General features: G+C 43.1%; 3 protein-coding genes and 1 pseudogene across 3 annotated transcripts; 1 reads left to right on the top strand and 3 right to left on the bottom strand.

The window, feature by feature from the left end:
* Positions 1–12,093: 12,093 nt before the first annotated feature.
* Positions 12,094–13,342, bottom strand: LOC125529042 (BTB/POZ and MATH domain-containing protein 3-like; annotated as a pseudogene).
* Positions 13,343–32,459: 19,117 nt separating this feature from the next.
* On the top strand, positions 32,460–36,586 carry LOC125529043 (syntaxin-132-like). The gene is made up of 12 exons (XM_048693449.2): positions 32,460–32,794; positions 33,872–33,979; positions 34,093–34,149; positions 34,256–34,304; positions 34,410–34,498; positions 34,615–34,688; positions 34,773–34,815; positions 35,359–35,445; positions 35,557–35,634; positions 35,726–35,806; positions 35,922–35,987; positions 36,083–36,586. Exons 1-12 carry the CDS (start codon positions 32,777–32,779, stop codon positions 36,245–36,247), a joined length of 915 nt encoding a protein of 304 aa, XP_048549406.2. The 5' UTR covers positions 32,460–32,776; the 3' UTR covers positions 36,248–36,586.
* An 11,838-nt stretch (positions 36,587–48,424) lies between these two features.
* Positions 48,425–49,811, bottom strand: LOC147961365 (uncharacterized). The gene is made up of 3 exons (XM_087536092.1): positions 49,679–49,811; positions 48,960–49,529; positions 48,425–48,687 (listed from the first exon to the last, which is right to left on the bottom strand). Exons 1-3 carry the CDS (start codon positions 49,734–49,736, stop codon positions 48,656–48,658), a joined length of 660 nt encoding a protein of 219 aa, XP_087392218.1. The 5' UTR covers positions 49,737–49,811; the 3' UTR covers positions 48,425–48,655.
* A 6,964-nt stretch (positions 49,812–56,775) lies between these two features.
* LOC147961364 (protein ABERRANT PANICLE ORGANIZATION 1-like) lies at positions 56,776–58,423 on the bottom strand. The gene is made up of 2 exons (XM_087536830.1): positions 57,646–58,423; positions 56,776–57,511 (listed from the first exon to the last, which is right to left on the bottom strand). The coding sequence occupies exons 1-2, from the start codon at positions 58,362–58,364 to the stop codon at positions 56,908–56,910; spliced, it is 1,323 nt and encodes a 440-aa protein (XP_087392956.1). The 5' UTR covers positions 58,365–58,423; the 3' UTR covers positions 56,776–56,907.
* Between the last annotated feature and the right edge of the window lie 13,666 nt (positions 58,424–72,089).

Genomic DNA, 72,089 nt, shown 5'->3' with positions numbered 1-72,089 from the left:
TTGCATTGAGGTTTGTGATTCCCGTAGCATGCACGTATGGTGAACCGTTATGTAATGAAGTCGGAGCATGATTTATTTATTGATTGTCTTCCTTATGAGTGGCGGTTGGGGACGAGCGATGGTCTTTTCCTACCAATCTATCCCCCTAGGAGCATGCGCATAGTACTTTGTTTCGATGACTAATAGATTTTTGCAATAAGTATGTCAGTTATTTATGACTAATGTTGAGTCCATGGATTATACGCACTCTCACCCTTCCACCATTGCTAGCCTCTCTAGTAGCGCGCAACTTTCATCGATACCTTAAACCCACCATATACCTTCCTCAAAACAACCACCATACCTACCTATCATGGCATTTCCATAGCCATTCCGAGATATATTGCCATGCAACTTCCATCATCATCATATACATGACTTGAGCATTCATTGCCATATTGCTTTGCATGATCGTAAGATAGCTAGCATGATGTTTTCATGGCTTGTCCGTTTTTTGATGTCATTGCTACACTAGATCATTACACATCCCGGTACACCGCCGGAGGCATTCATATAGAGTCATATCTTTGTTCTAGTATCAAGTTGTAATATTGAGTTGTAAGTAAATAAAAGTGTGATGATCATCATTATTAGAGCATTGCCCCAGTGAGGAAAGGATGATGGAGACTATGATTCCACCACAAGTCGGGATGAGACTCTGGATGAACAAAATAAAAAGGAAAAAAAAGAGAAATGCCAAAAAAAGAAGGCCCAAAAAAATGAGAGAAAAAGAGAGAAGGGGCAATGTTACTATCCTTTTACCACACCTGTGCTTCAAAGTAGCACCATGCTCTTCATATAGAGAGTCTCTTGAGTTATCACTTTCATATACTAGTGGGAATTTTCATTATAGAACTTGGCTTGTATATTCCGATGATGGGCTTCCTCAAACGCCCGAGGTCTTCATGAGCAAGCAAGTTGGATGCACATCCACTTAGTTTCAGTTTGAGCTTTCATACACTTATAGCTCTAGTGCATCCGTTGCATGGCAATCCCTACTCACTCACATTGATATCTATTGATGGGCATCTCCATAGCCCGTTGATATGCCTAGTTGATGTGAGACTATCTTCTCCTTTTTGTCTTCTCCACAACCACCATTCTATTCCACCTATAGTGCTATGTCCATGGCTCACGCTCATGTATTGCGTGAAAGTTGAAAAGGTTTGAGAACGTCAAAAATATGAAACAATTGCTTGGCTTGTCATCGGGGTTGTGCATGATGTGAATATTTTATGTGGTGAAGATGGAGCATAGCCAGACTATATGATTTTGTAGGGATAACTTTCTTTGGCCATGTTATTTTGAAAAGACATGATTGCTTTATTAGTAGGCTTGAAGTATTATTGTTTTTATGTCAAATGATAGACTATTGCTTTGAATCACTCGTATCTTAATATTCATGTCATGATTAGATATGTGATCAAGATTATGCTAGGTAGCGATCCACATCAAAAATTATCTTTTTTATCATTTACCTACTCAAGGACGAGCAGGAATTAAGCTTGGGGATGCTGATACGTCTCCGTCGTATCTATAATTTTTGATTGTTCCACGCCAATATTCTACAACTTTCATATACTTTTGGCAACTTTTTATACTATTTTTGGGACTAACATATTGATCCAGTGCCCATTGTCAGTTCCTGTTTGTTGCATGTTTTTTGTTTCACAGAAAATCCATATCAAACGGAGTCCAAACGGGATAAAAACGGACGGAGATTTTTTTTGGAATATATGTGATTTTTGGGAAGTGAAATCAACGTGAGACGATGCTCGAGGGGCCCACGAGGCAGGGGGCGCGCCCCTGACCCTCGTGGCCACCCCGTAAGGCGGTTGATGCCCTTCTTTCGCCGCAAGAAAGCTAATATCCGGATAGAGATCGTGTTAAAATTTCAGCCCAATCGGAGTTACGGATCTCCAGGAATATAAGAAACAGTGAAAGGGTAGAATATGGGAACGCAGAAACAGTGAGAGACAGAGAGACAGATCCAATCTCGGAGGGGCTCTCGCCCCTCCCACGCCATGGAGGCCATGGACCAGAGGGGAAACCCTTCTCCCATCTAGGGAGGAGGTCTAGGAAGAATAAGACGAAGGGGCCCCCTCTCCCCTTCTCTTCCGGTGGCGCCGGAACGTTGCCGTGGCCATCATCATCACCGCAATCTTCACCAACAACTTCACCGCCATCATCACCAACTCTTCCCCCCTCTATGCAGCGGTGTAACCTCTCTCTTACCTGCTGTAATCTCTACTTAAACATAGTGCTCGACGCTATATATTATTTCCCAATGATGTATGGCTATCCTATGATGTTTGAGTAGATCCGTTTTGTCCTATGGGCTATTTGATGATCAAGATTGGTTTGAGTTGCATGTTTTATTATTGGTGTTGTCCTATGGTGCTCTTCATGTCGCGCAAGCGTGAGGGATCCCCGCTATAGGGTGTTGCAATACGTTCATGATTCGCTTATAGTGGGTTGCATGAGTGACTGAAACACAAACCCGAGTAAGGGGATTGTTGCGTATGGGATAAAGAGGACTTGATGCTTTAATGCTATGGTTGGGTTTTACCTTAATGATCTTTAGTAGTTGTGGATGCTTGCTAGAGTTCCAATCATAAGTGCATATGATCCAAGTAGAGAAAGTATGTTAGCTTATGCCTCTCCCTCATATAAAATTGCAATAATGATTACCGGTCTAGTTGCCGGTTGCCTAGGGACAAATAACTTTCTCGTAACAAAAATCTTTTTACTAAAACTAACTTAGTTGTGTCTTTATCTAAAAAGCCCCTGCTTTTTATTTACGTGCTCTTTATTACCTTGCAAACCTATCCAACAACACCTACAAAGTACTTCTAGTTTCATACTTGTTCTAGGTAAAGCGAACATCAAGTGTGCGTAGAGTTGTATCGGTGGTCGATAGAACTTGAGGGAATATGTGTTCTGCCTTTAGCTCCTCGTTGGGTTTGACACTCTTACTTATCGAAAACTGTTGCGATCCCCTATACTTGTGGGTTATCAAGTACATAGCTGCTTCAGAAGCAGCAAATGAAGGAGTCTGGATGAGGAGTTCATATCTGATCTAGATGTCATACCTAGTGCATCGGGTCCAATGAAAATCTTTTGTGACAATACTGGTGCAATTGCCTTGGCAAAGGAATCCAGATTTCACAAGAGAACCAAGCACATCAAGATACGCTTCAATTCCATCCACAATCAAGTCAAGGAGGGAGACATAGAGATTTGCAAGATACACACGGATCTGAATGTTGCAGACCCGTTGACAAGCCTCTCTCACGAGCAAAACATGATCAACACCAAGACTTCATGGGTGTTAGAATCATTACTATGTAATCTAGATTATTGTCTCTGGTGCAAGTGGGAGACTGAAGGAAATATGCCCTAGAGGCAATAATAAAGTTGTTATATATTTCCTTATATCATGATAAATGTTTATTATTCATGCTAGAATTGTATTATCCGGACACTTAGTACATATGTGAATACATAGACAAACAGAGTGTCCCTAGTATGCCTCTACTTGACTAGCTCATTAATAAAAGATGGTTATGTTTCCTAACCATAGACATGTGTTGTCATGTGATGAACGAGATCACATCATTAGCAGAATGATGTGATGGACAAGACCCATCTGTTAGCATAGCATATTGTGTAACGCCCACGATGCGGCTATATCTCTCACGTGTCGGAGCACGACTTAGAGGCATAACCGCATTGTAAGCAATGTCGCAAGTGAGGTAATCTTCACACAACCCATGTAATACATAAGGCAAAGAGATACATAGTTGGCTTACAATCGCCACTTCACACAATACATGAATAAAACATTACATCATCCAGATACAAACAAGGTCCGACTACGGAACCAAAATAAAAGAAGACTACCTCAAATGCTACACAGATCCCTGATCGTCCCAACTGGGCTCCACTACTGATCAACTGGAAACGCTACAACATAACGAACACAATCTTCAACGAGCTCCTCCTTGAGCTTGGTTGCGTCACCTACACGATATCATCGGCACCTGCAAACTGGTTTTGGAAGTATCTGTGAGTCACGGGGACTCAGCAATCTCACACCCTCGCGATCAAGACTATTTAAGCTTATAGGAAGGGTAAAAGTATGAGGTGGAGCTGCAGCAAGCGACTAGCATATATGGTGGCTAACATACGCAAATGAGAGCGAGAAGAGAAGGCAAGGCACGGTCGAACAACTATGATCAAGAAGTGATCCTAGAACAACCTGCGATCAAGCATTACTCCAACACCGTGTTCACTTCCCGGACTCCGCCGAGAAGAGACCATCACGGTTACACACGCGGTTGGTGCATTTTAATTAAGTTAAGTTTCAGGTTTTCTACAACCGGACATTAACAAATTCCCATCTGCCCATAACCACGGGCACGACTTTCAAAAGTTCAAATCCCTGCAGGGGAGTCCCAACTTAGCCTATCACAAGCTCTCACGGTCAACGAAGGATATTCCTTCTCCCAAGACAATCCGATCAGACTCGGCATCCTGGTTACAAGACATCTCGACAATGGTAAAACAAGTCCAGCAACACCGCCCGAATGTGCCAACAAATCCCGATAGGAGCTGCACATATCTCGTTCTCAGGGCACACTCAGATGAGCGCTCCGTACAACTAAAACCAAACCTCGATTTTCCCCGAGGGGGCGCTGCAAAGGGCTCTAGTTTGGACCAACACTCAGAGGAGCACTGATGTCTACTACACAACCTTCTTCTTGTAGACGTTGTTGGGCCTCCAAGTGCAGAGGTTTGTAGGACAGTAGCAAATTTCCCTCAAGTGGATGACCTAAGGTTTATCAATCCGTAGGAGGCGTAGGATGAAGATGGTCTCTCTCAAGCAACCCTGCAACCAAATAACAAAGAGTCTCTTGTGTCCCCAACACACCCAATACAATGGTAAATTGTATAGGTGCACTAGTTCGGCGAAGAGATGGTGATACAAGTGGTATATGGATAGTAGATAAAGGTATTCGTAATCTGAAAATATAAAAACAGCAAGGTAACTAATGATAAAAGTGAGCATAAACGGTATTGCAATGATAGGAAATAAGGCCTAGGGTTCATACTTTCACTAGTGCAAGTCCTCTCAACAATACTAACATAATTGGATCACATAACTATCCCTCAACATGCAACAAAGAGTCACAACAAAGTCACTAATAGCGGAGAACGAACGAAGAGATTATGGTAGGGTACGAAACCACCTCAAAGTTATTCTTTCCAATCAATCCGTTGGGCTATTCCTATAAGTGTCACAAATAGCCCTAGAGTTCGTACTAGAATAACACCTTAAGACACAAATCAACCAAAACCCTAATGTCACCTAGATACTCCGATGTCACCTCAAGTATCCGTGGGTATGATTATACGATATGCATCACACAATCTCAGATTCATCTATTCAACCAACAAAAAGGACCTCAAAGAGCGCCCCAAAGTTCTACCGGAGAATCACGATGAAAACATGTGCCAACCCCTATGCATAGGTTCATGGGCGGAACCCGCAAGTTGATCACCAAAACATACATCAAGTGAATCACGTGATATCCCATTGTCACCACAGATATCCACGGCAAGACATACATCAAGTGTTCTCAAATCTTTAAAGACTCAATCCGATAATATAACTTCAAAGGGGAAACTCGATTCATTACAAGAGAGTAGAGGGGGGAAGAAACATCATAGGATCCAACTATAATAGCAAAGCTCGCGATACATCAAGATCGTGCCAAATCAAGAACACGAGAGAGAGAGAGAGAGAGAGATCAAACACATAGCTACTGGTACATACCCTCAGCCCCGAGGGAGAACTACTCCCTCCTCGTCATGAAGAGCACTGGGATGATGAAGATGGCCACCGGAGAGGGATTGCCCCCTCCGGCAGGGTGCCGGAACGGGTCTAGATTGGTTTTCGGTGGCTACGGAGGCTTCTGGCGGCAGAACTCCCGATCTAATCTCTATTCTGGAAGTTTTAGGATACGTGGGTATATATGGGTGAAAGGAGTATGTCGGTGGACCGAAGGGGGGGCACGAGGCAGGGGGCGCGCCCCCTACCCTCGTGAGCTCCTCCTTCATCTTCTGACATAGGGTCCAAGTCTATCCGGTAGGTTTCCTTCCAAAAATAACTTCTCCAGTTGATTTCGTTCCGTTTCGACTCCGTTTGATATTCCTTTTCTTCGAAACACTGAAATAGGCATAAAACAGCAAATCTGGGCTGGGCCTCCGGTTAATAGGTTAGTACCAAAAATAATATAAAAGTGGAAAATAAAGCCCAATATTGCCCAAAACAGTAGATAATATAGCACGGAGCAATCAAAAATTATAGATACGTTGGAGACATATCAAGCACTGGCCCGGGGGGTTTAATAAAGATGACCCTTGGGCTCCGGAAACCCAAGGGAAAAAGAGGCTAGGTGGCAAATGGTAAAACCAATGTTGGGCATTGCTGGAGGAGTTTTATTCAAGGTGAACTGTCAAGGGGTTCCCATTATAACCCAACCGTGTAAGGAACGCAAAATCCGGGAACATAACACCGATATGACGGAAACTAGGGCGGCAAGAGTGGAACAAAACACCAGGCATAAGGCCGAGCCTTCCATCCTTTACCAATATATAGATGCATTAAGATAAACAAGATAATATGGTGATATCCCAACAAAGAACACATTCCAACAAGGAACAACTCCAATCTTCACCTGCAACTAGCAACGCTATAAGAGGGGCTGAGCAAAGCAGTAACATAGCCAAACAACGGTTTGCTAGGACAAGGTGGGTTAGAGGTTTGACATGGCAATATGGGAGGCATGATAAGCAAGTGGTAGGTATCGCAGCATAGGCATAGCAAAAGAGCGAGCATCTAGCAAGCAAAGATAGAAGTGATTTCGAGGGTATGGTCATCTTGCCTGCAAAGTTCTCAGAGTTGACTTGATCCTCGTAAGCGTACTCAACGGGATCCTTGATCACGTACTCGTCTCCCAACTCTACCCAAGCAAGAACAACAAGCAAATGGAGACACAATCAACCACGTGCAATGCTCAAGCAACATGATGCAAAACATGGTACGATGTGCGGGATGCGGTATGTGATGCATATGCATGATTTGGAAAGGAATGATTGAACCTGGCCTCAACTTGGAAAACCAAGAGTGCCACTGGAAAGAGGAGTTGGTTTCGGTCGAAATCGATATAAAGATCACCGGAATCGGATGCGCGGTTTGGAAATGACAAGCAAAACAAATATGGCACCGGTCTGCGATTAACAGCACGAGACCATCTAAATGCATCAAGAACAACATGCTACAGCACTCCAACATGGCAACAAAATACATGGCAGGGATCCACTCAATATGCTTAACAAAAGATGAACACTGAGCTACGGCTAATTCACTCAATATCAGACTCAAACAAGCATGGCAAAAGTGCAAAAGATTACAGGTTACAGACTTAGTGAAAATAACATCAAGTCAGGAATTTAACATCAGGAAGCAATGTTTAGATCAAGGTAACAACATGCTACAGGAACATAACATGGCAAAGCAAGGCATGGCATGAAGCTACTCAAAGCATACAACAAAAGTCCCTTACTGACCATAAGCCAAAAGGGATCAGAAAATACAATTGCAACCCCATGAACATAGCAATTAACGTTAACAGATTCAGACTTGGTGAAAAACTGGAACATGGCAAAACAGATATCAAGTAGGCATGTTTACGAGCTCGATGCACTCACCACAAGGCATTGCATGATAATATAAGCATAAACCCAGCAAGTAGACATAGCATAGAAGCTAGGCATGGCAAGAACAACAACATAGCATGCACGGGTCAACTACAACAAACTCGGAAAAATTGCTAAACATGTTAACAATCTGCCAGGAACATTTTATAGCAAAAGTAGAGCTCGATTGACTCAAGCTAGGGTGCTCCATAAATGCAAACAAAGACATGGATGGATAGAGCACCACAATATCTACAAAACATCCTTACTGATCATGCTCAAAATAGGCATGGATCACTAGGAATCAACATAAACCTATGGCATAAAAATAAGGACATGGCAGAGACTTAGAATATTTCTAAGTCCCTGAAATCATCAACATTGAGTAAGCTACTTTGCATGCTTGTGCTAGTCACCACATAGATCACAAAAATACATGGCATACACCCCTGTAAAGATGGCATGGCATTCTTCAAAACATATGTAGAGCTCAGGATCATAGCATGCACACATTAATCATGGCAAAAATGACAAAAGTGTATTTGCTGATAATAATCTGGAACTAACATCACATAGCCCTCTTCCAACAGCATTTCGGGCATCAAGATGAGCTCAAATGAAAATGATGCAATGAGATGAAATGAAGTACTCGACGAGACGAACATTTTGATATGCTACACGTACGAATCGGAGCAATGGTGATGAAGTTATGATGCGATGAAAGTGGCATGAAAATACTGGGATCTGGGGACTTGGAGATATTTCGACCTTCGGAGGAAGTCAACGCGGGACCGGATGAAGTGGGACAGCACGGTGCGGTTGCGGATGACGCGTTTGGTGGGCGGACCGGGTGGATCTGATCCACCTCGGACGGATCCGGCCGGACCGAACTCCAGCGAGGCGAGCTCGAACTCCGGCGATCACCGGAATGGCAGATCCGGCCATGAGGTGCCGGGGGCGACCGCGGTGGAGGTCGGGGAAGTGCCTAGCTGTGGCGGGGACCGGTACGGAAGGTGGTGCAGCGGAGCAAGGCGAGCTTGGCGGCGGCGGAGCGCAATGGCGCGGCGGCGGCGGAGCGGCGCGAAGAGGCAGCGGCGCAGAGCGATCCGAGGCATGAGGTGGCGGCGCACGCGCGGGATCTGGCGGCGGCGGAGATGGGCTTCGCGGGCTGCCCCCGGGCCTGGGCGGGCCGCGCGGCTGGGAGGCGCGGGAAGGACAGGTGGCGCGTGGCGGTTGGCCTGGAGCGGCGGCGGAGATGACGTGTCGCCTTCAGATTGGCCGGAGCGACGTGGCGGCGGGATGGACGCGTCCGCCGGCGAGACGGACATGTCCGGCGGCGCGGTGGAGAAGATGGCTAGGGTTTCAATCGCGAAAAATGCGGGGAGGCACACATATTTATAGGTAGAGGGAGCTAGGGGAGTCCAAATGAGGTGCGGTTTTCGGCCACGCGATCGTGATCAAACGGCCTAGGTGATGGAGGAGGTTTAGGTGGGTTTTGGGCCACTTCGGAGGGGTGTTGGGCTGCAACACACACGAGGCCTTTTCGGTCCCTCGGTTAACCGTTGGAGTATCAAACGAAGTCCAAATGGCACGAAACTTGACAGGCGGTCTACCGGTAGTAAACCAAGGCCGCATGACAAATCTCGGTCCAATCCGAAAACGTTTAACACCCGCACATGAAAAGAGGTAGAAAAGGACACCGGAGGACATAGGAGCGCCGGATTGCAAAACGGACAACGGGGAAAATGCTCGGATGCATGAGATGAACATGTATGCAAATGAAATGCACATGATTACATGATATGGAAAGCATGACACACAATCAATGACAAGGCAACAACAGCGAATAACTGGAAGACACCTGGCACAACGGTCTTGGGGCGTTACATATTGATAGTTAAGTTTTATTGCTATTACTTTCTTCATGACTTATACATATTCCTTTGACTATGAGATTATGCAACTCCCGGATATCGGAGGAATACCTTGTGTGCTATGAAACGTCACAACGTAACTAGGTGATTATAAAGATGCTCTACAGGTGTCTCCGAAGGTGTTTGTTGGGTTGGCATAGATCGAGATTAGGATTTGTCATTCCGAGTATCGGAGAGGAATCTCTGGGCCTTCTCGGTAATGCACATTATAATAAGCCTTGCAAGCAATGTGACTAATGAGTTAGTTGTGGGATGATGCATTACGAAACGAGTAAAGAGACTTCTTGGTAACGAGATTGAACTAGGTATGGAGATACCGACGATCGAATCTCGGACAAGTAACATACCGATGACAAAGGGAACAACATATGTTGTTATGCGGTTTGACTGATAAAGATCTGCATAGAATATGTAGGAACCAATATGAGCATCCAGGTTCCGCTATTGGTTATTGACCGGAGATGTGTCTCGGTCATGTCTACATAGTTCTCGAACCCGTAGGGTCCGCACGCTTAACGTTCGATGACAATTTGTATTATGAGTTATGTGATTTGATGAACCGAAGTTTGTTTGGAGTCACGGATGAGATCACGAACATGACAAGGAGTCTTGAAATGGTCGGGACATAAATATTGATATATTGGAAGGTTATGTTTGGACACCAGGATGGTTTCAGAAAGGTTCGGACATTTTCCGGAGTACTGGGGGTTACCGGAACCCTCCGGGGGGTTAATGGGCCTTCATGGGCACTAGTGGAAGAGAGGAGGCAGCGGCCAGGTGGAGGCGCGCGCCCCCCAAGCCCAATCCGAATTTTACTAGGGTTGGGGGGGCTTTCCTTCTTCTCCTCCTTCTCTTTCCCCCTTCCCCCTTCTTCGGAAAGGAAAGGGGGAGGGGGCGAATCCTACTTGGACTGGGAGTCCAAGTAGGACTCCCCCCCTTGGCGCGCCCCCTCTAGGAACGGCCTCCTCTCCTCCCCCCCTTTATATACATGGGAGGGGGCACCCCAAAGGCACACCAAGTCTTCTCTTAGCCGTGTGCGGTGCCCCCTCCACAGTTACACACCTCGATCATATCGTCGTAGTGCTTAGGCGAAGCCCTGTGCCAGTAACTTCATCATCACCACCGGACGCCGTCGTGCTGACGAAACTCTCCCCCGGTCTCAACTGGATCAAGAGTTCGAGGGACGTCATCGAGCTGAACGTGTGCTGATTGCGGAGGTGCCGTACGTTCGGTGCTTGGATCGGTTGGATTGCGAAGAAGTTCAACTATATCAACCGCGTTACTAAACGCTTCCGCTTTCGGTCTACGAGGGTACATGGACACACTCCCCGCTCGTTGCTATGCAGCTACTAGATAGATATTGCGTGACCGTAGATAAAATTTTGAAATACTGTGTTCCCCAAGAGTAGCTAATATACGAGTGTATTTCATGAATGGATCAATGATTGAGCATAATAGGCTAGAGATAACTTATTTTAGTGTTGATATTTTAAAAGACATGGTTGCTTGTTGATATGCTTGAGTATTGAAATCTTCATGTCAAAACTAAATTATTGCTTTGAATCATATAAAGGTCCAAATGTCCATGCTACCAAAGAAAATAATATGTGATGAACATGATAGGCAGCATTCCACATTCTGTTTTTATCATTAACTACTCGAGAACAAGCAGGAATTAAGCTTGAGGATGCTGATATGTTTCCAACAATTGACATCATCCATCAAATGTGCTTCAGAATACACCAGAATGGAAGTCATTTTTTTAAGTACAAAGCAAAGCTACACCATTGTACTTGCAGGATCTTCGAGCTCCGACCTTCGTCTCCCTAGGGGTTGTGGGGCGCCAGCCGAGGAGAACAGCAAGCACCCAGATGAAGACTAATTCCTGGGTACTGGATCACTACCGCTGTTACCAGAAATCATGGTGACCTCTGTCCTGTCATCCAATTTTCACCCATAAATCCTGGTTCATAAAATGCCTTCCGAAAAATATCTACATTGGCCTTCTTGATAATCATTAGAAAAGGGTTTTAGATGACACGGAAGGCATGAAAGTACAATGTACGACACAATGCGCAGATAATTATATGATGATAATCTAGTTGAGAGAACTGCTCATTGCTGCAACACATATCAATTAATGTTGACTCTCAGACCTGAAATTACAGACCATCCATTGCATGAAGAGACAATTTACACATATGTTGTATCTTTATGATTCATCATACATGCAAACTACATGACGAGACAATTAAAAACTAGACACACATGCTACAATCTCTGTAGAGGTACTTATATATGCAAAAGAATGTCACTTAAGGTCTAATTAAGGAAGATGCGTACCATATCCAGAGTGTTACTTCCTCTGGTTCGAAGCAAGCATGGCAATAAGCTCATTCAAAACAAAGGGATAGGTCGTGACAATATGCCCCCAGCCATTACTCGCCATTAGTGTCTTCAAACACGTGGGAGATTGGACTTGGATAAACTTCAAGTGCGCCTCCTTCAATCCACGACAGTGGTGCTACTCGGCTAGAGCAAGAGTGGACGCCACAGAGCTCACATCTATGCGCTGAGACAGCTGCTGTACACAGATGAACTTGAGCCGCTGGAGATCGTACCGGTCTGCCGCTACAAACAAGCCTTGCAGCCATTGCAGCAGCCCCATTTCATCCTCTGCCGCTTCCCCATCTTGTCCTTGGACCACAACTTCGGACATTTCATCTTCTTGTGCTTGTTCCGTATCTTTGCATAGTTCACTCAACTTAATGTTGTCCTCATACATGCCAGGGAACGAGTCTGTATAGACAAAGCTAAGCTAAGCCGTGAACACCTTTGGTTCCATGTCTTTGATCTGTATGACACCGTTGGACGCCTCCTTCATGGGGCCAAAGAGTTGTGCCATGAACACCGTGGATCGGGCAGCAAGCACGCACCGGTGTGCGGCAAAGGTCTCGCCGCCAACCTGGAATGCCACATCGGCACCCACCTTATTTTGAAGGAGACTGTTGAAATGCTGGTGTATGTCCGGCAGGAGCGCCTTGGTGCTTCCATGGCCACGGCCACCGGCATCATCATCATCAACCCTGCTGTTGCGGACGACCACGACGTCGCAGCAGATGGTGAGACAATCGCACTTGAGATCCGCCGAGTGTTCAAGGGCGTCTCTTCTCATAAACCTGTCGTTGCCCCAGATTGAAGTGGTGCTGGAGAAGTTGCGGGTTTCACCGGTGGCACGAATGTACATGGGCATCAGCTTCTCCACCTGGTCGACGAGGCTGAAACTGAACCTGACCTCCATGGGCACTTCGTGGTCGTCGTCATCGGCGTTGTAGAGAAGGTTCAGAAAGAGCGAAATGAAGTCGGCGCAGCCCTGGTTCTCGCCGTTGGGGTAGTACTCGATCAACCAATCATGGCCTCCTACGTTGAAAGAGTTGGCGGTGATGCTCTGGCCGATGAGAATCAGCTCCTTGGCTCACGAGTAGCCGCTGACCATGAGCAGGTGGTAGCCGCTGTCCCCGCGGGCGTCCACCGTCCACGGCCAGCGTCTCGCAGCCGCACCGCTTGTAGCCGTCGGCGATGGAGACGCCGGTGAAGACCGACATGGCGGACCTGACCTGTCGAAAATCGACCTACTTAGTCATCATTCACCATTGCTAAGTTTCAGAGTTCATTTCAGAAAAGAAAAAACAAAGTTTCAGAGTTTGGAGTTGGGATGGATGTGGTGAGGGGCGAACCTGGGCTTGCACCGGCGGCCGCACGGTGTCGCCGGCGTTGCTTCTCCCCGGAAATAGAGTTTGCGGTGAGCTGAGGGGCAAACCCCCGTCGGTCGCACGGAGACGAGCTCACGGAGTTGCCTCCCCACCCCGCAACACACGAAGTGGCCGCTGCTCGCTCACTGACGTCGCCCCTCCGCTTCTCCCCGGAGACAGAGCTCGCGCCGCCGCTCCACTCACTGGCTGCGCCTCCGGCTGGTCCCGTGTCCGTGTGTGCGACCTCACCTGGGCCTACCTAGAGCTAGCTCTCTCCTAGGGTTAACTCTCACCACGTTCGTTATTGGGCTTGAGTCCACCAGCTGCAAAGCCCATCACTCAAGGCATATTATTTATTCTCTATAAGTTTGTCTCAAACTCAAAATTCGGTATAAGTCGAGCCGTTTTTTTTTACTAACATCCGAGCTGAATTTTGTGGGGTGCCAAGACACAAATTGGCTGATTTTTAAATCGTAAAACATAATCTAATTTGAGTTTAAAAAATCACCATTGTATTTACATGAAACCACAGCTGATCTTCGCCCTCTATTTTTACGATACGTCAAGATACTTTCCGCCCGCCTCTCCTCCCCACACCATCGTCCACTCTCATCCTCCTATCATCTTGTGCAGGTGCCTATATGGGCCAACCCATTTCTTTACTGTGTTCTGGGTTCCATCAGTTTTGGATCACTTCTTTTTTTTGATATTTTCTTTTTGTTATTTTTATTGGTGTGTTTTTCTATTTCTTTATTTTATGTTTTATTTTTTTTTCATTTTGAAGTTTGTGTAATCTTTGTGATCCGTGAAACTCCTTGAAACAGGGATTTAAAAAATAGAGATTTTTTTGAATTCACAGAAAATTGTTTAAATCGTAAGTATTAAAAAAACTGGGAACATATTTTACTTTTTAAAATAAAAACTTGTTTTTGATTCATGGACATTTTTAAATTCCTAACGTTTTTTGAAAAAAAAATGTCAATAGGAAATCGGCCAAAAAAACTAGCTAGAGTAAACCAATTAATAACAGAGAATACTTATGTACTGTAGCCTTGCTGTCGTTACTGGGTCGGCCAAGTTTGCAACAGCGTGGGGCTATATGGTACACGATTGGTGCACTTCCAATACATACTGCACGTAATAGGGTCTTTCGGTGCCTTCTCCTTCCCTTCCCTTCCCTTCCCTTCCCTTCCATGCGTTGTTGTGTTGCCCGACCTCTTTTCCCATGTTACTCCCTTCGGCTCCCCCTGAGTCATTGTGTCACTTTATCTTCCTCCACTCCGCGTCACATCCATCATGAGTCTCGCGAGCCATGCGATTGCGACCTGTCATGTGTCTCGCAAACGCCCCACCCAGTGGCGGAGCTTAGTGAGGGCCAAAGGGGGCAATGGCCCCCCCTACCAAATTTATTTCTTTGTATAAACACATAGTAATATTTAATAATATTTAGGTAAACTTTAATAGAATGCACTAGATTAGGCCCCTCAACTTTATTTAAGACTCATTTAGCCCCCTCTCAAATCGCGTTGAAGCTCCGCCACTGGCCCCACCTTATATTTTCCTCCTATGTCTTCATCTTGTCGATTTCTTTCACCCCTGTAGTCCTTCCCCACTCCATGTCGATCTAGCCCAGCCACGCGGAGGTCGCAACCCCTCAATGCGCTTGCATGTACAAGCACTTCTCCATGCCCCTGCTCCCCTTTTTTCTCTCGCCATGCAGCCTCGACGGAGGCCACATGCGTCGGCGATGGTGACCAATCACACTTTAACCCAACGAGGCCACCTATTGATGTTGCGATCGGTGCGACGAGCGTCACTGGCGGCGACACATGCTGCAACCGCCGTTGGCCGAGGCTCCATGTGAGCATTGGCGCGTATGCGGCCAGTCAAGGCAGCATATGCAAGCAGCCATGGCCGGAGCACGCCCGTCGGCAGTGGGTATTGCAGGACCGGGAAGGGGTGTCGATGGAGATGGATGGCAGGGGCAGCGATGCGGGGATCCGGTAGGTTGGGTCGCGATCTCTCCTACATCGTGCAGGGTCCGATCTGTGTCGGGGAAGAAAGGGGAACATATCACACGGCGTCGATCTGTACAGCTCGCGCGCGACCGGCTGAAATTTTGGGCCGGTCGGTCGCCATCTAGCACAGGATTTAAATAAGGGGAAAGGCTAATCTAATCCAGTTTGGTTTGGTACACGAACGAATAAGGAGCGGAGCAGCTCTCAACTTATGACTAGTAGAATGCTCGTGCGTTGCCACGGGCTTGTGAAATAGTCATAGATAGAGACAATATAACACAATCACAATTGCATAATAATTGAAGTCCACTTCATTTGGAATCAAAAGTGATAACAAAGTAGCAAATTAACAATGTATACGTATAAGTGATGATTCAATTAAAAATTTATTGCAAAGTATTGAGATCTACTTGATGCGCTTAAGAAATTCTCTCACAATATCAGGCAAGTTGTCTTTAGCTTCATTCGCATGATGTTTGAGCAAGCATAATAAAAATTGCTTTCTCAATTCATACCTATTCTGCACAAGTAATATACGTAGTTAGCATGAATACTTCACGTGGAAGGTTTAAAAACATGTGTAATGCACAGTACTCACCGCACAAACCGGCTTCACCAGGTTTTTACCGTCCCACAAAAGCATAAAATAAAAGACAAAATAGCCTAACAAATCCTTGCAATTTCCTAAATTGTTATTGTATTAAATATGATGATAAAAAATAAATATTTATATTCTAAATTTATTACACGTCTATGCTCGTTGGAATACCATCAGGAGATAAACGTTGCCATTTTGATATATCAGAATGCCATCCTGGTTGCTTTATTTTCAGTGCTTCTTTGAATTTTCGCGCAAAACTTTTTAATTTCACTAAGTGCCTCAGAATTTTCATCTCCAACAATTGTGTTGTATGAATAGGGTCCAGAATAGATACACGACGTGCCTCTTTGTCGATGACATACAAGATGTATCGGCCGATGGATTCATATGGAAGATAAATCTACACGTCGTAGCTATTACAGACAATAATAAACCATGACAAACAATGGACAAAAGACCTTACTTACCATGTTGCACGATGAGATGTTGTCTATCCCAGGCCAGCTATCAAACAAATTTGCCAACTTCTGAATAGCTTCCTTATCGCAGAACTTTTGACCTCGTGTTGAATCCCGCATCATGGACTGAGTAAAAAAACATCGTCATATACATGGATAATGAGGCGATACCAACCATATCTTGTTGTAGATAAGTATTAACATGTTGTACAATGTGATGATATTTTGATGGGTCAATGTCCGTGTCTCCGTCTTCTTTCATCTGGCCAGAAACAACTAATAATATAGACCTTTTCACCCACCCTGTCTTGTAGATGGTCGTGACCCATCATGCAATATATGTAAGCATTTATCACTTGTAACTCCACGTTTAGATCATATCTATGTCTTACGATATTATATGTTCTTTATATTATTAATTACAAAGTTTATGCAAATTGGTCTTGCATCATCGTGTAAGAATATATCATCCTTCATAAGGCATTCCAAATTGTCGTTTGATAAGAAGGCATCTTCAATGTCCACGAACATGGTTTTCTTGGGGGCAGACATGATTGATTCAATGACTGTAATATATCTAGGAGTACAAATATAGTCTATGGACATGATACAAAAACGAGCCAAATTGGTATAAAAAATTAGACAAATTGGTTGAATACATAAAACAATATGTCGAAGGAAAGATCGATAATAACATTGAAAATAATACCTTGTGCAATAACATTTACATTGGCATTCTTTTTTGGTTTTTTATGAGATATCACCGCCCCACATCATTTTGTTTTGAAAAACTCGGTGAGTTTTCGGCCCCTTTCAGCGTCGCCGCTTCAGAACCCTTGTCGATGCATTCTTTTTGTGCATCTCCAAAATCCATATCTATGTCTCCTATATTCTGAAAAATAATAATATGTAAAATATAAACATTTTGTATTATCATATATAAGACACAAACAAAGAAGAATTAGCTATATACCTCTTCTCGTGGTGTTTCAGTCTGGTATGTCATCGTTGCATCCAGCCTGGTTACATCAGTGTGTATGTCGGAACCCATCACTCTTTATCTGCGATGAAATATAAATGATACTTTCTACTGCATCATATAAACATATACAATATATAATAAAAGTAAGAGTGAAACAAACACAACTGTTTTATTTTGTAAAAATGAAAAACTGTTTTTCATATTATTAGTCAAAGATGTTGCATTTATTTCGGAGGAAACAACCAACTATAATGTGCATATATAAATAATATATCATCTGAAATTTCTTAAATCATTTTAAACTATTTATATTTTTTAGTAGAAGAGTTTATTTTTTATGCAGGCTAAGGAAAATTGTCCGACAAAAGATAAAAACATGCAAGCAATCCAACATAAACCAAGTATATTCGGTTTTTTTCCCCTACAATTTTACTTTTTTGTGTTACTTTGAATATATGTAATAAGTATAGAAACATTTATTCATTTTTTTTGAGAAAACAACATTTATTCGTATTTGTTTTTGAAGGTTAAAACATTTATTCATATGATCCATGTATATACTTTAGTGTATTTTTTTCTTCGAAGAGAAAACATTGCCGATCAAAGGCCCAAATTGGCTATACAGCACGGCCCAACAAGCACCCAACCCAGCAGTATTACAGAAAAAAATTTACTCAAAAAAAGAAAAGCACCCAACCCAGCCGGCGACCTCATCCACTCCACTCACTGGATCTCACCCACTCCCCTCCCTCCCCTCTCCCCCACAGCCGGCGACCTCATCAACCACGGCCGCCGCCCCTTCTCATCCCTTCCCCTCCACACACTCGACGGCAATCAGGTGCGAGCTTGTTGAGGCTCCGTCGTCTCCCACCGCCGCTCCATCCCATCCCCTTCCCTCCCACTCACGAGACCCGGGGCTTCCACATCACCATCGTCGTGCGTCATGGACGAGGTCTAGTGCTCGGCCGGCATGGCCGCCCCGAGGATGACCGCCGTGGCCCGGCACCTGTCGTCCTCATCACGCAGCTGGCACCTGTCGTCCTCGACCGTGGCCAGCTGGTTCAGCAGGAGCAACAGGGGGAGCGGGTGGTCGGAGCAGCAGGGGATGGTGGAGCGCGTAGGCAACAAGATGATGAGAAGGACAGGGACCCCGCGGCGGAGCAGCAGCGGCTGGGGGAGCAGCGCAGCTTACCACTTCGCCGCCGTCGCTATCGTGCAAGCCAGGCCAGGTGAGTTTGGATATTTCACCGTGGGGGAATTTTGTCAGGGGAAAATCATTAAGTTTCTAGCAAACTTGTGGCAAATATTTAGTTTCGCAAGTATTTGTCTAATATGTGCGCTGCATCATTTTAGTTTTCGAGTGAATCCTGATTGTCAGTGTCAAAACTCTTGTTGCCGTCCAATATTCAAGTTAAATATTCCCAAAGATTATACCTAAAAACTTAAAAGTGCACGCGCTCTATCTAGATGAAACGAGCGGCCGGTTCCTGGCCGCAGGATCACGCCACATCGCCCCGCCGTGCGTCACGTGTCACCTTGTCGGAGCCATCATATCCTCCTTGTCTCCTCCATTCCCCGACCCCACCCGTTGCGATTTCACCTCTCCGCCGCCGCTCCCACCCCCGCGTCGTCCTCCTGCTGCTCGTCCCCCCACCCCAATCCAGGAGGGGATGTGGGGTCCGCCTCGGCCTCCCGGGATCGGCCGCCGACCGCGACTGCTCCGTGGACACAGCCCCGGTGCTCACCGTCGGCCCCGTCTCCCACAAGGCCGCCTCCAAGCGTGCCTTACCTGACGCCTCCCTCGCCGCGGTTGTTTCGCTGCCGCAGCTGTCGCCACAGTTGAAGGAGAGCATGGACCTCACCCGCATGCCCCGCTTCCTGCAGTCCGCGAGAGCCCACGTCTTTCCCGAAGCGCGCGTCGCGCTAAGGCCGCCTCATCCAGAATCAACACGCTTATGCGATCCTCTCGTCCAGCAGCGCACGACATGGATGGATTTTGTTTACTGTGGCCTGTGAGCTTCACCGCTTCAGTTCTGAAGAAACTGTGTGCCGCCGTGCCGGTAGGCATCAGCAGCGGCATCTAGCAACGGCAGCAGGTAGCGGCGGCATCTAGCAACGGAAGCAGCAGCAAGACATGGTTCAGTTGAGTTTCAATTTCAGCGGCGGCAGTAGCAGGTCATGGCTCATTTTACTATAGAAAAGCAAACATAAGCTAGCAACGGCAGCAGGAGCAGGCCATGGTTCAGTTTACTGTAGAAAAGCAAATACTACTATAAGCTAGCAGCGACAAAAGCACTCCTTAGTATCAAAAACGCTCTTATAAGTTGACTAAATGTCTCTTTTTAAGTTGATCTATTGTTTACTATTTTTTCTATACCAAAATTCTTGTCTTAAATTTATCTAGATACGGATGTACCTAATACTAAAACATGACTTGATACATCCATATTTAAACGAATTTAACACAAGAATTTTGAGACGGAGGGAGTATTTTTTATTGGCATCCATAGTAGTTGCAGTTGCACACATAGTAGTCTTAGTTGGCACATGCATGGCCACAGAGTTGCACAATCTTGTCCGCATAGTCTCATATGAATTATTGTGGGAGGTTCTCACACCCTGCCGTGAAGTTGCACACTTTTGTCGGCCGTAGTCGCACGTGCATGGCAACAGAGTTGCACAATCCGGTCCGCATAGTCGCACATGAATTATCGTGGGAGATTCTCACACCCGGCCGCAGAGTTGCACAATCTCGCCGGCATAGTCATACACGCATGGACACAGAGTTGCACAATCCCGTCCGCATAGTCGCACATGAATTGTCGTGGGGGTGCTCACTCATGGCCGCGGAGTTGCACACTTCGCACATGCATGGCCACGGAGTTGCACGATCTCGTCCGCATAGTCACACATGAATTGTCGTGGGAGGTGTTCACGTCCGGCCGTGGAATTGCACACTCTCATCGGTATAGTCGCACATGCATAGTCACAGAGTTGCACAATCTCGTGCGCATAGTCACACATAAATTGTCGTGGGAGGTGCTCACACATGGCCGCGGGGTTGCACACTCTCGTCGGCACAGTCGCACATGCATGGACACAAAGTTGAACAATCTTGTCTGCATAGTCGCACATGAATTATCATGGGAGGTGCTCATGCATGGCCGCGGAGTTAAAACTAAAACCTTAGTTTTTATATGAAATCTATAGTTGGATATGATCATTGGGAACTTGCACACATGATGATCATTTTTATTGGCATCTATAGTAATTTTAATTGCACACATAGTTGTTTTCAATTGGATCCGATCATTGGGAACTTGCACACATGGTTATCATTTTTGTTGGCATCTATAGTAGTTCCAATTGCACACATAATCATTCTCAGATGGGTACGATCATTGGGAAGTTGGACACACGGCGATCATTTTTGTTGGCATCTATAGTAGTTCTAGTCATTACACACATAATTGTTCTCAGTTGGATATGGTCATTCGGAAGTTACACACACGGCGATCACTTTTTGTTGGCATCTATAGTAGTTGTTGTTGCACACATAGTTGTTCTCAACGATACGATCATTGGGAAGTTACACATACAGCGATCATTTTTTTGTGGGCTTCTATATTAGCTCTAGTTGCACATATAGTCATTCTCACACTACTATAATCTGGTTTTGTCCCGAGTTCCGATACTTCGCCAAGTTCATTTTATAGGAAACTCGACAAACTTCTCTCTGTCAAGTTTAATTCAAAATTGGACTCAATGGTGATAAGCAACTCGGCAGAGCTATGCCTTTGCCAGGTTCCAACGAAAAACAACTAGACGAACTTAATAAACTCGGCAGAATTACATGTTCACTGAGTTTCTGCGAAAATACACTTGGCAAAGCCTGACAAGTGGACCCTGTTGTATAGTAGTCTATGGAGCAGCCGGCCAAAAAGGAAGTATTTTGTCCCTAGTCTATAAAAGGAACTAAATTGTCTCCCTAATTCATATAAAAAAATTCTAATTCATATTAAAGAGAAAAAGTAGCAGGTGAACGGAAAAAATGAAACGAAATTACAAAAGCATGTGTGAACACATTTAATTGGGATCTTTGAATTTTTTTCAAAAACTCATAACTTATAAACCATGCATGAAATTAAGATCCATTTTCACCGTTAAAACCCTTCCGGCGTGCTCTTCGAAACATGATCCCGCATGGATATGCTTCGATGAATTTTTTTTGTGCAATTTACTCCCTGTTTCGGTGCAACTGTTTAAGAGTCGATGTGCAACTACTTGAGCGTCGACATGCAACTTTTGCACTACCGTGGATGTGCAGTTTTCACTGACGGAGACCTCCACCCCAAACTATCCCTAACACTTTGATGTGCAACTTCGTTTGCTTCCCAAGCCAACTGCCTAGTAGTTGATGTGCTACTTCCCCCCTGCCCGTTGATGTACAATTTTCACTATTTTGCTATCTCGACCAACTGCCTAGCAGTGGATGTGCAACTTTGGATGCTGCCTCGGCCAACTTTCTAAGAGTGATGTGCAACTTTTCCCGTACCCCTATGGGCGTATAGTTTTGACTGCTAGCACCCCGTCCAAACCACATGTGCTAGTGAGATGTGCAACTTTAGCTCCATGTATATATGCAACTTTATACTGCCCTCATGGATGTAGTTTTCACCAACCAACTATCCCTGCCTGAGATGTGCAACTTCGCCTATTGCCCCGGCCAACTGCCTAGCAGACTATATGCAACCTCATCTCTTGCCTCCGCCAACTGAAACTACATATCCACAAGTAGATAGGGGAAAGAGTTGCACATCGACTACTAGGCAGTTGGTTGAAACAACAGACTAACTTGCACATATTGCTGATAGGGTAGATTGGGCAGGGTGTGCAAGCAGTGAAAAACTACACATACATGAGTAGTGCAACTTCGTTTGCTGCCTGCCTATAAGTTGTTGGTGTCCTTGTCAGAACTACCCTTCCTATGAGACGTGCAACTTCGTTTGCTACCCCTACCAACTGCCTAACAGTTGATGTGCAACTTTATCTGTTACCCCAACCAACTATGCCAATGATAGCATGCAACTCTGTGGCTGTGCATGTGTGACTATGATGCCGCGCGTGTGCAACTCCCACATCCGATTGTGTGACTATGCCACTGCATGTGTGCAACCGCCGCAGTTGTGCGTGAGCTACTATGCAGACGAGAGTGTGCACCTCTGTGGCCGTGCATGTGCGACTATACTGATGGGAGTGTGCAACTCCATGGCTGTCATGTGCGACTATACGGCGAGAGTGCGGCTATGCTAACGAGAGTGTGCAACTTCGCGGCCGTGGGTGAGCTACTACACCGACAAGAGTGTGCAACTCTGGGTCCTATGTGTGCGACTATGCCACCAAGCGTGTGCAATCCCGCAGTCGTGTGTGAGCTACTATGCATGCGGACGAGAGTGTGCACCTCCGTGGTCGTGCGTGTGCGACTATGCCGACATAAGCGTGCAACTATGTGGCCGTCATGTGCGACTATGCGACGAGGGTGTACAACCCGGCAGCCGCGCGTGTGCGACTACGCTGTCACGCATGTGCACCTCTTGGAGCCGTGCGTGAGCTAGTATGTCGACGGGAGTGTGCAACTCCGTCATCGCACATGCGCACTTTCTGCAGTCGTGCATGTGCGACTATGCGAATTAGAGCATTCAACTCCACAATTGTTCGTGTGCAAAATTCTTGTTTAATTCAGTAGTATATTCAATAGCTCAAAGCACACCATAGCACTATATTCAGTAGGAGAAAAATCAGCAAACCATCAACACACAGTGGCGCCGCGACCAAAGCAGCTACTGGCCTGCAGCACACCGGCCTGTGCTCGTCTTGCAAAATTCAGCATAAATGAACTGGGCAAACACGAACAGCGGCCACGCAAGAACTCTGTTCCTTAGCAATCTTCATCTCCGTCCTGCTCCAGACCAAGGACGATCTCAACCCCCTCCTCTGCCCAAGCTTTCTCCTCTGGCCGTTCCGTCTATAGCAAGCTCATGTTTCCTCCTCTCTCTCAACCGCAGTAGCCATGCCTAGAGATCCCTGCTACAGACCCGCCCAGATTAGAGAGAGAGAGAGAGGAGAAGATGGGGCCTTCCTTGGGGGTACTAGGCATGGCGCCGGGGCAGGAATCGAAGCAGTAGCAGAAGCCCATGGAGGGACGCCCAGGTGAAGAATCCCTTGTCGGTGGCGGCGGGTTCTGGATCTGCCGGCCGCCTGACCTGGTCTAGTCGCTCGATCTCCCTCATCTCCTCTCTACGATTCTCTCGTACAAGGGGAGGGGGGCGGGGAGAGAGTAGGGGCGGAGGCCGGCGGCGAGGTGTGACTCTGCAGACGAGGCTCGAGTCAGCGACCGAGGGCAAGGAAGGGAAGGTCTCCCGTTGTTTTTCTTATTAATCGAGTAGACAAAAATATTTCTATTTTAGGCCGGCCACTCGCGAAGCCCAGCGAGCAGCCGGCCGCTACCTAGACTTGTCCAAGATTATATGTCACACACACAGAGCCCAACTTCTAGGCATGTGCACTTGTTGAGAACTTACACAAGTTAGGAAACATGCAGGTTAGGCCATCCTATCAATTGACCTGTCCCTAGAATTTTTCCGAGTTAAGCTTCACTTGATGCCATCTAGTCAAGGACCAGTCTGTACCATCTGAAACTCACAACGAAACCTCGTGTTTTCATTCAGTACCTACTCCCATGATAAAAAAAATTACGAGGATTGTGCAAGTTAGGTTCTGTGTCAGCATGTGACATGTCTTGACTGTTGTAGGAGTACAAGTGTGCCAGTGTGCGCCAATGATGTATCTTTTTCATATCAAGTTCATATCATTGAGACTATGAACTACATAAAGTCTTAAGTGTCTTTATTACTCTCAGAATTGCTTGGGCAGGAGCTTAAGTTTGTTTTGTCGACATCAACTAACGAGTATATTATGGTCTCTCTTTATTTCAGCTACATGAATCTAGTGTTGATCGTGCAGCTTTTGTGGAGTTTGTGCTTGGCTTGTCAGGATATATTTTCTCTGAGGAATAACAGGGATCTTCATGCCCCGGATTTTCTATTGTTCTTTGTTATAATTGATTGGGTAAGTCGTGCACTTTGTCACTGCTATTGTCCATGCAGTTGCGCCTGAATTATCTGAAGGCATGCACTGAAACAACTGAACCCAATATTTTTTATCAACATTAATTAGTTCTTAGGAAAAAATGAAATTCAGGAAAACTGCAAGTCATGCTTCTCTATTGGCCAAGCTTTTGTTTTGCCTCCCTGTATGAGAATAAGGCAGCCTTAAATAGACTTGCTGTTATGGGTGCTTTGCATTACTTCTTGGTTGACCAACGGTATGTGGGTGATCACATCACTTGTGAACGCATTGTAGGTCATGGCGATTCTCATGTTCTCTGGATTCTGTGCCTCTGCCAGCGTGACGATTTTCTTCATGAAGGATATGAACTTCTGCGCGGAATACCTGTGTCTGGACTGCAGTCAGTTCACACTTTTAGTCACTCTGGCGTTCTTTACATGGTTGTTGCAAGCTGCGTCTTCTTTCTCTGGGTTCTGGCTACTGATTTCATTCTTCTAGTGATCTCTCTCATGCGCTCATAAGCACCGTCAGCATCATGCTAATTGTCGGTCAGGATGGTAAATCAGTTGCAATGTGCTCGGGCACCCATTATACATCACTTGTTACATATATTGTCTGTTTGATTCATAGCTCATCTTCAGTTTAGGTGTTGGTTATGAGCGCCTTGAGGTGGAACAGTTACATGTGGGAATATTATGTCTTGTTAGTTTCACAAGTTTGTGATTTGATGGTTGGCTCGGTCATTTAGTTATATCCAGAGCTTGCCACTGAAGTTCCTTCCAGCCAACACTAATTGGTTTCTTTCTGAATAGCTTTGGCATCTCTTGATTATGGTAGTTATTAGATTATGTACTTTAGTTGTAGGTTGTACTGAATGTAAAGGAATAATTGAAAAGAACCTGGTTAGTATAACTTTATAGGCTTTCTTGTTGCTTGTCTGGGTGAACAATAAATTGATCACGATTTGTCTGGGTGAACAATATATTCAGAACTGCAAATACTCCTACTGCAAACAAAATTCAGTAAATTTCAGTGCATCTACTGCAAACTAAATTCACCCAGACAAGAGTTGTGATGGCAATTTATGAGTAAAACTGCTTGAACTAAACTGCTTGTCTACTGCTTGCTCTAAAAACTGCTTGTCTACCGCTTGCTCTAAAAACTGCTTGTCTACTGCTTGCTCTAAAAACTGCTTGTCTACCGCTTGCTCTAAAAACTGCTTGTCTACTGCTTGCTCTAAAAACTGCTTGTCTACCGCTTGCTCTAAAAACTTCTTGTCTACTGCTTTGACATGTTTTAGTTTTCAGTACATATGTACATGTGTGTGGTGAGCTTCATGACTGAATTTTGCATTGTGCTTACAAGTCATTAGAGTCATCTAATGCCAAATAATTTTGTAGCTAACAAAGGTCGATCATGTGACTATATCTTCATGACTTAGAGACACTACAAGTCCTTAGAGTCATCTAAGCCATTATTTATTTTGTTAATCTTTGCCCAAGGATGAGTTTTTGTGGTGGAAGTTGGATGGGGGGTCCATCAGGTGCACCTATGCTGACAGAGGTTCATCATGTTGTGGTGGAAGTTTGCTTGGCTATGAAAATAGTTTGCTTGGCTATGCAGCCTAAAATGTGTGATGAATCTATGTTTCTTCAGTTGCAGCCCACCTAATAGGACTGCTTGATTAAATCTACAATCAATTGTAGTATACCTGAAGAAAACATGATCATAATCTAATAACTATTATACTTTTAGAGAAGAGACAGAACCTAGAGGAACTCGCCTTCTTGATGCTCCTAGCTTACGCAAGGTACTCCTCGGGAATTTTTCCTCCAGGTCTGGCTAATTTGATCCTGTGCTATCAGTGATGGGCGAAGGGAGAGCAAGGAGGGGGAGGAGGGATGGCGGAGGTTAAGGCCTCTTTTGGTTCATAGGATAGGATTATCATAGGAATAGGAATTTTGTAGGAAATGAGATGGCATGTATCTCAAATCCTATGAGTAGGAATAGGAAACGAGATGTCATTTGGTTGACACCAAAGGAATTTTTCCATTGAGTCTAGGCTCATTTTTATTTTCCTATGAAATGTGGATAATAGGAACCAATCCTATGTAGGAATAGGAATCTATTCCTATGAACCAAAGGGCTCTAAAGGAGAAAATCCTATAAGAATCCTATCCTATAAAATTCCTATGAAATTCCTCCAAACCAAAGGAGGCCTAACATATATAGGTAGGCCACATCCCACATGTGCCATGGATAGTTGGCCACATGTGCCATGTGGTACGTCTAGATCACTTGTTGGGCGTATTTAGGACTGCTCTCGCCGTACAGGTAGCCACTCCTATATGTACAAGTACCTCCTCCTATATGTACAAGTACCTCACCGTACCGCTCTCACCGTACAGGTAGCCCCCTCACTGCACAGCAGCCGCTCACACAAGTCGCTTCTCCCCACCATGGCGCTGCTTTTCCGACCTCCTCTGCCGCCAGCCTCCACAGCGTCACGCCCATGTCCTCTCCCCACCACGGCCTCGCGCCGCCCCGCCATGGTCTTGCCCCACAACCAACGCCGTCGGTATCACATAGATTGACGTGCCGCCCCGCCATGGTCTCGCCCCGCAACCAACTCCGTCGGTATCGCAGAGATCGATGTTGTTGCCGGCATCCATCCTCGACGACGACGACCTGGCATGGCTCCAGGCCAAGGCGGTTGCCAAGGCGGTTGCCAAGGCGAAGAATCTCTGCCTGGCCACCTGGAAGGGCGTGCAGCTGGCGGCCAAGTTGCCATCCAAGCACACTCCACCTGTGGTCTGCCTGCAGGTCGTATTGTGGCTGAAGATACTAAAGATACCTCGTTTTGATTTTGAAGAAGTTAAAGCCACTTCTTTCCTGGATGTTCGGAAGATACTGTCATACTCGAATCGGATGCCTATATGGTGGTCTCCGCAGTCCTAGACACGGGCCCAAACTTGTCCATACTCCATGCTATCTACAAGGAAATTAAAGTAAATGGTTGCACTTTGATCCCCTGGTCAGTAGCCAAGACAAGGAGAGAACAAAATCATGCTGCTCACATTGTAGATGTTGGTCTTATTACAAATACGGGAGCAGTGGATGTTGGCTGTCAAAACTCCCATGAGTTGCATCGCAATCATGTACTATTATATCCAGTAGAGTGTAAAAAAAATTAATTCTACACCTGGACTTACTGTAACAAGCAGGAACACATCGACGTTATATCTTTCCTGTTAAGTTTTGCATGCTAAGCATTTAGAAAGTTGGCATATGCCAAAAAAAGCTTCTCGTTTCCCCTGGTATATTCTTCATCCCTACTAAAACGGATAAAATAAAGGACTGATACTACAGATGTAGGCATTCTTCATCTCTACTAAAATATATTCTTCATCATGTGGTTATCCACCTGTAATAAATCACCCCTGCATACCTACCTGATTTTCTTCTGTCACAAGTCACAATTCATAAGCTGTCTTACTTCTTAGGCGAGCTCTGTATTTTACTATTCTCTTTATCTTTATTTTTTCTTGACTCAGCACATTTACTTTTTTCGGTTATACCTTTGTACTACACTGAATGTAGGAAATATAAAGTAGATGAATGATGTGTTTATTCCTGTGTATACTATGTGACCTTCAATTATGTTTGCTTTCAGGAGTAAGAAGTTAGTTGGAGTGGAAGTGAGAATAGTACCATGAGCTCAAGTGATTCATTCACGAAGCTGGTAAACGCATAAACTTTAAAAAGATCATCTCAACAAGGTATGCAAGTAATTTCTTTTGGGTGTTTGAATTGCCACATCTTGGGTTTTGTTTTCAATCCATTATATATTCTAGGGACAAGCTTCATCTCATTTCTTAGACCAAATAATATTTAACTATAGGATCAGATTCACGTAAAGTAATTTGCAATGTTTATTCAATTTTGTGCATGACAAGGGGCAAGTAGAATTTTTTCTGTATGCACTTAGCAAGATTAAAGTAACAGGCACAAAGTGAATCAAGTGTCTTCAACAAGCAATTTAAAAGTGAAAGTAGATAAAAAAACTTACTGATCCACATAGAAGAGTGTTGAGTATTGAAATTTGATTTGCCGCATTGCAATGGTCCGCTATGGTCCTGCAGTAATATGTGTATGACAGCAAAAGGATCTTCAAATCAGTATGTACACTAACTTATCCATTATAATTCGATATAGTATATGAGATAACTTGAACATCTCTAGAAACCAGTGTGAAAAAAATATAACAGCCAAATCGCATTACAATACTATTACGTGTGGATTTTCATGTGCACATTCCCAGACGCTACAAACTTGATAAGAGCCGAAAGCAAGGAAATGCATATCACAGTTGCAATGACCGCTAGGAGAAGTCTCTCCACATCCGCGTGTTGAGAGACTTGAGCTATTAATTTTGCAGGCACTCCACACAAGCACATGCATGTTAAGTGAGGGTATACGTTATCATTTTGGGTATGATCGAATGGAAATACCTGTTCATGTCATCCTCTGATCCACTCATCCAAATCATCCTGCAAAGCTCATGCATAATGGTTTAAGAAATAAAGTATAGATGCTCAAAGGACAAGATTGATAGCTAACAAATAGTTGATGCTTACAATTAGCCTATGGTCTCCTCCTCCAACATGTGTTTCCTGTTTGAGCGTTGTGAAAGGTCAGGAGGTCCAGGCAGGTCAAGGTGATGGCCACCTTTGACTTTGGAAATGCAAACCCCCTCTCGTGGCCATCTCCACAACATCATCCAACATATTGACGTTTAGCTGACCGAAAGGAACTATACATATTTAGCTAGGAAATCTAGGAACAACAAAATAGACCGGTCGACATGTATGATTAAGGATAAAGAATGCACTAACTTTCAAACTTTTTTGATGCTATCTTGCCTGACCACATATATTGTCAACATGGAAATTCTGGTTTCTGAAATCAGTTTCCTTGCTCAGTAGAACACCTATTATGAAATCTGTTTGTTCCCCATACACACATATGGAATGGCAGCTCCCTGACACGAAATGAACATTGTCTGATGGCAAGAAAGTTTGAAATAGCGTGTGTGGGGGTAGCAAGATTGATTAGAACGCACCATTTACAACCACAACAGCAGTGCTTCAAAAAGTGGGATGCGGCAAGCTAGCCCCCTGGGCATTCATTGTGGCCCCAAAACAATCTGTTATGTTGTATTCCATATACCCTATTTTACAGTTGTCTATTTTCTCATCATCATCAAGCAAAATTAATTAGAATGTACCCATTCCAGCCAGCGTGGCAATACTTCAACAAGCCAGATGGACCATGTGACCCTGGTTATGCATCGTTCGCCCCTGTACATGGTCGTCACCAGGCACTGTGGCAGCAGCCACCACCATCAAAACAGCAGTTGACTTATAACAGTGAGGTTAGACCTCATGAGGTAAAAACATTGATGAAGCTTATGATATTCTGCTATCTCCTCTATTGACCTGTAGCTCTGTAGCCCTGGAACGGACCATCTTCACTTGTTAAAAATTACTCGCAAGATACATATTCTTAGTAGTAATTCTCTCACATGTGCTGTCATGGTTGATGGATCCAACTTGACATGTTCTGTGCAATTTTGCATTATGTGTTTTGAAAGTAAAAGATGGAAAAAAAAACTACGGGCACCAAGTTTAAAAATATGTAATCAGTAAGCCTAAAAGCAACTAAACTGTTATATTAAATTCATTATTTGAGTTCATTGGAATATACTCTCTCTGTCCCATAATGTAAGATGTTATAGTATATTGGATGTAATAACGTCTTACATTATGGGATGGAGGGAGTAATAAGCAACAAAGATGAAATTATGTATTTCTGCTATGCTGTGATGGGCTACTTTTGATGTGTTGCCTAGGTGTCTATTTTTCCATCATCTTACCATCAGCTGTTGCCTATGATTTCAGGCACCCCTGCCATCCTTCAACAACTGCAGTGGAGCCGGCTACCATTGGTATTCACAGCAATTTTCTGCCCCTAACTCATTTGATTATGGCGCACACACAAACTATGGCAACCACCAACACCAGTGGGAGCAGCTTCCCAGTACTCTGGAGCTGCCTATTGCATCTTGGCAGCATCCACCTCCTCCATTGCATTGTCGTCCAACACCTAGCAAGGTAAAAACAGCACTGAAAACCTGTGTTTGCTGACATGGTCCTCTTTTAGACAGTATAGACATGGAGTGAACCTTTCATTAAGATTACTTTTTCAAGATAGCTTGTTGCATATGCAAAACCCTTGTGTGTTTCAAACTCAAATTAAAGAGGGTTATACAGTGTCAGACTATGTAAGGTAATATCCTCTCATAGTTTGACACTATTGCTTATCTAGAGGATCATTGCTTATGGTCCGAACTATGAGAAATGTTTATTTCCTAGAAATTCTTTGACACCAGGTACCAAAATAACTTCTACCTGGCACAACATTTAGGATCTTACTACTGGAACTGAGCACGGGAACATTAAGGTTTTACGCACGCTCATGTCTAGAGTGACCTACAGGCAAGTTAATGGATCAGCACTCTTGTCCTTTTTGGTCTTTTTCACCTGTGCTACTCTTCAACAGGATCAATTATGTCCTACAATGTGATGTTTCCTTAGCATAGACTTTCCCACTAAAAGAGTGATTTTAATGTGACAGAAAGTAAAGATCATGTGTGTATAAACTTTCTATTGCCTGTATGAGCATGCGTTGGCTGTATGATAAACTGTGTACTGTGTAATACCTTGATCGCTATCGGTGGCGGATCCTCGACGCGATCGGCGGTGGGTCCTGGAACGATCGGCGGCGGGTCGTGGAAGCGATCGGCGGCGGGTCGTGGAAGCGTTCGGCGGCGGGTCCTGGAAGCAATCGGCGGCGGATCCTGAATCCTGAACGACAACAGCGCCGGATTAGGGGATCCGCGTGCGACTCCAGAAGGGGATCGATGTGAAAGTGATCCACCGCGGACCCTCAACGGGATCGGCTGCAGATCTGACCTTGCTTTGCACTGGGAGGGCGGCGGCGGACGTAGGGACGAATGAAGGCGGTGAACAACTCGTGCGGGCGAGTGCTTCGAGGGCACGAGGAATCGCTCGTGGGTGCTGGCGTTTGGTTAGTTTTCTTAGGTTTTACTTCGTAGATTTTTTTTACTCCGTTCTTTCCTCCATCGACCGGAGGTTTTCCGCTGGAAATCGTCGATGCATAACATTTTTTTTGGTTTGCGGGTCCTGGGGGAATCGCTGGGACGTGGGAGGTGGGATTGAGGACAAAAAAAATCGGCTTTGGTGGGACGAAAAAAAACCTAGAAGCGAGACTACCAACTGCTCATTAGGAGTAGAGATTGAGCCGGTGGGTCGGTCGTGCCTAGAGGTGGACTAACGAGCAGCTCGGCTCGTTAAGCTCGTACTCGTTAAGCTCGTGCTCGTTAAGGCTCGGCTCGTTAAGCTCGTTAAGATTAACGAGCAGAAAACCCTGCTCGGCTCGGCTCGTTTGAAACTCGTTAAGCTCGTGAGCGCTCGTTAATAGATTATAGTATTTTACGATATACAGGATGAATGTGTAGGTGTGGTTTTCAAGACGAAATATGATGACTATAAAAAGAAATGCAGTAGTTTGTTGTCTCATAGGTCGATTAGATTGAATAGATGGGCTAAGATACTATAAAAGTTTGTCACGTAAAATGAAAATATGTGTTGTGTTGTTACTAACGAGCTTAACGAGCTACTCGTGAAATTTGTTAGCTCGCTCGTTAAGCTCGTTAAGCTTAATGAGCTAAAATCAATGATTGACTCTGTTCATTAAGAAGCGAGCTACGAGCTTAACGAGCCGAACTATCAAGCGCTCATTAAGCTCGTGAGTTATGAGCTTTTGGTCCAGCCCTAGTCGTGCCTACCGCACCACACCGCACGGCTGCTAGCTCCAGCTCACACAAACAAAAAGAAAAAAGAAATAGTTAGTCAGCCGTCCGTATAGGCATAGCTAGCCCCAGCAGAGCAGACTCCCTTCCCCTCGCCGCGCCGCGCCGCCGCCCGTCCGTCTGTTCGTCGCCGCCGTCTCTCCGCCATGAACAACCTACTAACCGTAAGTCCCCCCCTCTCTCTCTCAACCCTTCCCTTCCCTTCCTCCTTCCATCCAGATCTGACCTTCTAATTCCCAACTCTTTTCGCAGCTCCCTCCCTCCTAGCCATAGCCAAAGCCAAGCAACCTTTGTTCTCATTTAATTTGTCCCTCCCAGCTACTCCCTCCGTTCCAAAATAGATGACCCAAGTTTGTACTAACTTTGTTACTAGGTTCAAAACACATGATGATGATCATCACATTAGTTTGTTTGTTATTTCAACACTCCAATTAGCTTAGCTGCAGCTTGGGATTGGGAATTTCTCTTCTCTTCTGTGCTGCAACACTTGACAAAAATTTATCTTCTTTCTTTCTTTTGCCATCACATTATTACATTACATGCCCTGCCTCATGATAGCTAGCTATAATACTCTGTTTTGCCAACACACATAAGCTGCTTAATAATGCTCTTTATTGGGCAATTATCCTCCTATTACTTTACTTTTGGCTGTAATGTAAGCTGTACGGATCCATAACATTCCAAGTCTCAAAGTTTTCACATATATGTACATACATAAATACATACAGACATGACACTAGTTACAAACGACCCGCCGTCATAATTTATCTACATTCATAATTTTGAATCCATAACTTCAGACTCGGTCTTATTTTGGCCTTACATACCCTGCCTGATGGTCGCTGTCATGTTTGCTTTCTTCTTCTTCTTCTTCCTTTTTTTTTTTGCTCTCATGTTTGCTTTCACATGCACTGCGTTACAAACCATCCGCAACTGAGACGCAGGTGCTTTCATTTTGATAGTGACTGGAGTCTCAAATACTCTCTTTTTCCGCACTAAATCCATATCTTTCAGCTAGCAACATATAAGCTTAATTAATGCTCTTTTGGTTGGGACTAGTAGTTATAATATCAATGATTTATTTCGGGAACAATCCAATCATATTGGTTTGGTTTGGTTTCAGCTGATGATGAAAGTAGCTAGCACAATTGGCTATAATGTCAGATCGAACAAGAATTCACACCAATAAAGCCTAGCCATCGTGCAGGTTACATGTTGGTCTAAACATGTTGATTTTGCAGGATTCGTTTGAGCTTCCCCGGCGGGAATCCTCGAGAGATGGGGGGGATCTTGAGATGGGGATCCATCAGCCCGATGCTTCTGATAATTTACAAGCCTTCTTGAAGAAGGTGCTCTTCTTCTGTTTACCTAGGAAACTCTCTGCTAATCTCTCCTGTTATTTCTCCATTAGTTTTTCCACTTCAGATTAATGATAGACATGATGCTTTCATGCACACAACAGGTTGATGCAATCGACAGCCTGATAGCTAAGCTCACAAGCCTCTTCACCAAGCTCCAGGTCTGTCAATTCATCATCTCCCATTCTAGCTAGTTTCCTTATTTCTGCTTCTTGTATATGTTGATTCTCATAGTAATGATGGAAGTTTGTGTGCCTTTGCTTGCAGTCTGCCAACGAGGAATCTAAAGCAGTCACAAAAGCAAGCGCCATGAAAGGTGACAACTCGTGTGCTTTACTTAGCACACCCAAACCTCCTCATCTTAAACAGAGTTGAAAATTCCGCTCTACTTGTAATCACGCACAACAATGCATTTTTGTAGCAATCAAGCAGCGAATGGAGAAAGACATTGACGAAGTGGGCAAAATTGCTCGTATGGCGAAAACAAAACTTGATGAACTGGACAAAGATGTATGTTTTCACCTGACCTTGCTCGTGTCTGTCTGTTATTCTTCTTTGATTCCTAGCTGTATCTGCATCTGCACAAATTAAAAGATGGACATGCTGCTTATGGCTTGCTGTTACAGAACTTATCTAACAGGAAGAAACCTGGATGCGAGGAGGACTCTGCGGTTGATCGATCAAGGGAACAGACTACTGGGTAAATTCAATTTACTGTCAATTTGTCTCTCTTGCCTGCATGAATTAGTTCGTGTTCACTGTGCTCACTGATTTCTCTCCACAGAGCAGTGAAAAAGAAACTGAAGAAACGGATGGACGATTTTCAGGTATTGTTTTCATCTAACTTGATTGTCCAAATTGACTACATGTATGTGATGATCTTCCTCTTCTCTCTGTGAATGAATAAATGTTCCCTCTAATGCCTAATACGTAGTAATCTTTATACACAAAAAAAAGAGTTAAGACCAGTCCATAGTTCTATTTACTACTTGGGCTATTTGATTTGATGTGCCCTCATAGAGCAGCAGCAGGGAGAAACTACTCTGCTTTCTCATGTCTATGACCCATCCAAGCATCCAGCCATATGAATTCTCAACATCTAGCTCTTCATAAGCGGTGGAAGTGGCTTCGTTGATGCTTATATGTTCTAAAAAGTAAAAGAAATATACTACTGAACTATGTTTTTGCAAATTGTCCTCCTTTCAACCTTGCATACATACTACTGAACTTCGTTGATGCTTATAAGAATGTTTCTTAGCCATTATCGTAGATTGGTAGTATGCTATCAGCCTGATGTCTCTGAAGATGGAATAATATAATGTAATCTTGCAACTATGTGAGTGATATGGTGTTGTTACCCTCTGATGCAGGTACTAAGAGAATCAATCCGGCAGGAGTACCGGGAAGTTGTTGAAAGAAGGGTATTTACCGTAACTGGCAATCGCCCTGATGAAGAGGTATAATTGCAACATTTTTTTTCTATGGTTAAATTTGTGCACTGATTTGCGATCTTCCTATTATTGTTTAAATCTTACAATGGGCCTCCTTTGTTAATTTGGAACCTGCAGACAATTGACGATTTAATCGAGACAGGGAGAAGTGAGCAGATTTTCAAAGATGCGGTTCAGCAGCAGGGGAGAGGCCAGGTATATATGAGTTATAACTTGGTCATTATTTGGACATCTGTGGGAAAATGCATTGAAACCTAATGAGGATACTTTTCCATCCATCTTGCAGATATTGGACACTGTCGCTGAGATACAGGAGCGACATGATGCTGTAAGAGATCTAGAGAGGAAGCTTCTGGAGTTGCAGCAGGTTATACTATTTTCATTTGCACAAGCTCTTATACAATTTATTTTATAGTTGGCACCCACCATGCAAATGCCTATGTGAATAGAAGGGATTTCCTTTCCTGGGTTTTGGCTTGTAGATATTCCTGGATATGGCAGTGTTGGTTGAGGCTCAAGGAGACATGATCAACCACATAGAGACACATGTAAGACGAAGAATTGTGAAATCAGCTTATATTTTCTAAATAGACCTAAACCGATTTCATAAATAAAGCAAGCTAACGGATTTTTTTTTTGCAAGGTTGCAAATGCTACCAACCACATACAGCAAGGTGTGGGCGCTCTCCAGAAGGCAAAGACGCTGCAGAAGAACTCGAGAAAGTGGATGTGCTACGCCATCATCCTCCTCCTGGTGGTAGTGGCTATCGTCGTGCTCGGGGTGATCCAGCCATGGAAGAAGAAGTAACCCTTGAGCCACGACCTGGGTTTTACCCAACATCTCGGCGCGGTGGAATATATATATACATATATACTGTTTTTTCTGTTTGTGCATTCTGTGTAGTCATGTGATTGATTCACACTCTTCTATCTATCGCTGTACGGCTGGCTATGTTGAACCAGACAAGCCATACTGTATGCACATATATATACTGGTGGCTGCCGCTATTCTTTCTTTTCTTTTTTTTAGTTGAGGCTGCTGCTATTCGTTTGTTTGCTCCGAGTATTTTTAGTGGTGAAATGACCGAAATGTGCATTCATCCTAGCTTGTTCCTGAATCCATTTATTGCAGTTTGTTTGTGCACCATGTAAGATCTTTTTTTTTGCTGCTTGTTGCCGGATCAGATCTAAAGCCCACTCATCATGCCCCTCAAACATCATCCTTCAATTGTCAGCTTGTTCTGTTCTTGTACTGCACTATATATTATAATCTCATCCAGCGATCGATATCTGTACAGCAGAGAAAGCAGTAACAGGGGAAAGAAGAAAAACTGGAACTTCACTTAGCCCAGATAAGAGTGCCAAATATGCCCAAATATTTTTTAAGAGTTCATTCTGAATGCTAGAATTTGATTGAAATGTGAGGTAAAGATACAAACATCACAAAGGCCTTATCTATCACTGAATTATCTATTTGAAGCTGCACAGGCACGCTATATGTTGTAAAATCATCTGCTCAAATTTTACATGGAGTTAACAAGATAGACAAGGCACCCCAAAATCATCTAAACCGAGGCTTTCGAACCTCTTGGTCTCAGCTTTCACTGTCTGAATATCTGCATGCATGGTGTAAGCACAACATTCAGTAACTGCTGCAGCACCAAGAGACCTATTAACAATTTTACATGGCAAACAAGGATCCCTCCCTCTGCTGCAAATCTTTCAGGATCTCAAATACGTTAATTTTCAGTGCTGCAACTTGAGATAGATAATTTTGAGTACATGGTACTTCTATACAAGTTATCAGTCTACTGAATTTAACTAAATCACACACCGACGATAAGAAAGGGAAACTTTTTTTAATCAACTTCTCACTCAGGAATTTTCGCAAAAAAAAAAACCTTGTCACTCAGGAATGTTGGATTATATACATGGGCACAAATGTGGAATGGTGACAGGCTAGATTTCTGCAACACTTGACTGATGCTTCAACAGGTTTGATTACTTTATCAAGGAAGCAACAAGGCATTTTCATGTCGTTAATTTCCCGCCCCATAAGAATACTTTGAGTGCTAATATTAATAGCGCACTTTTGTACTTTATGTTGCTATATATGTAATATATTTTCTTGATAAAATTTATAGTAACATAATAGTTATATTGGTTTAAAAGTAGAGTTAAGATTCAATGAAAATGTGTTGGAATTAAGTAAAAAATATTTAGTATAAATACATGAAGGTCATTTATAAACAATAAAATTAGGTTTAAATATATGTCCATCTCTATGATTGATTAAAATATTGATCAAATAATCAGAAAATGTAATGACAATATAAGAGTAGGTAAAGATGTATAAATTATTTATTTTTCTTAACCAGAAATTAGTTACAACACACGAAGTTAATGATATGTTATCATAAACATAATTTTGTGCATGTGGCATCACATAATGAAAATTCGTTGCCAATACGTCACCACAATTATTACGTGTTAATGAGCTTACGTCAGTTTTCCTCTAAATATCAAAATAATCTCGTTCCAAAAAAATATGTTTTATTCCGCATGACCGCACTTGACCATTGAGTTCACGACCATGGTCCGGTTCTTGTAAAACTAAATTTGCTGGAAATACGGTTCAAATAAGATTGATGTGAGATTGATGTGTTGGCATTCTCTTTTGACAACGATAATTTTGTAAAATTTAAACATTAGGTTAAAGTATTCTGAGAAAAGTACATGTATTTTATCATTTGTATGATTATGCTTTTAATAAAATTAAAATTATGTCATCATTTTTTAAATAGACTAAATTGCTGTTGTTTGAGACGGATCAAATGGTAAAGACATGGTATTCCGTCCGATCAGGTGTATGTTATGTTTATAAGTCTCAGATGCATTTCAACAGTTTTTTGATCATTTCATTTAACAAAATACAAGATATATGTCACAAAAGTTATATTATTGAAAACTTCACTTGAATATGAACCCAATGAAATGTTTTTGTAAAATATAACTTTTTTGCGGGGATTTGTGAAATATAAATATAGTTTTATCGATCAAATTAATGGTCAGAGTTTTTATTGAAATGCATGTGAGACTAGTAACCTGGCTGGAGGGGGTAACATATTATAGAAATTGCGTGCATTATTTAAACAGAAATCTAATACTTCTATTTTTTGTAACAAAAAAGTTGAATAATCTAGAGAAAATGTTCATGTAAACGTGACATTCCAGGGTGTCCAACCAATCAAAATAAAAACGATGCATTTATATCAATACATTATGCAGAATACATGTGTTATCGATTAATTCTGTTGCATGGTAGTCTTGGAACACAATAATGTTATACCTACAAAGAATTACAAACGTTTTACTAAACTTTCCAAACTATAATTTTTTTCCCTGAATTAAACTGGGGTGGGCCCTTCATTCCCCTATTACAAATCATAATCCCTCACAACAACTTCTTTTTTAAAAGAAGATTAAGTATCTTTTTGTAGATGTAGCATTACCCGTCTTGGAAATCATATGCACTTCTTGGAGGAGCTCCGTTCCACTCACATGTACACGTATTGGCACTCATCATAACCTGCAAAAAAATGAAAATATAATATTAATAAAAATATACAATAAAAGCATGTCAAAATTTCAAAAGCACAACCCAATTCAAAGGCGAGACCGATAATTCTATCCTCCTATTCTCAGGCATTTAAGTTTGACAAGTACTCCTGGCCCAATAAGTTTCAAGGGCTGATATCACTCACAGGCCTTAGCCTGAAGTAACAACCTTGCAGATCAGGAATTACTGGAGGCATTTCCTATTCGGCGTATTAAGCGCCCATTAACATGCATTTTGTTCACGGGCGCTAAAGGCGCTCTGACCTATGCAGCCTTTGTCTTTTTTTCGACTTTGGGTTTTTCCTACACTAGTCTTGTTTGGTTTTTTCATTATTTTAGATTTACTTTTTTAATTTTCATTTTTCTGTATTCTTTTTATTTCTTTAATTTTTCTCGAAATTCAAGAGCTTTTTTCAAATATGCAAAAGATTTATGCAAATTCAATAAAATTTGTTCCAAATCCAGGGAATATTTTAAACTCATGATTTTCTTTCTTCAATATTAACGTATTTTTCAAAATCAATATAGTTTTTCAAAATTTTCATTATTTTTCTACGTCAATGAATTTTTTCAAAATTGATATACATTTTCTAAATTTGTGAACTTTTTTTTTCTTACAATTGATGAGCTTTTTTTTTCGAAGTTGATGATTTTTTTTTCAAATTTGTGAACATCTTTTCAAAATTGAGGTTTTATTATATTTGATGATTTTATTAAAATTGATAGTGTTTTTCAAATTCATGTACTTTTTTACGTTTGTGAATTTTTTTAAATGAATTAACATTTTTTTAATCACGTTTTTTTGTTTTCCCATTTTTAGAAAGTCCATATTTTCAAAAGTCAATGGTTGACCGGTCAACTGTTGACCGACGAACCATATGCAAATGGGCCTGCTCATTTCTGTAGTCTAGTGTGGCGCTTGATTTCCTAGCCGGCGCATAAGGCCTTAAATTTCTCTAAAAAAGGAAGCTCCCCTTACTGGGCTCTTTGGTGAGTAATTGTTCAAAATTTATATAACAATTCACATTTTCAAACAATGTTCATTATTTCAAAACAACTTTGCAAGTTTCAAAAAATATGCAAGTTTTTGTTTAAAAAAATTCTCATTTCCAAAAGTGTTCATGTTACCAAAAAATCTTCGCAATTTTGGGAAAAAGTCTGTTTTGAAAGTATTCACTTTTTGTTAGTAAATGTTTGCAAATTTGAAAAACAATGGCCACAAACTTGAAAACTATTCTCATTTTTCATGAAAAAAATTCAAACTTTTAAAAAGTGTAATTTTAAAAAAATGTTTACGGTATTCAAAACATATTCACATTCACAAAATGTTTAAGTTTTTTGGAAAAAAAATATAATATCACTTTTCAAAAACTATTTACAGATTTTAAAGAATATATTTTTGAACGCCATAGAGTCGCCTCCAGTCTCTACTAGAGTTGCCTCGCTACTCAGAGTATCTCCAGCGGCGCCGCCAACAGGCCGCCCCAAGGCCCTTTTTTATCGCCGGCGTGAAAAAAGGTCCAATCGTGTCCCTAGAAGCCCATTTTTCGCCGGTTCGGGCCGAATTTGACGCCGGCGGTTCCAGGCCGAACCCGGCGCACTGGGGGGTGCCAGGGGAAATGTTTTTGGCGCGATAGCTTTGTGGACCCGCGAGTCAGCGACTAGGTTCGGGCCGTCCAACCCCGTCTGCCACGGTGACCCAGGGCAGGGGCACAACAGGGACGACGGCGGCGGCGACGGCGATGACTACACCAACTTCTACAGGCTCCTCGGCATGTAGTGGGCTCAAGGTGGCGCGGCGGGCGGCGACGGTGGCGTAGTAGTAGTCGTCGTAGTTTTAGTTTGTTTTTTTAATTATGTTTTCAGTTTGCACAAATTTCAATGAAACTGCCCGAGTTTCCTCTAAATTTGTGTCTTTTGTACAATTTTTGGCTGAATTTGGTTTTCAAAAAGCGGCATCTGGGGCGACCTTGGGTCGGCGACTGGAAAGCATAGCCCCCCCACCTCTGCACACGTTGATTTTTTCGCCGGCTCACCCCCAGGCGACGTTATTTCAAGCCCCTGGGGGGCCAAGCGAGTGGAGATGATCTCACTACAGTGCGCTGATGGGCTGGTCTAGTTGAGCGCTTCACTGTGCAGGATAGTGACAATTCAACGCCAATTTGCGTCATGTCGCCAGGGAGCCTATCAAATGCGCATATTCCACACGCCAATGTTACTAGGTTGACACAATAAAGGAGGACGCCAATAAGTTCCGAACATTCGGGATTTGCCGATGGAAAATCAAGCTTTTTCCATGGCAATTTATATATATACTATTAGGAAAAAGGCTAAAGATGGAATTGACACTAATGGCGCACCAGAGAAGTGGTGCGCCACTACTGTATACTAATGGCGCATCATGTGGGGATGCGTCATTAGTGTGGAAGACACTAATGGCGCACCAGGCACACGGTGCGCCACTAGTAACAAAATGTTTTTTTTATTTTGTATTTTCTAAGTAAAAAACCCCACATATGCACCAGGATGTGATCTGTCAGAACCAAAGTAGACCTAGCTCTGCATTAGTTGTTTTGTGCTTCAAGTGTCCCAGTCAAGGACAAACTGAGTGGTTGCAAAATAATATTATGTGGTCAATGTGGATTTACTATTTTCTGGTGATAGTTCTGAACTGGTAAATAAGTTAACATGCGTAAGTGAGACTTGGCATTTTAAATCTTAGGGTCTTCAACTTCAACCATGAATTGGGATGATAATGTTATTTTGCCTTCTTAACAGAATGGTGTCATAATCAGAACAAAGCTGCTGCAAATGCATACTTTTTTTTTACAAGTGCATCTGCATCTTCTGATCCATTTAAAGTTATCATAAATATATTTCCAAGGTTTTTTTCATTTCACTGTAGAGTCTTTGCTTCTGGACTCAATGCACATTCATCAGTCATAAGAGATAAATACTAGTAAGTCAAGGGCACCAGAATTTGATCATGCCTCTTTTGAGAAGTATGTCTATTGATTCAAAATTGATGATCATCTTGGTCTATGTCGGTGAGCTTGTGTTATGCACTTCTGCGTTTGACAAGTAATGACTTGCAAAGATGATGATCATCTTGCTAGTTTGCTGGGTTTTGTCTCCGGCCATTGTGTCGTGATGAATTTGCAGGTACCCTGAGAGGCCTTTGAGTTTGCCGGAATGTCGATTAACTTCCGTTCCGGCAAATTCGGGTACTCCATGTGTCCTATTTTCAGCAAAGGTCATGCTGAAATTTTCCGTGAATTTTAGCATGACTTTGCTAAAAATAGGACATATGGGGTACTTACGACTAATGCATGGGCCGGGGTATCTTAGTACTTAATTAAGTAGGATCAACTGCCCCTTTATTCTTGCTGCATTAAACCATAGGTTTTAGGGTGCCTCGGTGTCGATAAGAACCTAAATGATGAAAGCTTAGGCTTTTAGGGTGCCTCGGCGTCGACAAACCCTAAATGATAAAACCTTGGCTTTTAGGGTGCCTCGGTGTCGATAAGAACCTAAATGATGAAAGCTTAGGCTTTTAGGGTGCCTCGGCGTCGACAAACCCTAAATGATAAAAGCTTAGCTTTTAGGATGCCTCGGTGTCGACAAACCCTAAATGATGTAGTTTTGAATTATGAACGTAGAATATGTCGTCATCGGACGACGAAAGTCTCCCGGGGGAGTGCGACTGGTGCCATGACGATCGAGGTCTGTGCGACATGCCTCACCTGGACGATAATTGGCGCTTCAGCATTAAGCTCGAGGAGACCTTCGAAGTTGAAACAGTACACAACGACGACAAGTGTTATTTTCATAATTAAGCACGACTTCAACTATTTCAACGTGTAATTTTCATCTTTTACAATTCGAGTATAGCTTATCCCATGTCATGCAAGACGCTATGTCTTGGAGAGGATGGATTTTGAAGACCATGAAATTTCTGAAACAAAGAAAATTCACCTAAGGACTCATTATGATGTGGACTTTGAAGTAAATCTATATAATTCTGAGAGCGTAACCCATTTTGGTTGCAAAAATTGGGAAGCATTTTGCAAGATGTATGGTTTTGATGAGGGTATGCTTATCATCATGGATCTTGGTAATCCTGACATCAACCAAGACAATATGGACATTTGGGTCCTTGTTGATACGCCTCCAGTTCTACCGCTATGTGAGTTTCTCAAACATAGTTATTAGCTAATTTATATTGTTTATTTCAAAATAGTTGACAGCTTATTTCCATTGACAGCTTATTTTTATTGTTCAAAGAATGTGCGGGAGATGGTAGACAAAATCCACTACACCGATGGCTCCGAATTAACAACTTACAAGGAGAAAAATCATTTGGTCGGATTTTGTACTGACATTGAGAATTACAATATCCACAATCAAACTCCTTAACATTATGGTAAATACGTGCCACTAGTGCATGTGTTCAACTACGGTAACTACTATGAAGATACCCTGGTAAGATTTTTACTATTACGACATCCATGCATCTTTTGCATACTTCTAAAACTAGTACATCATTGCTAACTATGAAGTTATTACTATGTTTTTCAACAGATAATCCCAGAGAATTGTGTGCCTCATTTGATGTATCAGAAAGGTAGTCTTAATGTTTTGAACATACAACCAGGTCATCCTACGAATCTCAACTGTCCATACAAGATTTCTAAAAGAAGTGGAGACATGAAAATCAAAGGATGGAAAAAAGGTATGGACAGTCGTAAGGAGCTTCTTGGAAGCAAAAGGAAGCGAAGCGCAAGAATTGGAGACAAGATGTTCTCCATTCTCCATAATGGAGAGTCAGGGTCTATATTGTTTTATGCTATTTTAGCTTAAATAGGGTATTTAGGTCCTGCCTAATACTGATGATCATGTGCTAAGAACAATTAAGTAGGGTTGGTTCGATGACTATCAAGATGATGATCGTATGACTTGTTATTAATAACGAGTAGAAGTTGTATGATGATGATTAGTAGGACTTGTTAGGAGTAGTATTACTTCCGACAAACTCGCTACTCGCGGTCTCGAGACTTGTAATGTTCTATTTTTGTTCGGTCTTTTGAATTCGGAGACTAATATGATGAATTGTATTCGGAGACTAATCTTCTATTGTATTCGATGAATCTGCTGTTGCTGTGTGCTACTGTCTATATTCTGTCAAATAATATATTTTGTAACCTGTGCAAAAATCAGAAAAGTAAAAAAATCCTAATATTCATACTAATGGCGCATCACTACATAGTACGCCATTAGTATGCCAAAGTATACTAATGGCGCATCATCAAACAGTGCGCCATTAGTATGCCAAGTATACTAATGGCGCATCCATCCGCAGTGCGCCATTAGTGTGCCAAAGCACATGGTTAAATATGGCCCCTGGGAGGCATACTAATGGCGCATGGTGTTATATACTAATGGCGCACTAGGTGGTGCGCCATTAGTATACCAGATACTAATGGCGCACCAGTGGTGCGCCATTAGTAATAAATACTAGTGGCGTGATACTAATGGCGCACCAGTGATGCGCCATTAGTAGGCAAAACTGGTGCGCCATTAGTAGGCCTTTTCCTAGTAGTGATACGAGGGATGGCAAATTTAGTTAGCAAGCATGGCAGTTTCGTCCTCAGTTTTAGGAAATTGTCGTGCTTGTTACCTAAATTTGCCATCCTCGCGTCAACTAAAATTGCCATAAAAACATTCAATTTGGCATGGGCAAATTCCAAACGTTCGGGATTTTATCATTTCTGATAAAGGATGCAAGGATACTGTAAAAGTATTCTCTGCCTAATTTATTGTTTGGTTTATTTCAATGATTTTTTGTTTTAGGTTGTGCTCCTAATAAATTAATTTTAATATATTCGAAGAAATGTTATGGAATGGAAAATTTTCATGGATGACGAAATAATGTTCACCATTTTGTCGCGGACTCCTTATTTTCTTCATGAATTTTGATTCTTCACAAATATATAAAATATTCATGAATTTTAAAAATATTCCCTGAACTTAAAAAATACAATAATTTAATAATGTTCATTTGGTAAAAAAACTTAAATTCAAAAAAGGTCACAAATTTAAAATATCATGAATTTAAAAATTCACCTAAAGTTTAACAATTATTGAAATCAAAATGCATTCATGAATTTAAAAAATGTTTCAGAATTCCAAAAAAATCATGGAATTTTTAGAAAAAAATTAGATTTCAAAGAAGTTCATGAATTTGAAAAGCAAAAAGAAAAAAGAAAAAAATGAACATAGAAAAAACCAATACAGTAACTGTTCTAGAACATTCGTTGCCAAAACTGGTGGGGGGAGGCACATAACTGCTTAGTGGGCGGGGCCATTGCACCATTGCTACCCAGGGATTCCAAAAACCCTAGGCTTGAGTGCGGACTAAGATCCGCTGTCGACAAAGTCGTAGGTGCCACCGTTGGCCTTTTTGCATTGAGAGGATGAAGGCGACGGATGTGTGCATGATAAGTATGCCGATATGTAGCACGGCTCGCCGGGTGCCTCCATGCTGCAGTTGATGGCCGACCCGCACGTGTACTCCATCGCCACTTGCACGCCCACCCTCTCCATTCTCCATTTCGGGTTCGCCATGCACAACAACCCCGGTGGCATTGGCTGGTGGGACGGTGAAGATTGAATGTCGTTTGGCGGAGCTGGAGGCCCACCTCCTCCTACCATGCATATCTTTCATATGGTACCAACGTGGGCGTGTTAATTTCAAAAAAAAAAAACGTGGGCGTGTTGATAAAGTCACGCTAGTATCTATTGGAAAAAAAATTATGACTTTGTCCATACAAAAAGAATCAAATGGTGGACAATGCATATATACATGTATCAAGTACATTCCAGTGTGCCCGGAAAAAGGAAATACATTCCAGTGCTTTTAAAAAAGTGCGTTCCAATGAATTACTTTCAGATACGTTTTCATCTACAAATGGTCTAGCTTCTTCAATGACCTTCCACGGTCCTTATATTCTCCTTGTCCCTACGATTTGGGCAAAAGTTTAGTGGGGGAAATTGGATAGCTATTTATGCAACTTGAATTGTCAATGTGTTGATCAGGGGCAAAAATTGAGATAGCTATTTGTGGCAATTGAACTGTCAATTGTTGATTAGAGGTAACCTCGTGAAGAGACAAACCAGAGAGATGAGTTGGGAGAGGGGAGGGGGAGGGGGGTCTGCAATAGAAGAAGAGTGTGCATTAGTTGACACTAACCATCACACCGTCGTTACCTGCTACTCCCCCCGTCCCATAATATAAGAGCGTTTTTGACACTACAATAGTGTCAAAAACGCTCTTATATTATGGGACGGAGGGAGTAGTTTTTTATGCCACACTATAGTTACTCTCTCGTTCTCTTTCTCGTACAGAACTCCTTCACCTACCGTGCCATCCATTGCGTGATTACTGTTGGAAAATATTGACCGCCTCTCTCCACCAGTTCGGGCTTTTGAAATAACTGGCTGGTGCATGAATTCAATATGGTATATTTGAGCCAAGACGTCTCAAGTTAAAGACCCTACCAACATAGTGTTAAAAAAAAGATTATGTGACCTACACCGATCCCACGTCTAAGAACTAAATAAGGCTAGACGTGAGGGGGGTGTTCAAATATATTGTCCATCTCTCTCCATTAGTTCAGTTCAAATAAGATTGGTGCGCCTAGATTCTCTCTTAATTGAGATAAATTTTCAGAATTTTTGTATCATTAGTCTATTTCCAAAAAGAAGTATGAGCAGTTGTAATATTGGCACACCATATTTCAAATAAAAATAAACATTTTATCGTTTGCAAAACAAGGCTAGACCAAGTTGCTTGAGAAGGATCCAAGGTAACACACAGTAACATATTATAGGACTAGACATGCTACATCGACGGTATGCAAATTTAACCAGGTAAAATTATGAAGTATTGACAAACAATGACAAATAGAGATGTTCCTGCAAGATGAAAAAAAATGACAACTAGATATGGCGACCGGAGGAAATCCAAGGACAACTACATGTTGACACCTCATACATTCGAGATTTTTCTATTAGTTAGAACTAAGCTGAAAATCATCTTGTAAGAACCACTATTGTAAGATTTTTAAAGTTTTGCATTGAACCACCGATCAAGATTTTCATAGATATTAACACAGATAGACAAGTATAAACATCTAACTCACAAAAATATATTAATAATAGTGTGTGCCTTTTTAGATCTAGATGAAATTCAGTTTGCCAAAATGATCGAAACAAAATATTGGACATAACTAAACCCCCATGACAAAATTGAGTTATGCTTTGACATATATACTTAATGATAGAGATTTGTGTTGTATAAAATAACTTTGAAATTTAATATTACTAGGTCATGTGTGTGCTTTATGTTGTTATACATATACTTGATTTTCTTGATAAGATTAATTATAATATAATAGTTATATTGGTTTAAATATAGAGTTAAGATTTGATGACAATGAGTTTGAAGTAAAAAATATTTAGTATAAATATGTGAGGGTCATTTATAAATGATAATTTTACGTCTAAAAATATGCTCATCCGTATTGTAGCCTACTGATTTGATTCTAGTCAAATAATTAATAAAACACGAAGACTATATGAGATAAGATTAGCCGGAGAATTATAAATTATTCAATTCATTAAAAATATTAAAAACCATTTTTAATGGTAATTAATCTTGCAAATATATTTTATGTATGTGGCATCACATAACCAAAACTTGTTGTTAATATGGCAACACCATTATTCCTCGTTAGTGAGACTATGTTAACCCCATTAATATATTTTTAATTTATCTAAACGTCAAAAAAGAGGTTTTTTCAAAAAAATTGTGTTTCATTCCGTATGACCACCCGACTATGACAACGCTTTTGCCGGATGAATTAAGAATATATTTGTTGTAGACATAGTTAAAATAAGATTGTTGTCTTCATATTAACGTTTGTGCGTGATAATTGTACAAAATTACAATATTAAGTCAATCTATTTTGAAAGCAACATTTATTTTACCATTGGAATATCTTGTTTAAAATAGAATGAAAACCATGTTGTCATTTTGAAAAAGTAACCGAGGCTAAAACCGTAAAGACATGGTATTTCTTCTGGGTGGGTTTATAAGTATTGCATACATTTCAATAAAGTTTTTTACCATTTTGGTCAACAAAGTTATATGTCACAAAAATTATATCATAAGAAAATACTCTTGAACGGGAATCTAATGATATGTTTTGTAAAATATAACTATTTGTTTTATTGATAAAAGTGATGGTCAAAGTTTTTTATTGAAATGCATGTGAGACTTGTAAACATGGTTGAAGGGGGTAACATATAATCAAAACTGCATACATTATTTAAGCATAACATGATACTATTAATTTTTGGAACAAAATAACTGAGTAATCCAGAGCAAATGTCCACGTGCTCGTGACATTCCAGGGCGTCCAACCACTAAAAAAAATGTATTTGCATCAACACACATCCAGAAGACGTGTGATTATCAACTAATTCCATTGCACGGTCATGGAAATCATTTCCATTTCTCTCACGAGCTCCGTTCCGATCACATGTACACATACCGGCACTCATCATAACCTGCAAATAAAATAATATAAAATCCAAGTTAATAAAGTATCCAATAAAAACATGTCCGAATTTCAAAAGCACGACCCAAATTCAAAGGCGAGACAGATAGTCCTTCTTCCTATTTGAATGGGCCATAGTGTAAAGCCTCGCATTTTTTCGAGAATCTAAAGCCTTGCATTTAAGTTTGATAAATAGTCCTGGCCCAGTAAGTATTATACCCGTCAAAAAGAAAAATCGCAGGTCACGGTAGCCTGAAGCAACGTTTGCAGATCGTGACTTACTGGGGTCTTTGGTGATGAGCATGGCGGAGCCGGCGAAGTCGCAGGTGCCGCCGGCGGCCTTGTTGCGCTGCCAGTAGCTGTTGAAGGCGAAGGAAGCATGCGCCATCAGCGTGTCTGGCAGGTAGCACGGCCCGCCGGGCGCCGCCATGCCGCAGTCGGCGCCCGACCCGCACGCGTAGTCCATCGCCGCCTGCACGTCCACGCTCTCCACCGTCGGGTTCGCCACACACCACAGCCCCTGCGGCGCACCGATGGCTGCCGGGCCTCCCGCCCGGGGAGCACCAGCCGGTGGGGCCACGCGGGGGCTCGCCGGTGCGTTGGCTGGTGGGGTGGGGTTGCCGACCGGTGCCGTGGACGGTGGCAGCACACCGGCTGGAGGGGGCATCGACGGCGCCGCCGGCGAGGTGGGGTTGGCAGGGGGAGGGTACGCGCAATACGGCGGCGATGGCTGGATGTCGTGTGCGGGGGTTGGAGGCCCGGCTCCTCCTACCAAGTCTTGGTATGGTGGCAATGCCGGCGAGTTGACAAGGTTGCGCCATTCTCTTGTTCTTGAGGCGCCATTCGCCCAATCTGTTTCGCATCCATGCAAACAAAAGTCAAACGGCAGACAATGGAGTATATACAAGATCACAAGGGTAGGAACTTCAAGATGACAAAGTAAATAATGTATGTGCACGTGTAGTGAAAGTCTTTTACGTAGGGATGCTCCCTGCAATTACCATGTTGAATGGACACGAGGAGAGCTACGAGGACCAGGTGGTCCTTCTTGATCATCATTAGCTCCACGGTTTGTGATCAAGACATGAGGCAAATTGCATTTATACATGATGCGTGGGAATGAGATTGTTGTAGTGCTAGAAAAGGAATATGGGGAGTACGTAGTGCCCAAGTCTCAAGTGGGCAGATAAAGGGGAGGCAGCAGCAAGAATTCACCAGATGGATGCTAGCTAGTCTCTTTTCATAAAGTTGCATGGACTGATATGTTAATTAAACCTAAGAGCCTTCCCAGTTAAGTTTCAGTAAACATAAAAATAAAATAGAAGTTTAGAGATGTCTTGACTTCCTGAATCCAGAAACTAAAGCATTTGAATTTGTAGTCATGGGAACATAGCAATTTGTAGCCATGACTAATTATGGATTCTTTGGATATTTGACGGAAATTTGCTGAAATTCGAAGAGACGGAAGTTTCATGCAATGCCATGCATGAAGGAGTTTTGATTCATTTTCTTTGACCCCAGGTATCCATAAAATGATATAATGGATTAAAATGCTACAAATATTCTATGAAAACATTTCAACTCAAGGGTCATGCATGTTTGCTTCTTTTCTCTAGCTGCAGTTTGGGCATCATGTGCTTGCTTGGCCAGAGAGAAATGCAGGGAACAAAATGGAAAGAAAATAAAGGGCAGAACAGCAGGTGTATTTTTTTAGTGTTTTTCTTCCGTTGCTTTGGTTCCACTCAAGGCCTCAAGCCTGCTACTCCATTTTGTTTGATTTGTCATGTATGAATGCATCCATATTATACTACTAGTAAGTAGCTAGGCTAGAGAAAAGCCGTGTCTTGTCAATCATAGCGAGCTGACAACACCACGAGATGGGAAATTTAGCTCAGACATTACTCCCTCCATTCCACAATGTAGTGCTTCCTCTATCCCCGTGCTTTAACTTTGACCGTAAATTTAACTATCAAGACCGATTGCGACGGGAGCAAAAGTTATATTGGTGAATTCGTATTCGAAAGAAGTTTTTAATTATGTAACTTTTTCTCCCGCCGCAGTCGGTCTCGTTCGTTAAATTTATGGTCAAAGTTCGACCTCGGGAAGCGCGGGCGCACTGTATGTATGTGTCATGTTTGCATCATGTAATACTTTGTGGAGATCTTTTACAGTACATTACTTTTGCAAAAGAGCTTGACTGGATTAATTAGTTACCGTGTGCGATATATACTGCTCTGCATCATACTTGTGTATGACACTCTGATAAGTTTTCGAAGTTGCGTAAGTTTTCGAAATTGCTTTACGAGTGCGGTGTTTGCGCCCTACCTGTGCACGACACCCTGATCCTTTGTTGGTTGTTGAACTGGCATAATTTGGGTTGCAGAGAAATAATCTGGCATAATTTTATATTATTCCAGTCATTAGTATGAAAAGAGTCAAAAATAAAACCCTCAAATCAGTTGGCAATTCTAACAGCCCATGATAATATTCTTATTGTAGTATGTTTCTTTACGACAACCGACTGTAGCCTATCCTTGGGCGGTTCTTAGACTCCAACCCACTAGGATAACTAGATGATGCCCCCAGCGTTGCTGCGGGAATCTGGGTAAAACATACCCATAAATAGATACTAGCTAGAAAACTAAAACTATTGCCAAAGCAAATTTAAGAATGCTCTTGGGATATATTTTGAAAACAATAAAATATATGAAGCATGTGATAAAATGTTGTATAAAAAAGAGATCTATTGGATTAAAGTCAAACGGGGTGCTATTTTTCACAAAAACATGTAACATGTGTAGGTACTATATTAGTATTAGTACAAGTGTACTAAAGAATTTCTAGAATCCCTTAGATGGAGTTTGGGGTGCTAAAGTATGTCTTTGTCGATGATGTCGATGTGCTTGAGGACTTGTCTGTTTTTTCGTCATATTTCACACCTAAGTGCATGCACCTATAGACCACTAAATTTGTACTTGTTTACTACAACCTTGGAGGGATTTCTGAGAAGCCGTATTAATCAGCAAAATGTACCATGAACAACGTCACAATGCAATGGAATGGAATACAAAGTAATTTAATATCGACTGATGCAATGTGCGTTCTGATGGAATGGAATGCAATCTATGTTGGTGCTACCTGTGCTCTTTCTTCATGCAAATGCAATTTTTAAAATATTTGAACATACAGCTAATATTTAATTAACAACCAGTTTTGTACCCGAGTCTGATATGGACCACAATATTGTAGTCAGTTTCATTAGTACAATCTACTGAGGCAATATGATATTCTAGTCGGTTTTTGATTTTGAACCAGCTCATGACTTATAATAATCTTGTTGGTTTCTCCGTTGTGACCGTATGAGATTAGTGTTTCTCAAGCCGGTTTCATAATCATCTAGGGGCAAATGAGTATTAGGCCCAGTTCTTTTGGCCGATTCTTTCATAATCTTGAGAATCGACCCTCCACCCAGCTTCTCCTATAATCTTGAACCCATATTGTTTTTACAATCCTAGCTAGTTAGGATGTGAACAACTAGAATTGTAAAAAAAAATATGGATACAAGATTCTGGAAGAAGCTGGGTGAAAGGTCGATTCTCAAGATTCTGGGAGAATCTACCAAAAGAACTGGGCCTTAGAGCAATTCTAGCCGAGTTATCATATGAGCAACACCCATACCGCACATGGAGGACCCTTCATATGGATATGAATACTGCCGAGGCAAAGCACAAACACAAAATCGCCATAAAAGTGCTCCTTGATTTCCTTACACGGGGGACCCATTTACAAGTGGCAGCAACAAGGAAGAGCGAAGAGCAGGGACTGAGTGGCGGCCAGCTTAGGGCGATGAGTGTGGTGGCGAGAGCGATGAGGCGATGGGGTTTTTATATACCCGCGAAGGGGCGCACTCCAACGGGAAATGGGGGCTAATTTGCCGTGTGCGGGTGAGAAACGAGTGCGAAACAAGGCAGTAGCAATTAATTGCCCCTCTTGGCGGTGAAAATGCGGTTACTGCATGGTAGGTGAGGAAGCGGCAGCCATACAAATAATTGCACCATCGACCAGGTTGCGCACGTAACGAAGAGGGCTAAACTTCCTTCCCACGCTAGCCGTTATCGATGAAGGCCTCTTCACATCAACAGCCCCTGCGAATCAAAATATGGAGGCTCGCGCGCTCGGTAGGGACAACGCTTCATGACTCATGGCGATTTGATAGCATATGACGACTTTGCTAGCCTAGAATGTCATTTTGGGACAAAATCATCATATCAATAGTTATTATGACAATCAATGAAAATATGAAATACGACAACTCTGTTGAGATACTTGACGATACAAAACGGATCGCCCAAGTCGCTCTCGCCGACGGCAGGGCGAAACCCTTGTCGTCGTCGCCCGCACCTCCTCCCTGCCCCCCCTCCCCTAGCCTCCCTCAGAGGTGCCGCCGGGCGCAGCCCAGCCGGCGTCAGCGACCGCGGGGCCCCCTCTCCCTCCTCCCTTGGTGGCTACGACGTGGGACGTGGCGAGCGGGCGGGGAGCGCGGCGCTCCTGCCGAGGGTTGCCGCGGCGTCTCAGATGGTCGGGGTTGGACGCGGCGGCAGTGTCTGCATGGCAAAGGTGGCGGGGCGTACCGACGGGGCGTGATGGGCGGCTGGTGCCGGTTCCGTCAGCTTTGGCGCCTGGAGTCGCAGGCTGTAGGCAGCGAGGGCCGGTGTCCTCTGCTGCGGCGGCGACGACGTCGGTGTGGTGGAGGCAGCGGTGTGGTGGCGGTCCTTGTGCTCTTGTCGCATCACGGCAACGATCTGCATGATCTGGCCGTCGACATGTTCCGGAACTACTGCTGGAGATCTTGCCCAAGGATATCTGGATCGGATAGTATCCGGTCGTGCGCGTCCATATCAGCTTGCGTGGCTCCATGAGGGCGCGATGCGAAGCTCTGTTGTTTGCTGGCACGATCAGACATGTCGGCATCTCGTTTTCCATGGCACAGAAGGCGGTAGAGAAAGTCCTGATGCATAAGATCGGAGGATCAGTAAGGCTAGGGGGCCTTGAAGGCGATGGAGTTAGCCAGGTGTTTGATAACTTTTCATAGCAGCAGTGTAAGTGGGGGCGGCAACACAGGAAGATTTCATTTTCAGTGTTGCTCCTCGGGTGTCGAGTCATAAATTGCAGGGTGAAAACCTAAGGTCTGGCCTTCATTGATTTTCCATGAAAATTGCCTTGTTGAAGATACTGTTTGGAGAACTCGGTCTTCCTCCAGGGTGAAAAACTATGATCCTGGATCGGGCGACAATGGCGCTTGTACATTGTTTCTTTTTTGAAGGCGTCGCTTTCGGAAACCTTTTATGTTTTTTGGGTGCTGTCTTTGGTGGCGGTTTGTGTGCTGCTGCTGAGAGGAGTTGATCACCGTGACGAGGCCATTTTATTCCCTTCCCTTTTTCTTTTCTTTTCGGGTTGTGTGCATTCTGAAGATCTTTGTGACTTCTTATTGGTGTAGAGACTGGGTGTAATTAATATCTTTGTGATATTAATATATTTCTTTTTTAAAAAGAAAAATATAACAGCTTTGTTAGAGGTCCTTTTAGCTTCAATTCATTCGATGTCAGAAGCCAGGATTTGCCACAAAACCATCTATAAAACCATGTTCCATATTTTCTCTATTTCATAATGTAGTGCGCTCACGCTTCCTGGGATTCAAATTTAACCGTAAATATAATCAACGAGACCGAATGTGGCGGGAGTAAAAATTATATCACTAAATTCATATCAAAAATACAAATTCAATGGTATAACTTTTGCTCCACCGCAATCGGTCCCGTTGGTTAAATTTACGTTCATAATTAAATCTCAGAAAACGTGAACGCACTACATCGTAGAATGGAGAGAGTACCAGTGGAAGGAGGTAAATTAAAGTCCCATTTCTTTATATACTTGTTATATTTTTGCTATCCGACACATGAGCGTGTAGTCAATCATCCAATCTGCTCTTAAGTCCTATCGCCATGCATTGCAGTATTAGCAGAGAATATATGCCCGAGTGACCAAAGTTCATCACTTTGCGCACACGCAGCTATCTGTTGTCCATCCACACATATTTTCTCCTTAGAAAAATAGCAAGTCTAGCTAGGGCTGGGTTTTTTTTGTCTTGCTGTGGCAGGTGAGGCTGTACTAGCGCATTGATTTTCTTGGCCAAGGCAGAGAGAAAGATGAGGTGAGAATCCGGCAGCACCCAACCACGAGAGCTTTCTCCGTGGGCGTTGCAGGCCGATCCGGTACCTTGGTGTACTGCACTGAACTCATGTGCATTCCCCATATAAGATTCCTCCGTTCTACTGTAGGTTGCCAAATATAGTTCCACTGTACATGCGCATCCTCCTCCAACCACTTGTAATTTTTTGCAGAGATACATATATGATTAATTAAAAGGGGTTAGGAAGAAAAATCGTAATAGAAAAACATTTTCTAGTTACAAATAAACTGAAAAATCACATACCGTTATTTTTTGTAAAAAATATGCTCATTTGTGTGGTACTCATAAGGAGTGCAGATTTCTAGACCCACATATTATTTGTTTGTGTAGCCCATAAATTGACATATTCTTCATAAAAATTTACAGGCACCTATTGAAATAATATATGTGTTTGTCCAAGGAGCCTAGGTTTGTTTTCTGATGTTAATTTATCATAGATGGACCCAAATGTATATAGTTGATGTCCTAGGTTTTTTATTAGTAGAAAATTTGTTGCGTTACAACATATAGATTTCTGGACGTTCCTTGTCAATTTAGACGCCCTTTGTCCTTTTTTTTCTTCTACACATTGTTTTGAAGAATAATTCATTGCACATTACAAGAGAGAGGGGAATAACTCAAAACCATGAGTTCTTTTTCTTATTATGAACTAACTCAAATGTTTTCCTAGAATATAAGAAATATGAGACCATAAATAGAGAGAAATTATAGTTCTAACATTGGTAGCGCTTGCAAGCTTATTGCCAGTCACTCTCTATAATTATACTTTTTAATAGTACATTTTATTGCTTGAAGGAAAATACACAAGAATGGGATTTCATGTCCATTGGAAGTTTACATTGAACAATTTTTGGGAAGATATTTTACATGAAATTGGAGAACAGGATTATACAGAAGTGTTATTTCGATGCAGCAGATGGATATTGGTTAGCTAGGAGATCGAGAAAAATGTTTCCTAAATCAACTAAAACATGAGATCTGAAAAAATATGAAGGATTCTCCTAAAATATGTAGTCAATGGACGAATTATGTAGGAAATTTAAACACCAGTCCTACATTTATTAAAAGAATCCAGTATAAAATTTCCACATAGTACTTCAATACCATTGGTCTCCTAGTAAAATCATATATCTTCCAAACAGATAATGTAATCCAGGATTAGACAGAGGTGTTATTTCGATGCTGCAGCTGGATTTTGGTTAGCTAGGAGATCGAGAAAAATGTTTTCTAAATCAACTAAAACATGATATCTGAGCAAATTAATATGAAGTCAATGGACGAATTATGTAGGAAATTTAAAACCAAACTTACACTTTAAAAAGAATCCAGCATAAAATTTCCACATAGTACTTCAATATCACTGATCTCCTAGTAAAATCGTATATCTTCCAAATAGATCATGTAATCTTTTATATATACATTTTTGCTTTATTAGTACTCGGTGGAGGTTTGCATTTCCAACAATTGGTGGTATAAGGTTGCCACATGTTTGCTAGAGATTGGTTGCATACCAATTTTTGTTGCCAATCTCACAAAAGGTTGCCAAATGTTGGCAATTTTTGATTTTGCCAAATGTTGGCTTGCCAAATATCTGAAGTAGATTCAACAATAAAGCAAAGCTAGAAAAATCTGCTTGTCATGAGCAATCACACACTTTTTTATATGCCTCCATGGCTCCATGTGATCATGAAACGACGTAAGTTACTTCACTTCAGAACACATGTTCCACTTTCATCAGAACCGATGCTAAGAACAGAACAACAAAGATACTACCGATTCAAAACCTGTCTAGTAAATTAAACAATATGCATACATACTTGCATAGCAATTCTCAACAACAAATTATTAAATACCATACTTACTACTAAATTCAAGCCTGAAATGTCTCATGAGTACTACTAGTACTAAAGATATCAAATTTGATGCATCAGAAATTAAGAGCAGGGTGTAGCAACTAGTGCAATTAAGCAGTCACACAATCTAACCATGCATCCCATGCAAAGCCACCGGCGTCGTGGCGTCCAGAAGGCCGATGGCCGGCGTCGCCAGGCGTGGCTCGTACGCGAGGACCCGGAACCCCGCGCCTCCGCCGTTGACCACTGCGGCCATGCCGTGCCCGACGTATGGGCATGGTGGCGCCCACCGCCACTCGTCGCGGCGCGAGTCGAACACGAGCACGGTCGTCGGCACCGGTACGGCTGCCGGCCCGCCGCGGGGCGCTAGCACGACGAAGTCGCCGTGCGCTGCGCACTCGAACCCGCGGCCGCCCTCCGCCGCCGCGAACTGCGCGTGCACGTCCTGCGGCATCCGCGCCACCTCGCTCCACGCGCCGCCGCCGCCGCCGGAGCCTCCTCTGCCGCGCAGTGTCCAGACGCGCACGCTCCGCGGCACGCTGAGACGGCTCTTCTCCACGGACGCGACGAGCCCCACCCTTGCGGTGCCCGAGCCCTCCCTGCCGCCGCCGAGCTCGACCAGCGCCGGCGACCGCAGGAACCGCCTCATCGGCGGCTGCACCTTGCTCCAGACGTTCGCCGCCACGTCGAACACGAGAACCGCGAACGGCGACGAGCTCATGCAGTAGAACCTTCAAAGGACACAGATCAACCGCCCATAATCAGAAATTTGCACGTCCATTCTTGGATCGTATGGGGAAAAAAATTATGTACATGAACCCCTTTCCATTTATGCGTATGTGTGAGGGACAGAGAGTGAGAGTACCTTCCGGAGGCGAAGGCCATGCCGGCGCGAGGATCGAGGGAGGACAGGCGTGGCAGGAGGGAGCTGGGGGCCCAGAAGCCGGAGGACGGGACGGAGGCGGCGTCGGCGACGAAGGTGTCGACGGAGATGTTCTTGACGGCGAAAGGGGACACGAGGTCGTCGCCAGCCACGACGGCGATGATGGACGTCGACCCCGCGGCCAGGCCGACGGTGGGGGAGAGGCGCTGCGTGGGGCCGAGCGGCAGCGCGGCGAGGAGGCGCGTGATGGGGTTGGCGAGGAGCAGCGTCTTGTGGCCGGACGCGTCGGAGAGGAACGCCAGCAGGCCAGCGGACGCGGCAGCCGGCGAGAACCCCGCGGCGGGACCTGGGATCGGGAGCGGGAGGAGGAACCAGGAGGGTCCCTGCGGCTGGGAGGTGGGATCGAGGAGGAGGAGGTGGCCGGCGGAGGGGACGGCGAAGGCGAAGAAGGGGAGGTGCGGGGAGTGGAGGAGGTGAGAGTGGAGGAACGGGGAGGAGAAGAGGAGGTGGTAGAAGCGGCGGCAGACGGCGCGGGCGCGGAGGAAGGACGGCGTCGGGAGGCACGCCAGCACGCGGTCCAGCAGCGGCTGCGGCAGGCGGCGCCACACGCGCGGGTCCATCTCCACCGCCTCCGCCGCAGAGGAGGGGCGGCGGCCAGGCCCAGACGGCAGCGACAGGTGGTGGTGAGGCAGTAGGTTCATCGTGAGCGGAGAGCTGGAGAGTGGCAGGGAGCTGGCCCGGAAGTGCGTGGAGTGAGAGTGAGTGAGCTGAGCTGCAGGAGTGAAGTGGGGGAACCGGGGAGGAGAAGAGGGCACAAGAAATACTCCACTTGCACTGAGGAGCCTAGCTAGCTGATAGGTTGAGTTAATGAACCATGTACATTGGTCTCCCCTAAATTTTTTTTTGAACAATGGTCTCTCCTATTGTCCTAAAAACATTGATCTCTTCTGCATTTGATCTTGATGAAGAAAAACTTATAAATGTTCGTTTTGGCAATTCTAAGTTTGCCTTAGGGTTTTCCTTTCCGCGTTTGCTATTTATCAGTTGCCTAAGCTCAAAGGCCAAAGAGGGGTCGATGCGGCTGGGTATGATGTGGTTAGTTGCGGCATCGTGTCCGGAGGCGAGGACGAGTGTTGACCGGCGTAGGTGGGTGGGTGGTGGTGGGCCTTCGTTTCTGCTGCCCCTCGAATTAGATAGCCGCCGAGCATGAGACAGGGTTGCGACGTCGGCGACTAGGGCTTGGAATGACCTAGCCGGAGGCGAGGTAGGGGCACGATGTTGGGATGCAACTAGAGTAAATTGTTTATGAGCAGGAAGAGGAACCGTGCACATCGGGTGGTTGAAGAAGAAGGTCAATCGTCATATTTCAATCAAGAACTGAGGAAAGAATCGACTAGAACAAGTATTTCACACAATTGAGGCAGAGATGGTCTTTTCTTTTCACGCTTGCCGGGATTGAACAATTTCCAATGAGAATGTTTCTTTTCAAATTGTATGATGTCTTAATTCGAACAATTCCCTAGGCATTATATCTTAAACTATATGATGTGCATTAAATATTTATTTAGATATATATAGCTCCTCTAATGGATTGTATTGTTGTATCCAAAAGGAACTTTCATTCAATATGTTTGTGATAGAAAATTTATGAATTGTTCTGATTTTGATGCTAAGAGCTATATCTGGATTAAGATACGGTAACTCTATCTTTCCTCATTAAAAAGGATGCCTTTTGTAGAAAAAAAAGAGGATGCCAAACCAGGTTTTTGCTTATGTGTCCTTATTAAGATATAGTCCAAGGTGAAACACCAGAACAACCCTTATGGATGCTGCACATAATTTTTATATGGTCCATAGAAGTCTAATATTTTGTATCCAAGTGGCTACATAGAAAAAGTTTGATATGGCTCCAATGCTTCAAAATTCATCAGAAACTCTCTTGTTACTCCCAAATACTCTGAATCCGAGGAACTATATTTATTTTGTTCCAAATACTCCCAAGTGGCTACATAGTAGTTTTTTTGGAGGTTGGATTTTGGATTTGTGGATCTTCCGCAACATTTGCTTTGATAGTTTCTCTCCAGGACGCTTGTCTGGCAAAACTGTGGCATTGATGACTTCCCTTTCATGATCAATAATGACAGGCTGGCTCCGCGATGGAGAGGCAACAACAGCGGCACACCATCAGCCCGTTCAGGACGAGGAAGATGATCGCCCCCAAGGACTTTGATGTATCTTCTTTGTTTCCTCGGGCCCAAGGGATAACCTTATTTTGCATCATTGCTCTTTTCACGGATTAAGAGAGAGCACATGCGGTTTCTTGCATCTTCTTAGAGCATCTCCAATAGATTTGATGTTTACACGAGATCTTGCTGGGGAGAGGTGTACCCGAAGGTTGATGCAACCAATCAAACACCATATGTAATCCGACAACTTAATTCGAGGTAAATGCACTTAATCAAACACATCCACAGAACACATGAATGGTTCACGTAGCACTTTCCTCAAATCTCTTTATTTTCTTAAAAAGAAATGGACCACTTATCCCTTAGTCGTCCGAAAATAAAAATTACTTCAGTCAATAAAAATTAAAATCCAACATTCCACGTTGCATCTTCTTCCTCCATTTGTTACTGTTCACCCTCCTCCTCTATATGCGTTCACGTCTCTCGTTCCCTCGCTACATACCACCGGCCGATCCGCCTGCCTCCGCCACTCGCAGCCGGCGGCGCTCGCCCCCATCTTCAGCCTTGGTGGAATTGACTGACGCAAGCAAAATTTTCAGGTATTAATAATCAAACACGTAAAATAGAGTTTGTGGAGTTAAACTCCACCTAGCCCTTCACAAAACCTTGAATGCCTCAAATATTTGAGAAGTTGTCCCCGCCGACTCAAATTTGAGAAGCTTGACAAAGTTGACGCCTCAAAATGTGAGCAGCCGCGCCGCCCCCGCTCCCACGTCCCTGCCCATTAATGGCCACGCCATTGCCTATCGTCACCTCCCAGGCTCCTGCAACAATCGTCACCTTTGGCTGCCGACGCACACGCCACATGGTGTTCGACAAAATGACCAATTTTTTTCAGTACGATGTTTATACAATGGTGTGAAATATATATTAAATTGATTTTGTATGCAAAAGAATGTGTAAATTATCCAAAAATAAAGAATTACGGAGTTAAATTTTAGGAAATGACCCACACGTTGTACTCCTCAAATTTGAGGAGTTAGGTTTTGAAAGGTCGTTTGAGCCTTTGAGGAGTTAAATTTAAGACCTACAAATGCTCTTTATTTACAAAGAGGTGCAGGAGAAAATTTCCCTAGGATCTGGCCATTCGCTCCAAACTAGAGCCATGCATCTCGTTGCTTGGTGAGAGGAATTTTGTTGCTTCCGTGGAGGACAACCACACTAGTACTTTGGACAGTACAGTGCAGTGCAGGAGTAGTGGCTACGGCTGTGGCTAAACCTAGCCAGCTAGCTAGGGCACTTCCTAGCTGCCGAACTCTAGCTCCAACGAATTGACATGCATGAAGTAGCCAACTCGAAGCCTATCACAGGGCCATCAGGCTTTCTATTCCAAAAGGCTGTCACTGTGAGATACTGAGATGGAGAGAGAGAGAGAGAGAGAGAGAGAGAGACCTGCATGCCTGCCTGCCCATACATCGTCACCCCCATCGCCGAGCACCAACCGGTTTGCCTGTTACCATTTGCGCTCTATTGTCGCTGTCCCTCCCGTCTTCTCCCGGCATTTTCGTGTTACTCCATTTCCATTTTTGCACAGTGACTCTCCCTTTCTAAAATGCCCCCAAGTCCTAACAGCACACGTCTCTGTCTGCCCACGGTTCAATCTGCTTGCAAGGACGACACGATAGCAAGCTAATCGATAGGTACTTGTCAAGCTGTCGTGTAAGAGTAAAAGATGAGTAACAAGGACGCAATGCTCAAGCTAATGCCAGTAACCAACCTGCAGCACCATCCATGCATGTATAGTTGATTTTCTCCTACACCTCACATTCAAAGTATGTTTGATTTGTGATTGCCTTGGACTGCCACATCTAATCTTAGACAAATTTGACCACCTTAAGAGAATATTTGATTTAAAGCCTTATCTTAGGCGAGATATGTTTTTCCGCACTAGAGCCTCACGTCGCATACGCTTAGAAAGTGTGCCAAAATTCGCTTAGGCCTGTCAAGTTGTGGCTTTCATTTTATTGAACTAATCTTAGACAAGTTTAACCCAAAAATGTGATAAGATATGACATAGCAAGCCTTAGAACCAAACGGCTTTGTAGGTATTTTTAGAAACACCTAACATTACTTTTTACAAGCTAAAAAATTGTTGAGTTCAACATTTTAGTCGTGTGAGAGGAAGGCCAAACGAGAACAAATTAGCCCGCTCGCCCTCTCAATCATAACGATAACTTGAGTCAATTATTCAATTAAAACATAATTTAACAGAGGGGGCTCACATTTCACCGAGGCTGCTCATGGAGTCATAGTATAGTAGCATCATATATATAATACTAATGTGATCTTCATAGTGCATCGTATCATAGGTTAGTATTTTAGATTGACCTTGTTTATTGTTATACAAGACACGTATACTAGTAAAACATTTATTATGATGCGCATATGATACTAACATATTATTTTTTTCTTAATTAATATTATGCCACATCATTAATATGCTTAGTTGGTATTGCATAAGACCGTATGATGCTACCTATGATACCTTAACTATGAGGTCTGACTACAACAATGACTTGCTCGTAGTAACAAAAATCACATCACCGAGTCGATTAATTAATCAACTAAAGCAAAATATGACAATAGGGCCCACATGTCGTTCACTAAATTTCTAAATCACTGCGTGGCTCATTTTCAGCTCGAACTGATAGGTGAGCTTGAGCATAGCCAGGTCATGAAGTTCTGAAATAAATGACTGTTATCTTAATTTTTTTTTGCCAAAATTGAACAAAGTTTCAAGACAAATGGGCAAAAAATCTATCGGTACAATCTATATTTCATAAGTTTTGAAAATTTCAAGCACAACTTTTCCTGACGGTTTCATGCAAATTAAAAACTTTCCAGTCATTTGAAAGTCTGGAGATTTTATGTAATTTTCAATCAAATTTGAAGTCAAAGTCCATTTAAAAAAATTTGAACGGTTCTGGTAATTCAACATACCTACGTTGAATATTTTGGGTAAGTTTGAGCACATTGTTGTCTAGCAATTTGAAGTTTTAAAAACTTCAAATTTGGCCAAAAAGTAGATAAAAATCCCCCAAAAAATCAAATCGTACATCAAAATATGCTCATACTTTTTGAGAGTACTCAGGAGGGTATATTACATTACTAAAAGAAAATCTGATTTTTTTACAGGTAATTAATATATTTTCGGAAGTTTGCATTTTGATTTATTAAATTTCAAATAGTAGAGGAAAACATCAAGAACTTACTGTGTCAAGCTCAGCTATCGGTTGAGGCCAAAAAATGAGCTGACCACTGTTGTAGCCAATGACATGTGTGATTCGTCTTTGTGATTTTGTATTACTCCCTCCGTTTCTAAATATAAGCCTCTTAGAGATTTCAATACAAACTACATACGAATGTATATAGACATATTTTAGAGTGTAAATTCACTCATTTTGCTTTGTATGTAGTCCCTATTGAAATATCTAAAAGGCTTATATTTAGAGACGAAGGGAGTAGTTGACTAATGGACTCGATTATGAGTTCTCTCAGAAATAAAAGACTCGACTAAGAGCATCTCTGGTAGATTCCCTATACTATGTTGCCCAAACGTATCCCTTATACCAAGGCAATTTTTTAGAGAATTAATTTTTTTTCTTCATCTAGTAGATGTCCTAAACATAATGGTTTGACCCCCACATCCAAGGCGCTCTTCATCTTCTTTCTTCTTCGTCTTTTCACGCGGTTCAATGATGACTTCATGACACTAGATGATGTCTGTGAGCTAGCTAGAGCCTAGGATATATGATTTGTAAAAGTAAAAATTTGAAGGCTCACCGAGCGCATGCGAAGAAGAAGTCGAGAAAGTAGGCAAAATTCGTCCTCCGTGAGCCACGGGTTGGACTCTTCTTCCGAATGGCTCGTCTTCCTTCTCCTGATGGCATGATGGTGTTGCATGAAACACAATGAATCATTGAAATGGGAGCCGGAAGCCGACTGCCATGTTTCTATGTAACTAAAAAATTTACATGATGTTTCTCCTCAGTAGGAGTTTATCTGCTCGTCCTGCTATTCTCCTTGTGGCCGGTAGAGGAGCGCCGTTGGGCCAGGGACGCCGGGGAGAAGCCCCGCCATGGACGAAGATGGTGGGGTAGACAAAAAATGAAGAAAAAAAATTGTTAGTATCTTTCTGGAATGCCACCAGAGACGATGGGGGGAAGGAGGCAGGGCTGAGGGGAGGCGCCATGGTTAGCGGGGTAGGCCGGAGGCAAGATGAACGGCGGCGGCACACACTGCCATCTCCCTACTTTTACTTGAGAGTTGACCTCCTTGAAGTAAATATAGGCTAAGGTGGTATTTTAAGGGGTGCAAACTTATAATTGTAAAGAGTTACCCTCCATCCCAAAATGCAAGGCCATTTTTTTACACTATCAATAGATGTTTAGGGTTTATGCTAGCTAGAGGTTAGTTTTCTATGTAGGAAAATTTGCCCTGAAATACAGCTTTGGGGAATCTGCTAAATAGGTTCTCCAAGAGTTTTCTTTATTACTACATAACCTTAGAATATATGATATCACTTGAAAACTGCTATTAGGGCATCTCTAATGCTATGCCCTAAAACGAACATTGTATTGGTCTGCGGGCTGGTTCGGAGCAGCCCACGGACACGGGTGCGGAAGCTGGCCATCCAGTGGCATTTCCTAAACTTCCCTTCAGGTCCACCATTTTCATTTCAAATGCATAGCAATATTAGAGCAAGTTAAAGTCTGGCTTTCATAGCGTCCATCACAGCCAAAAAGAGGCAGATGTCATAGTTTTTACATGCGCCTAATCATAGAAGTATCAGTCCAATAGTCCATGTAGAAAAATGGATTTTTTTTGCCCTGCCGGATTGGCTACCTCAGCCTCCGCACTCACTATGCTGCCTCCTCTTCATCACCATCCGTCTCCTTCTTAGTCGCTGCCAATCATGATGCTAAATCTCCTGGCATTCTTTTCCTCCTTCACATCACGGTAGAGTTCAAAATTCTTGTGCTCATGGAACCAACAACCAAGGTGCAAACCGGTTCAAATGTGCGGGGTCCGCCTTGGTTTTGGGAGGGCCGGGGGTGTCGGAGTGCTTCATGGCGGGTGTCCGGACTCTCGCATATCCACCCTTGCTTTGCTTTCGATTTACGGGAAAATGAACTCCCAAACTGGTCCGCGAACAAATGCAGGACAAAGTTGGATGGCTTGTGGCGTTTGGACAGCTCAGTCGATTACTGGCGGTTTGTTGGTTCGCATTGAAGATGCCCTCATAGTTTTGCACTAACACAGACCCAAAAACATATGATGTCACAGGGCAAACTACACATGTTCGATGTCACCACCAGTAGTTCTCCGTCAGGCTATATTATAGGAGCAGTATAGTATAGTGCTAGGCTAATACGGAGTAGCTTTTACGACGACGCAATGGCATCGGTTTAGCACCAGAGCTCACGTATTGCCTACCGGCTCTCTACGGAGTACGTAGGGGTCTCGTGCGTGGCTCAGCGGAGGTAGGGAGAAGGATGCTTGCACGTACTTCCCTCCCAGGTGGATCATGATATCTTTTGCTTTGTTCCCTTGCGCCCTAGCAGACGTTTTAATACTATCCCGTTGCTGCACTGCAAGCTAGTGGCCACTTGCATGCATGGGCGCATGCATGCAGGGAGACAGGAAGGAGCGAACCTTTCCTTTGGTTTACATGCAAAAGAGGGAGAATCCTGGCACTTGTTTTTGGTCACACATCCCTATGATTCGGGCCTGTGCTTGAAAGGCTACGCTGCGCGTGCCATCCTTGCGTCTCTTGACCATGCCGTCCCTGCAGGCTACACCAGTACAGCTCACTATGTACTTCACTGGCTTCGTAGCTGTGGGATCGGACGGGGCTTCGCCGTGGGGGGTCGGGGGTGGGGGCACGCATGATCGCCGCATGCAAAACGGCAGAACCTTCCGCGTGCCTCGCTACGGGAGAGCTATTCGCCAATGCACCGTCCATGGCAAGCCGCGGCCTTTTTTTTTTAACATCAGTACACAAGCGCTCATACACACGCGTATACACTCATCTTTATGAACGCACACACACACCTTATCCCTATGAACACCTTCGAAAGACTGAACCGGCATATCATCTTGGATTTACGAAGTCACCGTAGGCGCCTCGTCGTCGACGGAAACGTCTCCTTCCACTAAATGCGCATCGCCGAAAATCCTGAAATAAATCCAGAAATAAATGCGAGCACCAGGATTTGAACCCTGGTGGGCTAGGGATACCACAGTCCCTCTAACCATCCAAGCTGCGGCCTGTGGGTGGTGTCGCGAGAGAGCTCCACCGAATTAGTGCGAGCCTGCGAGGATTTAATCTAGGATCACCCGCGTCTATAATCGTCATGAATTATATTTTTCTTGGAAAACTTCAGATGTAGAAGTAACAAAAATTATATATATGTCCGTAGACCATCTAGCGGCGACTACAAACGCTGGAACGAGCCGAAGGCGTGCAGCTTTCATGCCTCTCCTTCACCGGAGCCGGGCAAAACTTTTTATAATAGACAACCGAAAAGTCATCAGGCTAAGAGCCCAAAGGACCAACGCACCAGAAAATCAACTATCACCGATGAAGAAAAGAGTAGATTGGAAGGATCCAACCTGTAGACACATGAACATAGAAGAACAAAGACTGGATCCATGCGGATCCGTCGAAGACAAACATCGATCAAATCGCATGACATCCATCGGAGACACACCACCACATGCCCTCTGACAACGTTAGACGCACCGCCGGGACGGAGAGAAACTTATTCCATCTTTAGAGAGTTGCCGCCGCCTCGTCTTACTGAGTAGGACACAAACACTAAACAGACTAGCAAAAAACACCTAAAAACAAAGCAGGAGCCTTCCCACCAGCAAGGGCCGTCATCCACCTCGCCTCCATGGTCCTAAGGCCACAAAAGACGAAGCAGATGGGCGCCGATGTCGGCGAGAGACAGGGAAACCCTAAACTCCTCGGAGCATTTCTTTCTTTTTTGGACGAGTACCCTTTTGGGAATTATATATTTTTAGATGTTTACAACATCGTTGCATCATTTCCCTGCATGGTAGAATGTTAAAATCATGTAGATCAAATATTGTAACATTTCAATTGATGAAACAATTTTTTTCATCTGTATAGAACGAACTAGAGGTTAATGCGTGCTTTGCCGCGCCGTTCTTCACTCTAGGATTAACTCTTTTATATCCAGTAGATTATTGTGATTAGTTGTTTTCTTTGAATTTTATCTGTGTTTACTTGTGTTTTAATTATGTTTTGACAATGTTTATTCATTCATATATCATGTCAGATTGTTGTTGGAGACTGTATTTGTTCCCAGAGGAGATGGAATTGTTTGGTACGTGGTTGTGGTCTATTCCATGCTAAAACCGTGAAATTATTGCTATAACACTCATCGTATGCTAGCCCATGAGGCTCTCACCTGCTCATCTTGGCTCCCTGCTCCTCTTGCTCACTTAGTTTTTATCGCTCGCATAATACTAGCTAAGAAAAAAATGATCATTTTCTATTTGAAAAAGTTAGTTTAATTAAAGATGTTCAAGGATTTTAAAATATATTACGAATTTTAAAAACCATGAATTTTATAAAACATTCACGAGTTTGAAATATAGTCATGGATTTCAAAAAACATTCACAAACTAAACAAGTTTACAAATTTTAAAAATGTTCACAAACTTTAAAATTGGTCATTAACTTAAAAAATATCCATGAATGTAATAAATATTAATGAACCTAAAAATGTATTGTTTTTAAATGTTCACAAATCTTATTAAGCGGTCATGAATTAAAATATGGAAAATAAAATATAAAAGGAAAGGACAAATAAAACCAAACATCACAGAATCTTACAAGTGGGGCCCTCACTGACCCCACAACCCCTGAAGCACCACAACGCTATCATGGGAGCTTACTATCTCTATATATGAATTTTAAAAACCATGAATTTTAGAAAACATTCACGAGTTCAAAATATATTCATGGATTTCAAAAAATATTCAAAAATTAAACAAGTCTATGAATTTTAAAAGTGTTCACAAACTTTAAAAATGAGCGTGAACTTCAAAAATATCCGTGAGTGTAATAAATATTAATGAATCTAAAAACTATTTCTTTATGTTCACAAATTTGATTAAACAGTCATGAATTAAAATGTGGAAAATAAAATATAAAAGGAAAGAACAAATAAAACCAAACAACACACTATCTTACAAGTGGGCCCCCCGTCAACCCCACAACCCCTAAAGCACCACAATGCTTCAAATCATGGGAGCTTAGTATCTCTATAGATATCCAATGGTCGCAACAAATTCATAATAAAAAATCATCGCACATGTCACACAAAAATCACAAGAAAAATGATCGCACATGTCACACAGAAGCCAACACATGCAACAACATAAAAAAACACTTGCAATAATGAAGCAACAAGGGACAACAATAATCATCTCAACAAGTTGTCGGTGTGCTTGCAGCAAATTCAAAACAAGATTGTAACATGTCAAACGAAAGTATGCAACATAAAAAATGTTGAAATAGTCACCTTCGTTTTGGATCACAAACTTTGTTGTCTCGAGCTCACTAGAGACGTGTCCACGGAGGATAGGTGATGACCTTGGACTCATCCGCTCATTGTTGTCGTCTTCCTCAAGCCAGTAACAACGGTAACCCTATTTCTGGCTCGTACTCGATCAGGTGTCCTCAACCGAGACGGGTGAGGAAAAGCAGTAGCGGTAGAGGAGTAGGAGATGCAGGTGGAGGAAGGCGGTAACAACTAACAACGATAGAGGCAGAGCATGATGGGACTAGGGTGACACACTATCGGAAGCTTCATCGCAGGGAGCGACACGTTGCATGAGTGACCGATCAAACCGTTCAATCATCGGGTGGACAACATTTATCTTCTTAATTTCCATCCTTTAGGGTGAATAAACATAGTTGAAGAGAGTGTTTGTTTGTGACCACATGTCATTTCACATTAAAGCATCTCCTCCGTCATTGAAGCTGTGACATCCCCATCTTCGACCAGGACCTAGCGATGCCTCGTTGTGGTGCCTCGTCGCTCCCGTCTCGGCCTGGGAGCTCCGCACCGCATCACCTTCTCTATTAGGAAATCTATTGATTCAAAATCCTTTTTCAGTTGCCTGGTGTTTAGCAAGCAAGTGGGATTAAAAAAAAGGGACCGGGCAGATATAAGTAGCATGAAAAGAATATTTGGGTCAGTCGATTCCTGTGAGTCATAGGATGCAAGATGGATGACCAGATCAGCTTCTTGCTCCTCTCGATGGTTATTGTTCATCGTCTTCTACCTCGAACCACCTACTGTCGCCGCCCTGCCCCCCTCGCAACCGCCGCCCCACCGCCCTGCTGCCCCCCTCCCCGGCCATTCCTCTAACCCCGGCCACGATTCATTTTTCCCGCGAACTGCACCCTCACCTCCCAACACTCTTAAGATAGATAGTGTGACTGCTTCTTCAATGGACCTGCACCCGCCACTCTAAGATAGATAGTGGGGTTGCTTCTTCCCCGACGCCGGCGGCCTCACCGCCTCCTTCCTCTCCTTCGGGGCTTCCTTTTTCATTCTCAAAACGAAATCGCCTGACCCAAAAACAAAATTCAGTGCACTGACCTTCAGCTATTGTGATAAATAAATAGTCCTGGCTGTATTCATGCGATCTCTCCTCTCCTCTAGGTCCAGCTAGATTGTGTGTTCGTTGGGATGTGCTGCGCCATCGGAAGAGTGTGTGCGAGCCGTAGCTTCTTCTTTTTTTCTTTTTCTTTTTAGGATGTGTGCGAGCCGTAGCTTGAGAAGATAAAAACGAGGGAGAAAGATACAATCGGTACGGAGGTAGGTAGGCATGTGAGCGGTGATAGACAGCTACAACCAACGTCGCTCAATCAGCCGGGCGACCGACAGAGCAGAGGAGTTTGGCTTCCGACCCGGTCACCCCTGACCGCACGCCAACCTCTCCGTATCTCCGCGCGGCAGCCCGGCGGCCAGGCGGCACGGCAGAGCAGAGCATCCATCCACCCGTCCTGCTCCGCGTTGCCCGCTGTACAACCACGCGCAGCGTGCGTCCGTGTGCCTCTGCAGGTCGTCTGTCTCTCCCTCTCCCTGCGATCCACCCTATTCGCCCGGACTAAAATGCACTTGCTGGTAAACTCCAAGACGATCCCCAAATTCAAAAAAAGTGTCACTATGGTCCTGAAACTTAAGAATGCCGCCTCAATGTACGTTTAACATACAGGGTCAAGGCTGAATCAGACTCACAGGAGTTTATCAATTTCTGTACGGGGCAGAATACGTGGTGGGATCCTACGGCTGCAATTTTTGTGGAATGTATTGACATTGGAGTATCGATTGACATATATCCATTGTTTTCAATCGGGTAATCAAGCGGCGTATTTGCTAGCTAATTTCAGTTTTCGTAATAGAAGTTGGCCTGACGAACCACCAGGCAATCCGGTGAATTCGCTTGTAGACAATGTATTAATTATTTTTCCATTCTAATAAAGCTAAGCCATGATGGTCTTTCCTAAATAACCATATGTTTCGTGTACGCCGCGCCCACCCCTTCACACACAATTATTGGTGAATCAACCTGTGGTTGGATGCTGAGGTGGAAAGTGGTATCCCCAACTCCGCCAGAACCAGGGTTTAAATCCTAGACTTGACACTGGCGCTCGCATTTTTCTTAATTTATTTCATGCATTGCGTCGATGTGCATTCAGTGGGAGAAGACGTTCCCTCGTCTACGAAGGCGTCTATGACGACTTCGTCAATCTCAAGATGATGTGTCTGCTCAATCTCTCGAAGGATCTCATAGGGGTAGGGTGTGCGTGCTTGCGTTCATAGGGATGGGTGTATATGCGTATGTATAAGCGTCTGAGTCTGTATTGCGTTAAAAAAACACAATTATTGTGTATCTTCGTTGTATTCCCGACATACTTAATTATTCAAAAGTTGACAATATTATATTTTGAAAATTGTTCAATCATGTATTAAAAAATTCGTGTGATCATAATAAATTCTAGAAATTTATTAAGCCATGTTAGACGTTCTTGTAGAAATGTAATGATAAGCTTACGCAAAACTCTTTACAACATTTTTTAAAAGATTTTTGTGTAAAATTAGTCTTGCATTTCTACAAGAATGTTGAACATTTATAAAAACATGGTGAACATGTTTTTGAAATACACCTTGTCAATTTTTTGAATGCATGACAAACATTCTCCAAAATCACGTTTACAATTTTAGTACACGTGAAACATTTTTCAAAAAACATATTGAACTTTTTTTCAAATGTACTAACACTTTCTTTTAGTTTTATGACAACTACTTTTTTCTTACATTTCATCTGTCAAATGAGAAAAAAAATCAAAATACAAATATACATGAACCTGAAAATAAATAAATAAACGTGTGCCGGCCTATAGCAGCTCCACGGTTTGATTGCTTGTGTGGCTATGCAACCCGCAACCGGAGGTTCCAAGATCGATACCTAATAAGGGGAGTAACTAGTTAACGAGCGCTCCTTCGAGAGCCTCGCAACGATAAGCGCTACTTGGCGCGCTCTCAGCCATTCGCCACATCTCGCGCTCTGGACGCTTCCTTCGGATTTTGTTTTTTTTCGCACGCGTTTTCGGCTTTTTAACAATTTTTTCGGGTTCTTTTTACGTTTTGGTTTTCTCCCGGTCTTTCTTAGCTTTTCGATCAAAAAAAATTCAAGGAAATTTTTTTTTTGCGTGAAAAAACGCGTTTTCTTTTTTTTCCTTTCGCGAAAGTCACAGTTTTTCTTCCGCGAGAGTCACGGTCGTGCCTTTCGGAAACGAAAAAAACGCGTTTTCTTTTTTTTTTCTTTCGCGAGAGTCACGGTTTTGATTTCGCGAGAGGCACGGTTGTGCTTTTGCGAGAGTCACGGCCGTGCCTCTCGGAAAAGAGAAAAACAAAACGTGTTTTCTATTTTTTTTTCGTGAGTCACGGTTTTGCTTCCGCGAGAGGCACGGCTGTACTTTCGCGAAAGTCACGGCCGTGCCTCTAGGAAAGGGAAAAACAAAACGCATTTTTTGTTTTTTTTTTCGTGAGAGGTACGGTTTTGCTTCCGCGAGAGGCACGGTTGTACTTTCGCGAAAGTCACGGCCGTACCTCTAGGAAAGAGAAAAAA

This window comes from Triticum urartu, chromosome 7A, assembly GCF_056163025.1.
Source record: "Triticum urartu cultivar PI428250 chromosome 7A, HENAU_Tu73, whole genome shotgun sequence".
Classification (NCBI taxonomy): domain Eukaryota; kingdom Viridiplantae; phylum Streptophyta; class Magnoliopsida; order Poales; family Poaceae; genus Triticum; species Triticum urartu.
This window is presented reverse-complemented; position numbering and strand designations above follow the sequence as displayed.

Excerpts from the sequence above, each read along its gene's own strand:
- LOC147961365 (XM_087536092.1), bottom strand. The coding sequence starts at position 49,736 with ATGATGATCAAGAAGGACCACCTGGTCCTCGTAGCTCTCCTCGTGTCC. Across the intron at positions 49,530-49,678 it reads CCTCGTGTCCATTCAACATG|ATTGGGCGAATGGCGCCTCA; the intron begins GTAATTGCAGGG and ends GATGCGAAACAG. Across the intron at positions 48,688-48,959 it reads GCTCATCACCAAAGACCCCA|GTTATGATGAGTGCCGGTAT; the intron begins GTAAGTCACGAT and ends TTTTATTTGCAG.
- LOC125529043 (XM_048693449.2), top strand. Across the intron at positions 33,980-34,092 it reads TACAAGCCTTCTTGAAGAAG|GTTGATGCAATCGACAGCCT; the intron begins GTGCTCTTCTTC and ends TGCACACAACAG. Across the intron at positions 35,988-36,082 it reads TCAACCACATAGAGACACAT|GTTGCAAATGCTACCAACCA; the intron begins GTAAGACGAAGA and ends TTTTTTTGCAAG.
- LOC147961364 (XM_087536830.1), bottom strand. The coding sequence starts at position 58,364 with ATGAACCTACTGCCTCACCACCACCTGTCGCTGCCGTCTGGGCCTGGC. Across the intron at positions 57,512-57,645 it reads ATGGCCTTCGCCTCCGGAAG|GTTCTACTGCATGAGCTCGT; the intron begins GTACTCTCACTC and ends TGTCCTTTGAAG.